The sequence below is a fragment of the Miscanthus floridulus genome, chromosome 16, assembly GCF_019320115.1.
Source record: "Miscanthus floridulus cultivar M001 chromosome 16, ASM1932011v1, whole genome shotgun sequence".
Taxonomy (NCBI): domain Eukaryota; kingdom Viridiplantae; phylum Streptophyta; class Magnoliopsida; order Poales; family Poaceae; genus Miscanthus; species Miscanthus floridulus.
In genome coordinates this window covers 15059429-15131517 of record NC_089595.1, presented here as the reverse complement: position 1 = coordinate 15131517, position 72089 = coordinate 15059429, and the positions used below count along the sequence as shown (strand labels likewise).

The 72089-nt window shown below is 45.4% G+C and overlaps 2 protein-coding genes across 2 annotated transcripts; one reads left to right on the top strand and one right to left on the bottom strand.

Annotated features, from left to right (window-relative positions):
* The first annotated feature begins 51692 nt into the window (after positions 1–51692).
* On the top strand, positions 51693–52856 carry LOC136514377 (uncharacterized). The gene has a single exon (XM_066508343.1). It carries the CDS (start codon positions 51805–51807, stop codon positions 52546–52548), a length of 744 nt encoding a protein of 247 aa, XP_066364440.1. The 5' UTR covers positions 51693–51804; the 3' UTR covers positions 52549–52856.
* Positions 52857–57854: 4998 nt separating this feature from the next.
* LOC136514156 (uncharacterized) lies at positions 57855–60696 on the bottom strand. Its single transcript, XM_066508150.1, has 3 exons — positions 60119–60696; positions 59417–59745; positions 57855–58736 (listed from the first exon to the last, which is right to left on the bottom strand). The coding sequence occupies exons 1-3, from the start codon at positions 60591–60593 to the stop codon at positions 58137–58139; spliced, it is 1404 nt and encodes a 467-aa protein (XP_066364247.1). The 5' UTR covers positions 60594–60696; the 3' UTR covers positions 57855–58136.
* Positions 60697–72089: the final 11393 nt, after the last annotated feature.

Here is a 72089-nt window from a genome sequence, read left to right as displayed (position 1 = left end):
GCCAAAAGGCATGGGGATGGTTCCAAGAGTTCGTGAAGGAGGCGGGTGAGTACACAGGCGCACATGTGCTAAGCATGGTGCGTGCTCACTACCCCTTGATCGATCTCAAGCGCCTAGAGGCTGGATACCCGAAGGAGATAGATCTAGACAAGGCTGAGGAGCTTTGGATGACCCAGCTAGACTTGTTGGCAAAAATAATTGGTGACATTAAACTATGTGGAGGCGGGACAGCACCTGTACAGGGTACACCATCAACAAGTCAGCTAGAAACGCCATCAGTTTTGAGCCAACCGACAAAGCCTGTGGTCTCGACCAGCCAGGCATCGGCGGGGCCATCTTCTTCAGCTCGACCAGTACAAGAGTCCCCGTGACTCGAGCACGATGTCAGGCCCAGCGAGCAGCAGGTGCCGCGTGACCCAACCAGCCAATAGTATAGGCTATAGCTGTAGAAGAAGATGTAGTTGTGTTATTGTAAACTTAGACCTTTTCAGGCAAGCTTGTAATAACGTAACTGTATATTAGCATAAGCTTGTTTGTTTTGTTGAAAATGTATTTAAGCTTGAATCTTGTGTTAGTGTAACTAAGTGAGAACATGTTAGCGTTCTGTTTAGTTGTACCAGTTTAGTCGACACGTCATCCTGACAGGTTTGTGTGGCCCTAGTTTGTCCTGTGGTCGGAGAGTGAGGTGCATAGCCTGTGCACACGTAGACGCAGACAAGTCAAACCAGAGGGGACCTGCTGATCACCCATAGCATAGAGAGCAGATCCCATGCACGCGTTGGGAGGAACTGGAAACAGTGCCTGCTCCGAAAACCCGGGAAGGAATGGTGGTCGGTTTTGACTGGTTGAGTTAGGATAACAATAGACTTCAAAGTGACACATTAGAGTGGTCGGAGAAATCATAATAACTTTATTGAATTAAATCGAAAGTACAAGAGGAGTACATATCTTAGTAGTTAAGCATAGAAACACCTAAGCTTGTCGATGTGCCATGAATTGGGTATGTCCGTACCGTCCAGGTGAGCTAACCTGTAAGACGTTGGTCGTGTGACTTCCTTGATCATGAAGGGCCCTTCCCATGGAGTTGTGAGTTTGTGGACACCAGCTTGATTCATCTTCCACTTCAGGACCAGGTCCCCGACCACGAAGAACCGCTCTTTAACATTCTTGTTGTAGTACCTGCGCAAAACAGCAAGGTATTTGGCTGTACGTACGTAAGAATCAAGCCGCTTCTCTTCTGCACTATTCACTTCTAGCTCCCGCACTTCATTGACCTTGCCTTCGTTGAAGTTCTCTACCTGTGCTGATCTGAAAGCTATATCTGCTGGGAGGACTGCCTCAGCACCATAAACCATAAAGTATGGTGATACGTTGGTATTGCGACTGGGCTGGGTTCTGAGGCCCCAGACCACGGTTGGTAACTCTTTGAGCCATCTTCCAGGAGCTTTGTCATTTTCTCTATACATCCTCTTCTTCAGTGCGTCCAAGATCATACTATTTGCCCGCTCGATGTGTCCATTAGCTCTAGGGTGCGCCACCGAGACGTATTTTACTACTATGCTCCTTTCATCGTAGAAGTCCCAAAAAGCGTTCTCGGTGAACTGGGTACCCAGATCTGTGATGATGCTGTTGGGTATGCTAAAGCAGTGGATGACCTGGTCGATGAACGTGATAGCCTTTTTTGAGGATGCCTGTACCAGAGGCATGTACTCTATCCACTTAGAAAATTTGTCGATCAGCACAAAGATACATGTAAACTTCCTAGGGGCTGGTTTGAAGGGCCTGATCATATCCAGTCCCCAGCATGCGAAGGGCCAAGAGGCTAGTATTGTTTGGATCTCATGTGCTGGTACGTGAATTCTCTTAGTGAAGAACTGACAACCCTCACAATGGCAGACTAGCTTCTCTGCATTGGCTACCGCTGATGGCCAATAGAAACCTGCTCGGAAAGCCTTGCCAACCAGCGTTCTCGAGGCCGCATGGTTGCCGCAGGAGCCAGAGTGGATTTGGTCTAGGAGATGTTCGCCATCCTCCTAGGTTATACACTTCATCAAGATTTCCTCCTTTGCGTTCTTGCGCCATAATTTGCCATCGACGAGCAGACACTACTTACTGCGACGCATCAGGCGCTCGTTTTCCGTCCGATTGGTGTAACCGCTGCCATCTGTTAGATACTTGATGAAAGGTACTCTCCAGTCAGGCTCATTAGTGGTCGGAGGTGGCTCGGTGGTGTTTGACGCTGGAACCATAGCCACCAATAGCTGGTCTGGAGGCTTGTCGACCGTGGGATCTTCCTCTTCAATGGAAGGCGTGAGCAGGTCTTGAACGAATACGCCATGTGGGACTTTGGCTCAGGATGATCCTAACTTTGACAGTGCATATGCTACTTGATTTTTGTCCCGGACCACGTGTGTGTACTTGATGCCGTAGAACTTGCCTTCCAGCTTTCTGATCGATTTGCAGTATGCATCCATCTTTTCATTGGTCGTGTCCCAGTTCTTGTTGAGTTGATTGATGACCAGAGCCGAGTCTCCATAGACATAGAGACATTTGACACTGAGCTCGACCGCAATGTGCAAACCATGTAGGCATGCTTCGTACTCGGCGGCGTTATTAGACGCTGGGAAATAAATCCTGAGGATGTACCGGAGCTGTTCCTTGGATGGTGACACGAAAAGAACTCCTACTCTTGCACCGCCGATGTTGAGAGAGCCATCAAAGTACATCTTCCAATACTCATCGGGCCCCTGAGAGGCGGGTGTACTTAAGTCTGTCCACTCGATAATGAAATCGACGAGTGCCTGAGACTTGATTGTAGTATGGCTTGCAAATTCTAAGGAGAAAGGGCGTAGCTCCATTGCCCATTTGACGATGCACCCATTCGCATCCTTGTTGTGAATGATGTCTCCCAGAGGGTACTCGGTCATGACCACCACCCGATATCCGTCAAAATAATGTTTCAACTTTCGGGATGTTATCAGTATGGTGTAGATCAGTTTCTGAATCTGTGGGTACCTGGTCTTGGATTCATTGAGTATCTCACTGATGAAATAGATTGGTCGCTGTACCTTGTAGGCGTGGCCAGGCTCATCGCGCTCGACCACCATGGCAGTGGAGACCACTCGATTAGTTGCCGCAATGTAAAGCAGGAGGGTTTTGTCTTCTCTGGGAGCAGTGAGGACCGGAGGTGATGTAAGGAATTGTTTCAACTGTGTGAAGGCAGCGTCTGCTTCCTCCGACCACTCAAACTTCTCGGATGCTTTGAGCAGCTTGAAAAACGGTAGTCCTTTTCGCCTAATCTTGATATGAAACGACTGAGAGTAGCCATGCATCCGATAAGCTTCTAGACATCCTTCACCTTTTTGGGCGGCTTCATGTCTAAGACAGCTTTGACTTTCTCTGGGTTAGGGCATATGTCATCATGACTGACGATGTTGCCAAGCAGTATACTAGAAGGAACACCAAAGATGCACTTCTTTGGGTTTAATTTCCATTAGAATGTATTAAGAGCTACAAAGGTGTGTTCCAGGTTATCAACAAGGGTATGTGCTTCCTTGGTTTTGACAACTACATCATCAACATGAGCCTCGATGAGGTCGTCTTTTATCTCATCTTTGAGGCAAGCCTATATGGCGCGTTGGTAGGTAGCCCCAGTGTTCTTGAGCCCGAACGACAAGGTCATGTAGCAGTAGGCACCGAAAGGCGTGATAAAAGATGTCTTGATCTGGTCGTCCTTTTTGAGAGCAATATGGTGATAACCAGAGTAGCAATCGAGAAAGGAAAGCAGCTCACAACCGGCGGTTGAATCTATGACCTCGTCTATGCGAGGTAAACCGAAGGGGTCTTTAGGGCAGTGTTTGTTGAGATCAGTGTAATCAACAAACATTCTCCATTCATTATTCTTTTTGCGTACAAGAACCGGGTTGGCTAACCACTCAGGATGATACACTTCTTTGATAAATCTAGCTGCCAGTAGCCATGTAACTTCTACCCTAATCGCCTCCTTCTTGTCGCGAGCGAACCATCGTAGCTTCTGCTTGATAGGTTTGGCCTTGCCGTTGACATTCAAGGAGTGCTCGATCAAGTTTCGAGGTACACCGGGCATGTCAGCAGGTTTCCATGTGAACACATCCACGTTGCTCCTCAAAAACCTGACGAGCGCGTCTTCCTATTTGGGATCCAGGTTGGCCCCGATAAGGGCCGTTTTGCTGGGGTCACCGTCGACCAGCTGGATCACCTTGTGCTCCTTGGACTTGATGTTCTTGCATGGAGCCTTGAGCTCTGGGATCTCTAGGTGGTCGGCTGAGGTCTTCTTGGCATCGAGCATGGTCTTGGCCATGCGAATAGAGAGGTCGTGAGCCTCTGCTATTTTGAAGCTATCGTCCTCGCAGGTATAAGCTGCGTATACGTTGCCCCTGAGAGTTAGAACCCCTTTCTCGGTAGGCATCTTGAGCACCAAATACCTGTAATGAGGTATGGCCATGAACTTGGTGAGCGATGGTCGACCAAGGATAGCATGGTAGGTGCCGTCAAAGTCAGTGACCACGAAGTTGACGTAGTCAGTGCGGAAGTGGTCTAGGGTCCCAAATTGCATAGGTAGCATGATCTGTCCAAGAGGTGTAGAGCTCTGTCTGGGGAGAACACCCTAGAACTGTGCCTTGTATGGCTTGAGATCCGCCTATGTTATCTTCAGGGCTGGCATACTGTTCTTGAACAGTATATCGATGGAGCTGCCGCCGTCAATCAGCACTCTGTCGAACTGAACCTTGTTGATACAAGGATTGAGGACTAGGGGAAAATGTCCTGGCTCAGGTATTGCAGCCCATTGGTCCTTTCTGCTGAAGGAGATCTCGCGGTGAGACCAAGGAGGGAGCCGTGGATCGGTGATGAGGTTGTCGGTATTGGCCACGTTCAAGCAGGCGTGGGCGAGCAGCTTGCGTTCTTGTTTGGTCTTGATGGACACTTTGCCTCCAATGATGGTGTGCACATGATCGGTTGGCTTGATGTACTTGTGACGGGGATCTGCGTCTTCATCGTCGTTGTCCTCGTTGCGCTGTTCCCCTGCGTCGTTAGGCTTATCGGATGTATCCGGAGCCTATTGACGCGTGTAGATAGACTTGAGAACGCGTTAATTCTCCATGGTATGGTTTGACTTGGGATGGAGCTGGTAGGGCCCTTTCATTGCTTTGGTGTAGTCTTCTTCATAGTTACGACGTCTGGCACCTTTTTTAACGGTGTTGACCTCGTCGTCGTCTTCCCGAGCATGCTTGCCCCTGTAATCGTCACGGCGGTTATGCCGCTGATTACATTGGTCGCGGTAGTCGTGGGAGTTGTTGCGCTGGTTGTGGCGGTCAAAATTATCGTTCTGACCACGGTTGCCGTGGTAGTCATCATGGTGTGGAGGGTGGTCGGAGCGTGGAACCCTTGGTGCTTCTTTGATAATTATCTTTTTAGCGTTGTCGGCGTCCGCATATTTCTTAGCAGTGGCCAAGAGCGCTGTGACTGATTTAGGTCTCTTGCGGAGGAGCTTGTCCCTTAGGGCATCGTGGAAGCGGAGGCCAGTGATGAAAGCCTCGATTGCCTCATTGTCGGAGATTGACGGGACCTTGATGCGCATCTCCGAGAAATGCCGAACGTACTCATGCAGTGGCTCATCTTTCCAATCTCGAATCCAGATCATATTTGTTGCCCAGTTGCTCGTAAGTAGCAATGAAGTTGTCGATGAAAGCTTGCTTGAGCTCCTGCCAAGAATCAAAGTAGTTCGGCGGCAAGCTGACCAGCCATTGGTGGCCTGCATGGCCGACGGCAACTGGGAAGTAATTAGACATGACATACTCGTCAGCCATGGCTAATCTGCACGTGGTTTCGTAGAGCATAACCCATAATTCGGGGTTCTCCTTGCCGTCGTACTTCTGAAGCTTCTCGAGCTTGAAGTTCTTGGGCCATATGACTTGGCGAAGGTGAGAAGTAAGCTGCTTCAAACCCGAAGGGCCATGGGTAGTATCGTATTCCATACGGCGACGGCTTTCATAGGATGCACGATCGTGGGCTCTCTGGTTGATGCGATCGTGCAGATCACGTTCTCCGAGGTAATGGCGGAGATCGTTATTGCCATCACGGTGATCCCGGTTGCCACCCTGGTTAACCCTGCGACCACGAATATCACGGCAATTGTCATGGTTCTCTCGGCGGTTGTCGTCCCGGTAGTTGCGGTGGTTGTCGTCCTGACCACCATCATGGCCACCGTTTCCGCCTTGACGGTTGTCTGAGGGGTCATCATTGCGCGAGCCACGTTGGTTGAGTGGCTATGAGTGACTTGAATACTGGCGGCTGTGGCTTGACTTGACTAAGACGGATGGAGCACAGGCTTGATTTATAATCTCTACGGTCTGAGCCATAGCAGCCGTCAGATAAGCTTGTATATCATCGCGAACTGCCTGGGTTTCCGAGGTATTGGGTAGTCATTGCATTGTCGCCATAGCAACAACTATGTTGGCGATTGGAGTCTTGAAGACCTGTTTGTCCCCCACCCTGTCGAAAGCATTATTAAGGTTGCGTGGCTAGACCCTTATGCGTTGTGCCTCCTCTTCTGCCTCGGCTTCGATTTGTCGGCGATTAAACCAGTCAATATTGCATGCTTCGCGTGCAAGCCTTTCTTGTTCTGTTTCACCAACTGCCGGTGGTTCATCATTACTGACAACATTGATCAAGTCCCCTCGCCTTGGTGGGAAAGATAGGAATTATGGGAACCCCAGGGCGTGGTCTGGGATATCCAGATTGTATTCAACGCCTTCATCGTCCTGATGCTGGAGCTCGGTGTGGACGAAGGCATTAGATGCGATGCCAAACGAGGAGCTGGAGCCACCCTCTTGAACTGTGTGGATGGATCCTTCTCGATAATCCTCAATCCGGACCATGTTGACGAAGTTGCGCAGGCCGTAGGGCTAGGCCTGGTAGTTCTCCATTGAGGCTTCATACTCGGAGAGCCGAAGGCCCATCGCGGAGGCTGGCTAGCGACGAGCGGAGCGTCCTTCAGGAGTAGATGCGACCACGAGATCCGTATCGAGTCGTGCAGGACAACTGGCCTGAGCTGGTCGGGTAGATCTGTTGTGGGTAGCGGTTACCTGCTCATTAGGTTGACTTTGAATTGAACTTACCAAAGCTAGGGTTTCAGCAAGTTTGGTGCCGACCCAATCGATGGAGTCGAGCAGGTCGGTGTTGTCGATTTGCTTCCCTTTGTAGTGAGGAAGCGGACGATGGGTTGTTGGCGTGGCTGAAGACGATGCAGGCGTGGTCGGAGCCAGATCCACCATGGTTGGAGCCATAGCCGATGCAGGTGAAGCAGTGGTTGATGCAGATTGAATCCGTGCCTCCTCCGTGGTTATGGCGATGAAGTCGTTGGAGCCAGTGGTCCAGATGATCTGGCCGACGGTGAACATGAGGCCGTTCGGCGTAGCCATGGAGCCAGAGATGATGACCATCTTGTTCGCTTGGAGAGCAGTATGCACACCCCCTACCTGGCGCGCCACTGTCGATGAAATATGGTCGGCAGTCTACCTAGGGGTATGTCCAAGGTAGTAGATTGTCGGTAGATAGATGTGCAAGCCACAAACAAGATGGTGACGCAAGACAGACACAAGGTTTTATCCAGGTTCGGCCACCGCGAAGGCGTAATACCTACGTCATGCGTCTGATTGTATTGCTCTATGTCAATGAGAGATGTTTTTTAGAGGGGTCCCCTGCCCACCTTATATAGTCCGGGGGCAGGGTTACAGATCTGGAAACTAATCCTAGCTAGATATAATTGCCATAGGTGGCCGGATAAGGATTCATATTCTAACCGACCAGGATCTTGCTTGATCTCTAAATCTGCCTTGACTCCCTACGTGGGATTCCGAATAGGTTGGCCGGGCCACGCGCCGTCTTCTAGTGGACCGGACCTCCTGATCTGGGCCGGCCCAAGCCTAGCCGTAAGGGTATAGGGGTTAATACCCCCACACACGTAAGCCCTTGTCATTATCAGACTATGAACGCTCTCTCGACAAGTCATATAAGTCATCGCTGAAAGTGAAGAGAGCAGGGAAAGATGTTACACAGCTCGGGCAACAATCTTTGTAATCTATTGACCCACTTGTTATTAAGGATGATTGTACAAACGCACAAGGCGGTACAATTGATAGGGAGAAACTCCAAAACTTCATGGACACAATAGGTCTCACATCAGAACAACTCATGGGGGGGCATCGATACCAATAGCCAAGTTTGATCTATTCCAGACCTATAAGTATGGCGGGAGTCTTGTCAACCCTACTAACTGGCCATCACTAGGTACACAAATGTTCTTGTTAAATAAGGGGTACTTAGATGCATGTGCGAAGGATGAGGCATGGCTTCTTGTCAGAGTTAGACTAGAGCATTACTTCAATGGCTATGACGTTATACATATTGAGTTCAATGAAATACACCAACTATTGCACCAGGAGGCTCTCGACAAATCTCTCCTTAGCTGCTGGTGTCTATAAGTGATTCTTTATATAATTAAAGTAACTTGCATGTTAGTTCATTGTCTATATATAGTTATCCTCACACTATATATATATATATTCTTTTGTACTATATATATATGCAGATATGAGATGCTGAAACTAAAGAAAAAACGGATGACTGATGTTGGTTTCATGGATCTGAATCGCACTTTCAAGGACACGGTTACTCCATATGATAGATGGCGACCTCAAATGGAGAAGAATCTGTTCAGGTTCTTAGATAACCAACATGACAAGACACTGCTACTCTTCCCTTACAACTTCAAGTGAGTGTTAATATCTTGTGCATATTTTATTTTACTTACTCCATGTTGACTTTAGTTAACGAGTTATGTCTGCGTATAAACATGCAGCTTTCACTGGATATTGCTGGTCATCGATATGCCCAGAAGTCATGTAAAAATCTTTGACTCAGCGACAAAACCCCGAGAAGATTACCAAGATATGATAGATATTCTCTAGTGATAATTTCGGTCTCGCACACTGTATACTCTCTTATGCTATTTTATTGATATAACTCCATTTATTTATTTTCTTGGGCAGTGCTTGGGCTACGTTCGCGCAGAAACACCATAATGGTAATTGGATGGTGCCTCTAGATGTAGTTCAATACCCAGTAAGTACTAGCTAGGTCACCGCATATTTATTTAGTTCAATTCTATATTACCATGCTTCATTGGTTGATGATAAATCTTTTTCTCGTAAAGTGGTGTCTGCAGCAGGGAACGGGAAACAACTTATGTGTATACTAATTTTCCGAGTTCCTCATGCAGTACTCAATGAAAACAAGTGAAGAGATCCTCGAAGTACGTAAAAAATATACACAATTTATTTATTACCATTGTGTTGATATATATAATCATATATATATATATTCATACTTTTCCTTTCCTTCAAATTGAAGCATAAATGGAGGAAGGAAAAGGTCCTGCGAGCTGACCAGATTGAAGCAATTCAAGAGGGACTGTCAGAATTTCTTATGGATGAGGTCATAGATCCCAAAGGCGAGTATTACTATGACAGAAAAGAAATATTACCTAATAGCCATACGACTGAAGATTAGGGTTGAATGAAATTCCAAAGACATGAGTACAAGCTTTTTGTGACTTTAAAAAGGTTAAATTGTAATTAGTGAAGATTGCATGGTATGCGTCATTCACGTTGGGAAGCATAGATGGGGTAGTGGCCCTAACGCAGTAGCAAACGACAGCAGGTGCCTCCTCAGCGCATGGACCTGCTTCCACGCCACATGCACTACCGGAGACCGACTCTTTGCCGAGTGCTAAGTGGTTTGCCAAGTGTTGTTTTTCGGGCGCTCGGCAAAGACGCCTTTGCCGAGTGTTTTTTTTTGACACTCGGCAAAGAAGCTCTTTGTCGAGTGTTTTTTGACACTCGGCAAAGAAGCTTCTTTGCCGAGTGTTTTTTTTGACACTTCTTTGCCGAGTGTTTTTTTTACACTCGGCAAAGAAAATTTCAAAGCATATTTTGAAGCAGTAAATTAATTCAAATGAAAAAGTTTTCAACTACAAAGTTGTACAACTCATCAAGATGTACAATGTTTGTTTTGGTCTTTTCTTCATATGACAAAGTGAAAGTAAGTTTGTTCACAAATCTAACATATCTCTCTTGTAGTTTATGAAACTACAAGAGAGATATATAAGATTTGTGAACAATGTTAGAACGACCATGTCGGATGAACAGATGACCAAACAACCAAAATAAACTTTGTAGATCTCAAAAAGTTTTGAAACATTGTAGTTGTCAACTTTTTTATTTGAAAACATCTTGTCATGCAAAACTGCGTTTGAATTTCAAAATTTTAAAATTCAAATTTTGTAAACGACCTCGGATGGAAAAACTTCCTAAACTAAAAGTGTAGATCTCAAAAAGTTATGAAACTTTGTAGTTTACAACTTTTTTATTTGAATTCGTTTAGGGCCTCAAACAAGCAATTTACACTCGGCAAAAAAGCTTCTTTGCCGAGTGTTTTTTTTGACACTCGGCAAAGAGCTTCTTTGCCGAGTGTTTTTTTTACACTCGGCAAAGAAAATTTCAAAGCATATTTTAAAGCAGTAAATTAATTCAAATGAAAAAGTTTTCAACTACAAAGTTGTATAACTCATCAAGATGTACAATATTTGTTTTGGTCTTTTCTTCATATGACAAAGTGAAAATAAATTTGTTCACAAATCTAACATATCTCTCTTTTAGTTTATGAAACTACAAGAGAGATATATAAGATTTGTGAACAATGTTAGAACGACCATGTCGGATGAACAGATGATCAAACAACCAAAATAAACTTTGTAGATCTTGAAAAGTTATGAAACTTTGTAATTGGCACCTTTTTGATTTGAAATCATCTTGTCATGCAAAACTGTGTTTGAATTTCAAAATTTTAAAATTCGAACTTTTCAAATGACCTCGGATGGAAAAACAACCAAAATAAACTCTGTAGATCTCGAAAAGTTATGAAACATTGTAGTTGGCAACTTTTTGATTTGAAAACATCTTGTCATGCAAAACTGTGTTTGAATTTCCAAATTTTAAAATTCAAATTTTGTAAACGACCTCGGATGGAAAAACTTCCAAAACTAAAAGTGTAGATCTCGAAAAGTTATGAAACTTTGTAGTTTACAACTTTTTTATTTGAATTCGTTTAGGGCCTCAAACAAGCAATTTACACTCGTTTTAGTATAATATATTGGGAACTAAAACTGAATCCAGACACAAGTGACAGTGTGGTGTAGTGGTAGAGGAGGTTTGTGCGCAGCGGGAGGTCTTAGGTTCGAATCCCGTTGGCCGCGTAGCCGTGAAATTTACGCGAAAAATGCTGGAGATGGGTGGACGCTGACCGTTGGGGGCCTCCATCAATTAAAAAAAATTCCATTTTTTCAGTAAAAATTCCTATTTTTTCGGGTTTTTTTCGGTTCCAACTTTGCCGAGTGTCCGACAAAAGACACTCGACAAAAACGCTTTTGCCGAGTATTGTTTGCCGAGTGCAAATTGGGCTTCGCCGAGTGCCCGTGACACTCGGCAAAGCCAGTGAGTCCGGTAGTGGTGGCGGCTGGCGGGAACATACCCGTCGTCGTCCACGCACAGGGCGATGGCGACTTGCATGCGGCAGTGGACATCACGCTGCGCATATAGGCTACTACACGCACGTTGATGGATCGAGGAGGTTCTCGGATTCAGACTCACTATATATCTAGTGGACGATGATTTTAGCCAGCGACGACGACGGTGTTCATCTTGTCTTATTTAGGTCCTGTTTGGTTATCCCTTCTAAAAGCTTTAGGAGCTAAAATCTAAATAGAATTTGTCTAAAGAACCAAACATCCCCTCCTAAAAGTTTTAGGAGGCTGTTTTTTCTTTAGAGCTCCACCCCCTCCTAAAACCTCCTAAAGTCCTTTCTGGACCCCCACTACCCCTCATTTATTGCCCCCTCCCTCTCTCTCTCTCCTAAAGAAGGGTAAAAGTGTCTTTGTTTAACAACATTTACTGCTTTTAGTCAGTTTTAGGAGGTGCAACCAAACACTTTTTTAGAAGATTTTAGAAGGCTGTCTAAAACTTTTAGGAACTAAAGTTTTAGGAGGTCGGAACCAAACAGGGCCTTAGCCTCCGATCTGATCCCTGGGGTAGCTAGCTAGCTAGTACTTTCATCTCTTTTACTCCACTATATAGCATGCAACTCTACTAGTGTACGAGGTACTTACAATTAGACTGTCTCCAACAAAAAAAAACTAATATAGACATCCAAACCCAAAATAGGTAGTAAAAGATTTAAAATCAGTCTCCAACAGAGTACCTATACGAGATACATATTTTGGATTGCCTGAGAGACATAATCTAAATATGGACATCCTCTCTCCTAGAAACCTATTTGTAGAAATGATTCTTTTTTGGGTCTTGTTGTTGGAGAATATGCTGAATAAGTATTGAACCTTTTACCTGTAGCGTTACCCAAAGAACGAATAGGTCTTATATTTTAGGTGTTGTTGTTGGAGATAGCCTTAGTACTGGTAGGCTGTTGGGTTTATTTGTGTTGGTGGAACCCGTGCATCTTATTAATAATTATTACTTTTATTATACTAAAAATAAAGGCCAACCGCACGAGTGATCACCTTCATTCATTGTTTAGGCCAGTCTTTGCGGGAGATATTTAGGTCAGTCTTTGCGGGATGTTTTATATCCCAGTTTCTAAGACTTTATGTTTTAGAAACAGTGTAGATGAGTTTCATTCTTATGAAATTTTCATCATCTCTCTCCTCATCTATTCCATGCTATATCAGCTTATTTAATGTCATGAAACTTTCATCGAGACTGGCCTTAAGTGTGTGTCTATATTTAAAATAATAAAAAGTGGGTGAGGCTATATTTAAATCAAGATCGAAAAAGGAATAAAAATTAAAAATGAGATTGTCCTCACAAATTATAAGAGAATGACGGGTTCACCATTTTAGACATTAATACAAGCTTGTATATATTTTTGCATTAATAATGTTTGAGATGGAGAGAGATACTAGGAAAAGAGAAATGTGTATTGGGAAAGAGAGAAGTATTGATTGAAAGCGAGAAATACAAGTATTCCGTGACAAAATTTGAATACTATAATGTCAACTATATTCACAACCAGAATATTAAAGTTCTCCTAGTGAGGTGGAGTTCTCCTACTGATTTGGTATTCAAAATTTAGTATAAATTTTTCCTACTAAATGCCTCATAGTAAGATTCGCATGTGCCATGACTAGTGATAGTGTATTATTGCTACTTAAAAACACTAGGAGAATTCTATCATTTTGATAGTGATTATTTTGGGACAGAAGGAGTACATAATTTGACTAACTGCTAATTAAAGTTTATAAAGTTTACTTTTTTTCCCTTGTGAAATACGCTTGTCATTTTAGGACGGAGGAGCGAAAAAGAATTGTTTCCCCTCTAGGAACACACAAATTCCTCAGAAGAGAAGGAAGCATCATCAGTTTTTTGGAAGAAAAAGAAGCATAATCGGCTGTGGGCTTTGTGTGGCGGTGTAATACTGAAGTCCACAATGCACTAAGTCCTTTGTGGGCCCAAGACAAATCCAGTATTTTCTCAGGTCAGTAAGCTCATGGGGCCCATAATCCCATTATCTAGGCCCATATACAATCCAACACAGTATAGTAGCCCGCTGGGCCTAACTGCAAGCAAGGTTTTCAGCCCATATTATACCCAACTATTTATTATCTTCTATTAAATTTCCTACTATAGCACGGAGCAAAACTATAATGTGCTATTACAGTAACAAAAAAATGCACCATACTCAAGGGAACGACGTGCTTTTTAATTTCTGATGTCCTGATGCTGTGTTCTGCCAGTGGAAGGCAACGCTGGAACTAGAGGCATCATCATCAGTTCACACCCCACTTCGTCGATCAATCACCTGTATTATTTATCTATATATGAAAAAGTTCACACTATCACTGCCATAATCATCATGTTCGCTGGTTGGTGTTGGTGCTGGTTTGGGCTGTTTTTTTAGAGGAAAATACTGTTGGCTGGTTGAATAAGCTTGGCTGAAACCAACCAGCAAACAGGGCGAATAATGCATGCACACTTGGCATGCAGCTAGACCTTACTCTTTCCTGAATCCTGATGGTGATGGATGGGTCTGATCTAATTAACATGCTTGCAGTCCAGTGTCGCCCGATCAGCAGCTAGCAGTGCAAATGATGATCCTGCACCGCCAGATGGATCGGCGCCACGTCTATACTGATATACTACATATCATCACATGCACATTGTTGCTCCTGTACGTAACGTAGTAACCATGCATCATGCATGTGTATGTGCATGTATGCACTACTAGAGAACAGACTTTAGAACGATGTCCCAATTTGGTATTAGTCTCGGCATTTTTTTGTCCCCGGGACTAGAGAGGCCTTTAGTCCCGGTTGGTGTCTTCAACCGAAACTAAAAGTCCCTGCCCAACGGCTACTGGAGCCACCAACCGGGACTAAAAGTCCTCCAACCTTTAGTCCCGGTTGGTAATACCAACCCAGACTAAAGGTAGACCCTCACTACTACAGAAACGATTTTACGCAGCACTGCACTTTTGCACTCCGTGGCGGGCTCCTATTTGTATCCGCTGCGATAAATCCCACGATTTACCGCGGCGGACATTTTTTATTTACCGTGGCAGATACTTTTGCCCACCACGGTAAATCAATTTTCCGCAGCGGGCACCTTAAGATGCCCGCCACGGAAAATAACTATTTTTCGCGGCGGGCATCTTAAGGTGCCCACTGCGGAAAATCGATTTACCGCAGCGGGCAACGTTAAAAGCCCGCCATGGAAAAAGGCCTGGCCCATCAGGCCCAGCTCGAAGCCCATTACCAGGTTTATATAAAAGGAGAGGAGTTAGGGTTTGAGCCTCACAACACTCAGCTCCCTCACTCAATCGTCCGCGCCTCCCACTTGCACACCGCACCTCCCCTCTCTCCATTCCTATCTCCACTCGCCTCCCCTCTCTCATGGCTGGGACAACCCCCACCCACGCAGCGGCATAGATCCACATCGGTGGCGCAGGCCCGGGCGGAGCTCCCCGCTCTCTTGTCCTCGAGGAGGCGACGCGGCGGCCCGGGCAGAGCTCAAGCGCTCGCCGGTGTCGGGTCCTGTCCCCCGACAGTTCCATGACGGCACGGCGGATCCGGTCCCGATGCGGGCGGATCCGGCGGCGGCGAGCTCCGGCACGGTGGATCCGGCCCCGACGCGGGTGGATTCAGCGGCAGCGGGCTCCACCGTGGAGGATACGGCGGTGGCGACCTCAGACACGGCGGAAGCGGCCCCAACCCGGGCGGTTCCGGTGGCAGGGACAAGCGAGGTCGCGCGCGCCACCACCTCTCCATCGCGCGCGCCGCCGGCGTGTGAAGGCCTCTCCGCGGCGCAACATCGAGCAAGGTCGCGCGCGCCACCACCTCTCCGTCGCACGCGGGTCCAGGACCATGACCGGATCTGGCGAGGAGAGCGCCGCCGTGCCCGGTATCTCTCTCTCCCTCTCTCTCCCACCCTTTCTCTCCTCTCAGTACCTCCCTCATCTCTCTCTCTTGTAGGCGAGGAGCTGCGTGGCGCGTAGGGACGGGTGATCCTCACGGCGGCGCATCCAGGCGGCCGCGTCGGCTCCCTGCGATGTGGATCCACACGGCGGCAGATCCAGGGTGGCCGCGTCCACACGGCGGCGGATCCACACGGCGGTTGTGAATGGGCTCGTCGGTGGGCTCGAGATTGGGCTCGCCAGTGGGTTCCTGGGTTTTTTTGTTTTTTTTAAACGTTTAACCGCCGCGGGAAATCGATTAACCGCAGCGGGCAAAGCGGCCCGCCGCGGGAAGGCCACGATTTACCGTGACCTTTTCACGTTGGCGGACGCGTTTGCTTGCTGCGCAAAAGCAAATTCGCCCGCTGCAGAAAACGTTTCTGTAGTAGTGCCTTTAGTCCCGGTTGGTAACACCAACTCAGACTAAAGGACCCTTTAGTCCCGGTTGGTAACATCAACCGGGACTAAAGGTCCCCCGATGGGTTAGTTCAAAAGGAAAGCATTCCATTCATTGTTAGATGTATTGTGTAGGTGGGGTGGTCTCACGGGACGCAACGGTGGGAGACATTATTTTTTTTAAAGCTGGGAGGATTTTTAGTCCCGGTTGTGGCAAACCGGGACTAAAGAACAACACCTTTAGTCCCGGATTGCTAGTCCCGGTTGGGAAACCGGGAGTAGAGCTAGTTCCCAACCGGGACTAGATCTCATTTCTATAGTAGTGATGGGATCTCTCTCTATATATACATATATACCATGCATGTGTATTCTCATGCTCATACACCGTCCGTCTCTCTTTGCTTGCAGTACGAGCCAAGGTATATAAGGTTGCATGCAAGAAGAACAAGAAAAAAAGAAACCCACAGCTAGCGGCGCCAGAGAGCACCAGCAGGACCAGCTGAGAATGAAGAAGTTCAGAATACTCTGCCTGCCTGTCTGTGTCATGATGGTGTCTCGTCACTTGGCCAGTGAACATTTTGCTGCTGCTGCTTGTGCAGTTGTGCTACCACGCGCGTCTTCAGGCTTGTGCTCCTGCAGTACTGCCGGCCTCCTGCACTACGGGAAAACAGTGAAAATATCGAGTACTTTATGTTTGCCTAGTGCATTATATCGGGCACTCGACAAACGAAAGATTTGCCGAGTGTTTCATTCGAGACACTCAGCATACTATTACACTCGGCATATTTATGATTTGCCGAGTGTCAACACTCGTCAACCATCAGACACTCGGCATATTTAATATTTACCGAGTGTCAACACTCGGCTTCTATGGGACACTCGGCAATAACCAACAGTGACCCGCGCGTGCGCCGTCCTACCGGACGGCGTGCCGGCCGTTAGGACTTCGCCAAGTGTCCGTTAGAGACACTCGGCGAAGTACGTATTTGCCGAGTGTTTTCTTCCGGCACTCGGCGAAGTATATGGGTTTGCCGAGTGTTTATGAAGACACTCGGCAAATCCAAAACCATTTTTTCCTCCTCGGCCCTCCATAATTTTTCTACTCCCCACATACGACATTTGGTACTGCATGTTAAAAGTTGGTCTATTTCTTGGTCTGTTTGCTATATTTAGTGAATTAATTTCATTTTGAGTAATTTATTGATTTAAGTGAAATTTGAACTGCAAGTGATTGAAATAATAGAATAAAATGAGTGGAAAAATCATATTAATGTCATTGAGTCCAGATTGATGTCTCATGTAGGAAATGAAAAAAAATTTCGAACATTTTGTTTAGGAAACACGACCACGAACGTGTGTCCGAATGATTTTTAAATTCTACAAAAACCAAACGAAGTCTGAAAATCACGAGATTTGTCAAGATGTCATGATATCATATGTGGAGGCTATGGTAAAAAATTGAGAATGTTTCGCACAATTTGTGACGTATGATGCTTACAAACGGAAGCATCTCCGGAGAAGATTCGTAGAACTTAGAAGGATCCGGTAAGATTTAGAGTCCAAGTGACATGTGAATTGGGGTTTGAGTTCAAAATTTTTTGTATAGGCAATACACAACATAGATTGGTTCATGTCAAATTTTGACAATTTGTCGGATCCGTTTGATATTTTTTATTTATTAATTGCAATTATAGAATTTTAGTTGATATAAATTAATTTTGAGCTATAACCGCATGAAATAATGAAATAATATTAGTAGAAAAAACAAATATGCATTTTTGGGTGAATTTGACAAGTTTTTTTTTCAAAATATATAGGAAAAAGTTACTAAAACTAGCTATTAAAGGTATACATGAAATATTAGCGTAATTTGCCGAGTGTTTCTATATAACACTCGGTAAAGTAGCCCTTTGCCGAGTGTCTTATACAAAACACTCGGCAAAGTCTGGGTGCTGGCCCACTACCAGACGAGTAGACCTTTTGAAAAAATAAAAATAAATAAAAAGGGGGTATGCCGAGTGCCAGATCGCGGACACTCAGCATACCCCCTAACAGTTAACCCGCCGCGACCCCGCACGCCACACACACACAATGCACACACGTCACAGACACACGCCGCGACCACCCGACCCCGTCCTGCCGGCGTCCCTGCCCCCGCTCCATCCCCCGGCGGCGCCCTCCCGGCCCCGGCGGCGCGCCACCCCCCCACACCGGCGGTGCCCACGGCGGCGAGGCCACCGACCGGCCGGCCGTTGCTGCCTCTTCTTCTCCCGACACCCCTGCCCTGGCCCTCCATCCTTCCCCACCGCCCCCTCCGCCAACCGCGCTCCCCCGCCCACCGAATCCCAGCGCGCCGCCCAGTCGAGCGAGGATTGTTCTTCGATCGCAGCCGCCAAGCTGGTGCTGGGTCGGTGTTGAGCGGAGCGGGAATCGGAATAGAATCGAGTCGAATTCGTCCTCACCTTCTCGTCGTTGTGAGTAAGGATGCCCTAAGATTGCTTGCTCGGATTGAAATTGTATTCCCTGTTCTACTAAGGCTTCTGCGGTTCCGCCCTTGAATTTTCGGTAGATTCGAGCAATCCAACCAGAAATTCCCGTAATTCCTTGTCGGGATGGGTTATCTGACCCATCGATCCCCACTAGCTGCAGGATTGGTTCTTGATTTTCAATACATGAATTTCTGACGCTTGCTGTCAGTCTGGCTAAACACGCAAGTGAACAGAACGCCTGCATTTTTCTTATCGCACTTGTTGCCTTATCCCCTAATTCCATTAGTGCTCGGTTTAAAGATGTGGCCTACCACATACACTTCCACACACTTCCCTTAAACCTTTCTTGTAATTTGGTTTGTGCAATATTATGTGGGGAAAACCTGAAATATCGTTATACTGCAGTCTTCACTACTGGATTTAGGCGCTTTGCCGAGTGCCTAATGCACTCGGCAAAGGCTACTTTGCCCTCGGCAAAGCCTTTGCCGAGGGCAGCACTCGGCAAAGCCTTTGCCGAGGGCAGCACTCGGCAAAGAGCCTCCGGTAAAAAATCCGTCGGCAAAGAATTCTTTGTTGAGCGCCTTTTATCGGGCACTCGGCAAAGTCTTTGCCGAGTGCAATCTCGACACTCGGCAAAGAAAAGTGACTGTCACGGCGCCGGTTGCGTTAGCACATGCTTTGCCGAGTGTCATGTTAGAGGCACTCGGCAAAGATTTTTTAATTTTTTTTAAAATTTCTTTGCCGAGTGCCCTACCGAGGAGGCACTCGGCAAAGATTTTTTTATTATTTTTTTAATAATTTCTTTGCCGAGTGCCCTGCCAGGTCGGCGCTCGGCAAATATTTTTTAATTTTTTTTCGTAATTTCTTTGCCAAGTGCCCTGTCAGGGCGGCACTCGGCAAATATTTTTTTAAAAAAAATCTTTGCCGAGTGCTAGGGTCATATAAGATATATATATAACATCTGTGACATCACAAACACAATATAGCACATAAATATCACATCCATCTCATCACAAATGCAATACCACATATATATCACATGTCGATCACATAATATCTCATATACACGACATCACAAGCATAATAGGTCCAATATCCATCGAAACAAGTCAATAGTTGATCATAGTGCATCACATGTCCATCAAGCAGTGAAAAAGAGATACAAACTACCAGTGGGGAGGAAACTGATATGTGGAGATGTTTGGCTTTTAGGCATCCGACGTCACAACTTGCTCCAAACTTTCTCAATTTTTTACCACGGCCTCCACATGCGATAACAAGACACATCGACAAGTTTTATGATTTTCGGACTTTGTTTGGATTTTATATAATTTAAATACACTTTTCCCGCAAGTACATCGTCATGTTACGACAATAAGATGCTCGTAATTTCATGCGAGTTCTTGGATACGGCCTCAACATATGCCAAACATCATGAATACCATTTTTTGAATGACCAAATTCCATTATTTCATGTACATGCAGTTCAAATTTGAAATAGTCGGAAAAATTCAACGAAACAAAAATAATTAAGGAAATATAGTAAAAAAACTCAAAATTGTCCCAAATTTTGAAATGGAGTTTTAATTACTGTAGCAAGGCCCCAGAAAAAATGGGGCGAAAAAAACAAAAAAAAATTAATTTGCCAAGTGGTAACCTTCGCACTCGGCAAAGAAGCCTTTGCCGAGTGCCAGGTCACAGGGCACTCGGCAAAGAATTTTTGACATGTTATCTGCGGCACAGCAACCCCTTCACGGGCATACCAAGGTTTCTCAACTGGATGCCATTGCACGCCTAATGGCCATGAAGTCTCAATTTACCTTGAGTCGAGACGCCTTCGATATTATGCTGGCAGTTTTTGGTAGCCTGCTCCTAGATGGTCACATCTTGCCAAAGAGCATGTATGAGGCACAAAAACTCCTTCATGCACTTAAGATGCCATATGAGCAAATACATGCTTGTCCGAAGGGATGTATCTTATTTAGGAAAGAGTATGCGGAAGAAAAGTACTATGTGAAGTGCGAATCGTCTAGGTTCCTAGAGGTAGACTCTGGTGATGGTCAGAAGAGACAGCTCGCAATCCCCGTGAAGATCCTATGGTACCTTCCTTTCATACCGAGGATCCAACATCTTTACATGATTGAGAAATCACTTGTGCAAGAGTTGGATTAAGCTCAGTGGGGGTGATCACAACCGCAAGGTCAACGACATCCTTGGCCTTTTGTGCAGGGAACACTTCCCAGGCTTGGTGGCGTACGTCGGATAGCAGCAGCCGGCCTACATGTGGGACCACTATGTCGCTGCCCCTGACGTCCCTGATCATGATCGCAGGAGATTCATGAACATAGCAGAGCGGGTGAAGGGTGAGCTGTGGATAAGTATTCCTCACACTATATTGCTCAATACATTACCTTCACTGGACATTCTTGAAATAATAGCTTTATACATCGCCTCTATATGCAGGACTTCTGCAGATGCCAGGAGGGATTCAAGGCCAAGGCAAAGTCCATCTCTGAACAAGCCGCCAAGAAGCTCGTGAAGGACATGCACTACGAGGCGCGCGTCCAGGCCATCATCGAGTTCTATGCTCAATACAGAACCATGAAGGTTAAAAAAGAGGAGGCAAGGACAATGAACCTGACCAAGGACCAATTTATGAGTGTAAGCAAAGAACATTGATACTTACTTTATTTAAGATTAATTACGCTTAATTTCTTTTTTCATAAATCACATGCTTGATGATGTAGGTGCCTCCATGGTGGTGCCAAGTGCATATCCGGTGCTAGGAAAAGATGGTGGATGAGTGGTTGCAGCTCGGGTGGTTGGAGCACCACCTTACTTGCCGGGAGCGACGTTTGCAGATGCCAGGTGCATCACATCATCAAGGCAGCCTGAGCCTTGATGAATATAGGGAAAAATGGGTACGCAACTTCATTTCTTTATTCTAACGCTCAATTCTGCATAATTTCTAATCATTTTGCATTTTTGTCGTAGTTGTTGTCACATGATGGCCAGTCTTGCTCCTAGCTCAAGGCATGGGTTCTGTCCAAAAAGGGCAAGGCGACGGCCGACATCAACTTCAACCCGGAGGACCCGCTTGAGGCGTACAGCCATCCAAGCATCCACAGCCACGTCACCTAGTATACAGCGATGGCAAGGGAGATTCATGGGCTAGAGTTTGATCCAAGCTCCTAGGATATTGATGGAGAAATCATGATGAGGGTGGGAGGAGGCAAGAAGCATGGTCGGTATTGGATTGGCGATAGCGTAATCGACAAGGCCTCTACTCCCACTCTCTCCTAGATCTGAGCAAGGAGCACAGACTCGAGCCCAATGATACGCCCATGGTCAACCACTACACAATTCCAGATAGAGGCTCTCTAGGTTCTTTCTCTTCCATTCATCATTTGTTGGTTCTTACGTACTTTAGCTTTGCATTGCTTTGCATTGTAACATTGCGATGAAATATTTTAGGCCTAGGTGGAAGCAGAAAAGAAGCAACGGGAGGAGATGGAGGCGAGGGTGGAGTGGTTAGAGGCCGAGCGGCAGATGATGGAGGAAGAAAATCGGATGAGGATGGACCAGATGTTCCAATACATGCAGAATTTTGCTTCGAGCATGGGTCAATCTTTTCCACCGCCACTGATGCTATTCCGTTCATGTTAGCCACCCACAACTACTCCTGTGAGTCACTTGACACATTAGATTGAATACTTTAACTTAGACAAGTTCCTTAGTTAGCTCAAATGATATCAATATTGTCTCACACATGTCTTCTCCTATGTGCAGAATCAATCGGTGGCTTCGAATACTCAACCACAAGACCCAGATCAGCCGGGGATGCGACACGAGCGAGCGCTGTACTGCTGACTTGGCTGCTTGCTTCCCTCGCTGGTGTGCGGGTCACCTCACTGGTTATTTCGTTGTGCCCTAACACCAACCGAGTGCTACCGCGCCATGTCCTGTCCCGCTTGGCCGGAGGCGCACCGGGTCACGCGCTGCACGCCGCCAGCGGCCAAGCTCGACACTGCGCCATTGACTCCACTTGGCTACTTGCACGAAGGATGATAGCTTGACTCCACCATCACCTCTGTGTCACCTGCCCTGTGTTCCTTGTCTGGCGTCGCCCGCTGCGTCCATCGTGCCAAGCCTCGTCGGCTTGCAGCCGTAGCCGTGCGGACAGTCGTCCGAGGCACATCCCGTTGTCCCCTTCGTGGTGTGTGTTGGCTTATTGCGTTGACCACCACAGCAGGACCAAGCCATGCCATGCCAAGCCCCCCTACCTCTGCTGTCTCTATGGCCGTCGGGGCGGCTCCTCCTAATTCGCCGTGGCAGCAGTGCCTCGTTTCAAATTGAGCATGTTTTCGACTCCGCTAGGTAGCCTGCAATCGTACCAACCCCACATCGTCACCTATAGCTCCATCCTGTGCTCCAATTTTGAATTGCCGCTCGCCAGGTCCTTAAGACCGCACGAACATGCGCCATCGGCTAACCACACAGTCAGGGCATCCCGGGCCAATTTAGTGCACCCTTAGCTTAGCCGTACCCTCCTGAGCATCCCACGCACCTCAGCCGTAGCTTTACAGTAGGCCAGCCACCACCGCCGCGGTCGTGCCATCATCGGGCGCTATCACCTCATCGGTGCGCACATGGCCAGCTCAACTAGGGCCTTCTCTGGCCAGACCGTCACCTCCAGGACCTCCGTGGGTAGTACCTCGAGCTCGCTGATTATTAGGTTTGCTTCAGTTGTGCTGTAACTCATGGGAATGTATCCGCCATTGCAGGTCTGAGCTCACCACTAGGGAGGGAACTCGGGACTGCGCCTCCGCTCGCCGTATCACCCCCTGTTGCCGCGCGTTGTCTTCAAGGTACTCATCGACCCCTTAGCTAGGCCTGGGAGGCTCGGGTGGCGTCGGTGTAGTCGCTCGGTGCCCGTGCCATCGCACCAGTGCGCGCACGGCTGCCGGGGACTTCGCCGCGGGGAAGAATGAGAAAGGGGAGGGTGCAGCTATAAAACCGTAGACTGGTGAAATAGTGTCCTAGAGCTCGTTGTGAATTCATAGTAGTTTGGGGGTGTCCGTGCAATCCTACGTGGGCCGCGCTGTGGTCTACTGGCGCGCGTGGGCGGGAATGCGGAGTGGGCCGAGCCAGCGCGTGTTGGGCCAGGAGTAGAATTCAGTTTTCTTAATTCCAGTAAATAAGAAATGTTTAATTATTTTAGTTATGAATTAAACTTCGATAAATCATAGTAAATTGTGAAGTTGTCCAAAAATAGTGAAACTAATTTTGTTAAGTTCACAAAAATATCATCTACTAGATAGTCTAGTTGGATTATAGTTTGCTATGGCGAGTATTGGATGATAAATTTAAAACTAGGGTACTAATATTAGGTGGATTAATACTTGTAGGAATATTTGTGGGTAATTGGTGATAGCTATGGACATGAAAATTTTACAGTAGACTTATTAGGTCATTAGGTACTTGCTGTAAATTTTGCAGCCATAGACTAGGATGTTAAATAAAATAGCTATTACTCTTGTTTTATCGTACCTCGATTAAATCAGTATTAGGAGTAGCAATACCTATAGTTGCTATAAGAATGTAGGTTATGCTTCATACTTGTTAGTAGTGACGGTACGTAGCTTAGCCTTTAGTAGGTAGACCCCACTTAGTAGTTTAATAGATGTACTTTTGGGTTAAGAATTGCTGTTGTCATATTGTTAAACATTGCATCATCATTTCATGTAGAGCACGAACTTGTAGACTTCGTGCTCGTCGGCGAGCCAAAGATCGATGAGGTGATCGAGGAGCACGAGGAGGAGATCTTCGCACAGGAGGAAGCCTAGGAGCCTATTGGTGCTAACCCTGCTGACCCTGCTGACCCGACGCCTGCCCAAGGCAAGCCCCGGCGCATAACCCCTATTTTTAATAATCACTGAATATATATATAAAGTGCATTTACGTTACAGGTATTTTATGGAAACTACATGCATAAATATATTTACCTATGAGTCCTACTAGTATAGGTCGAGTAGCTGCTATGCTCAGGATATCGATAGCATGAGTAACCTGCCGTTACTCGCATGTAGGTGATAAAATGTGATCACTCATAATAAAATGATAGAAAGGTAAATGGTGACCGGGTAGGGAAATGGTTTGGGTATTGGTGGGTGTAAAGGGTTGTGTCCTACGGCCAACAGGGCATAGCTTGGTTACACTTTGTCCCTGTTCATGTCGATTAAGGACCGGTCGTTGCATATGACTCTAGACAAGTCACAGATTTATTGTCCCGAGCGCATACTTGGGTATGGGCGTATGGAAGACTTGTTGCTCTCTTGTCGCGGATCCGGCTCTTTCTAGACCGACTAATTGGAGGCAGAGATGATGGAGGTCCTTGCACCACACTAAGTCCGGGACTCTGGGGTGGGGGCTTGGAGTCCAAGTTTGGATGGGGACCTAGACACCCGGGACATGAGAGTGGTGGGTTAGTCCTGCTTGTGCCTAGGGTACAAGCGGGGCGTGTGTTTTCGGGGCACCTAGTTAGGCATATTGATTCGCGAATCACCGGGCGATCCGGTACGGCTTGTGTACGGTTTAGCACCGTAGTAAGAACTGAAAGTGGAAAAGGAGAAGAAACAGAACTGATTGCTCAACCCTTGCTTGAAAGTAGAATAGGTGCTTATATAGATTGGCTAGATAAAAACTTAATACGGTTGATAATAATAATACATAAATAAGGACTCACTATTAGTATTGCTTTTTGCTAAAGAAAACTAGCAACCCATAAAGCCTATCATATCTCTTGGAGTCGGGAAAGTATTCCCACTAGTCGAGTAAGTCTTGCGAGTATATTGTGTACTCAGGGTTATTTACCCCTATTGCAGGTAATGCTTGGTGGGCTGAGACGGAATCCTCGCCCCTACCGCTAGATGTTATTTTTAAATTCCGCTGCTTATCATCCCGCACTATGGTATTTGGTATTGTAATAATGTACTTTTTAAGAAACTCAGATGTATGAAATGGACTTGTATTGTAACTCGTTCTCATTATTGGATCCTTGGAAAAAATGTGGATCTTTCGGGTTCTCCCTCGAGGTGTGCCCAACGGACACCGCTCGCTGTAGCTCGCTTTTGGGGTGCTTAGTGTCTGGTGGAAGACGAGCGCTCCATAAGTATGCTATTTCGGGCGGTTTTGCCACAGTTGGTACCAGAGCCAATAATGGTTACGAGTTTCATCACTCTTTTTCAAAACTTAAAAATTTGACCAACAAAAGCTTTGCGAAAAGTAGGATGCGATTACATTATGTAAATAAGTATAAGCCCTAGCAATATGGTATATCTAGGATAATGGCATTGGTTTTATCTAATCAATTTTCTGTAGGTACACTGACTTATGTTGCGTAAGAAACCATTTAGTATACGGAAAGTGAGTGTGCGATGTGTCGAAAATTTTACGAAGGCCGCTATATTTTGGCTAGAGTGAACGTATAGGTTGAGCATGCATCATTAATGGCATCTTACTTGAACTAAAATCCCCCTTCATGTATAAGTGAGTAGTAAATTGGTAGGACTGACTAAATGAATGCTTTAATAATTGTGCTGCCATCTCTCTAATCCCTTGATTCTGATCGGGAGGGTGTTCTAATGGATGGTTCCTATCTATTACAGATGAACCTAAGGTCTGGACGCGGGAGCACCAGTTCGGGGGCGGCTCACGAGGGCTAGGGTGATAGTGGCCAGGCCATTGAGCGTGGCAATGGGGGAGGTCAGGAGGTTCCACCTCTGGCTCCTCATCCTTTCCCACCGCCGCCACCGCCTTCGTCATTGACTCCCGTGGAGATTATGGCGGAGCTGTTGGCTGCTCGCCGGGAGTCAGCTGCTGCTCGCTAGGAAACAACCCGTGCCATGGACATTATGGCGCATGCTATCGTAGGACTCGCCTGCGGAGGTCATGGGGGTCACGGTGGGAACGGGGGTGGTGCCCGCCACCCTAAGGGATAGTCCTCTTATCAGGACTTCCTCAAGACTCACCCACCCACCTTTACCCCATCTGATGAGCCTCTAGAGGTGGAGCATTGGCTTTGCACTATGGAGCAGAAGTTTCGGCTGCTCGAAGTGACCGACGAGCAGAAGGTGTACTTTGTGGCGCAGTAGCTTTTGTGGTCCGCAGGTGCTTGGTGGGAAACCTTCTAGGCCACGGAGCTGCCAGATCATCTAGCAACATGGCAGGAGTTCTCCACCACCTTCTGAGAGTTCTTTATCCCTGCTGGTGTCATCAACCAGAAGGTGACGGAGTTTCTGGAGCTGCGCCAGGGGAACAACACAGTAATGGAATATGTGACCAAGTTTAATCACTTGGCTCAGTATGCTGGTAGTCAGGTGGATACTGATGATAGGAAGAGGGAATGTTTCTTTCATAGTCTAGCTCCCCTCCTTCAAGAAAAGCTCTACACGGTGAACTATCAGACCTTTGGGGCTCTGATGAACGCCGCCATTGCTATTGAGGGTTTTCAGTGGGCATCTCAGGCTAATTGGAAGAGGAAGCGGGTGGCAGCTGGATCCTCTAGCCACCCTCACACATAGAAGATATAGGTTGTCCGGTGGGGGCCCTATCAACCATCCGGCGGGCCTCCATTCTGGTCACCCTAGCAGACATCGTAGACTTCCTCTACTTAGTACCATGCACCTCCGTAATAGGTGTAGCCTTAGCAGTCTCTGGGACAGTAGGTCCCACCTCATCAGGGGTTCGGGAACAAGCCTGGTGCTTATTTCAAGTGTGGCAAGGATGGCCACTATGCCAGAGAGTGTCCCCAACATCAGCCAATTTAGTCATCTCAGCCGTCCGCAAATTCTAGGCTTATCAAGAGGACCATCATCAAGAAGAAGGTGCCCAGCAGATCCGGTTAGGTGCACTTCATGGATGCTCAGCAGGTTGTGCAGCAGGAGGTAGTTATGGCTGGTATGTTTACCATCGACTCCCATCTATCTTCGGTGTTGTTCGATTCTGGTGCATCACATTCCTTTATGAGCATGGGGTTTGTAGAGCGGCACAACCTATCACTTATGGCTATACCATATGCCTATAAGATCCATACTGTGGGTTTGCAAATGTTCATCAATACCCACACGGATACAGTAAGTTTGGTATTAGCCAACCACACTTACCGTCTGCAGTTCATGATAATGCCTGGGCAAGGCATTGATGCTATTCTTGGAATGAACTGGTTGCGGGTGTATGGGGTAGTATTGGATATGTAGAGGAGAAGTGTAGAGTTATGGCTTCCTTCTTCTGAGGATAGGATGTCTCTTATTGTACCCTCAGATCCAGTCTTACCTGTTGCTGCCCATGCTGAGGCCTCTCCTGATCTTACCTCCATCCCTGTGGTTTGTGAGTTCTCAGATGTTTTCCCTGAAGATCTTCTGGGGTTGCCACCAGACAGAGAGGTAGAATTCTCCATTGAGCTTGAGCCTAGTACTACCCCTATCTCCAGATGCCCGTACCGCATAGCTCCAAGGGAACTAGCAGAAATGAAGAAGCAACTAGAAGAGTTGATGGACAAAGGTTTCATCTGCCCGAGTTCTTCACCATGGGGTTGCCCGGCTATTTTTGTGAAGAAGAAGGATGGTACCTTGCGGATGTGTGTGGATTACCGCCCTCTTAATGCAGTAACAGTTAAGAACAAGTATCTCTTGCCACGCATAGATACTTTGTTTGATCAATTAGCTGGTGCCAAGGTGTTCTTGAAGATAGGTCTCCGATCGGGCTATCATCAGATCAAGATCAGGCCACGTAATATACCAAAGATAGCTTTCTCTACTAGGTATGGGCTGTATGAGTACCTAGTGATGTCTTTTGGTCTCACCAATGCTCTTGCCTTCTTCATGTACCTGATGAATTTAGTTTTCATGCCAGAGCTGGATAAGTTTGTGGTGGTTTTCACTGATGACATCCTGATCTATTCCAAGAATGATGAAGAGCATGCCCGACACCTCCAGATAGTACTAACTCGACTAAGGGAAGCTATATACTAAATTCAGCAAGTGTGAGTTTTGGTTAGATCGAGTGTAGTTTTTGGGGCATGTGTTGACACCTGAAGGTGTTTCTATAGATCCCAGCAAGGTGCAAGATGTATTGGATTGAAAGTCTCCTAAGTCTGTGCATCAAATTCATCAGTTCCTTGGTCTAGCTAGCTACTATTGATGTTTCATTCCTAATTTCTCCAAGATAGCCTAGCCTATGACCAAGTTGCTCTAGAAAGAAGCTAAGTTTGATTGGAACCTAGCTTGTGAAGAAGCTTTTCAATCTCTGAAGACTTTTCTGACCACTGCTCCTATGTTGGCTCAACCAGATATTGATAGGCCCTTTGATGTATACTATGATGCCTTAAAGATGGGGTTGGGGTGTGTGCTGATGCAAGATAGGCATGTGATTGCTTATGCTTCGCGCCAACTGAAGAAGCATGAGGTGAACTACCCCACTCATGACTTAGAGCTGGCTGCTGTGGTCCACACTCTGAAGATTTGGAGGCATTATCTGTTGGGCAATAAAGTGCATATCTTTACAGACCACAAGAGCCTCAAGTATATTTTCACTCAGTCTGAGCTGAACATGAGGCAAAGGAGATGGTTAGAGTTGACAAAGGATTATAATTTGGAAGTCCATTATCACCTAGGAAAGGCCAATATTGTAGCTGATGCTTTGAGCCATAAGTCACATCAGGTTGAGGAAATACCCTTGTCTCTCAACCACATAGAGGTGCTAGCCCATATTGCATTGACCTTGGAATTACTGGAGCAGATTATTCGAGAATAGAAGGAAGACCCCGAAGAGATTCCTCACATCAGGAAGTTGATGGATGAAGGGTGTGGCCCTCATTTTAGCATTGATGAGCAGGGGGTCATGAGATACAAGGATAGACTGGTGGTTCTATCCAATGAAGAGCTAAAAAGAAAGATTTTGAATGAAGCCCATCATTCAAAGCTGTCTATCCATCCTGGCAGCAACAAGATGTACCATGATCTGCGCCAATTGTACTGGTGGTCCTACATGAAGCAAGATATCACCCAGTTTGTTGTGGAGTGTGACACTTGTGGTAGAGTCAAGGTAGATCATATGCGTGCTCCTAGATATCTGCAGCCCTTGCCCATTCCTGTTTGGAAATGAGAGGATATTTCCCTAGATTTCATTGTGGGTTTACCCCACACCTCCACGGGCTTTGATTTTATTTGGGTCATTGTGGACCGTCTTACCAAGTCTGCCCACTTTCTTCCGATGGATACTAAATACACTACAAGGAAGTATGCAGAGATATACTTTGATCAGATTGTGACCCTACATAGAGTTCCTCTTACTATCATCTCTGATAAAGGGTCGGTCTTTGTCTCTCATTTCTGGGAGCAACTCCAGGAATGTCTAGGTACTTGTCTTCTCAGAAGCTCAGCATACCACCCACAAATTGATGGTCAAACTGAAAGGGTGAACCAGGTGCTTGAGGATATGTTGAGGGCTTGCACCATTTCTTTTCCTGAGAAGTGGGATAAGTGTTTGAAGTTAGCTGAATTTTCATATAATAACAGCTACCAAGAGAGTATCCGCATGGCACCATTTGAAGCTTTATATGGGCAGAAGTGTAGAACGCCACTGAACTGGGTTGAAGTAGGAGACCGTGGGTACTTCCGGCATGATTTCATAAAGGAGGCTTGAGAGAAAGTAAGTATTATTCGTAGCCACTTGAAGGTAGCTCAGAGCCGACAAAAGGCTTATGCAGACAAGCGAAGAAGGCCCTTGGAGTTTGCAGCTAGGGATTATGTGTATCTCAAAGTATCCCCTATGAGAGGGGTGCATCAGTTTGGTGTCCATGGCAAGTTAGCCCCTCGGTATGTGGGTCCATACAAGGTGTTGCAGTCGTGTGGCCCCGTTGCTTATCGTCTCCAGCTTCCTAAAATTCTCTCAGCAGTTCATAATGTGTTTCACGTATTACCATTGAAGAAATGCATGTGGGTTCCTGAAGAAGCTATGGAAATTGAAGGGCTTCCGCTCTAACCTGATCTGTCTTATGTTGAGCATCCTGTGAAAGTCTTAGATGAGAAGGAGAGAGTGACCAGGAACAGTGTGATAAAATTTTTCAAGGTGCAATGGCAAAATCATTCTGAGGCGGAAGCCACTTGGGAATAGGAGAGCTACATACTAAAGCATTACCCCCACCTCCTCTCTAGTTCTGTTAATTAGTTGCTGCATCAAAATGTGTTCCCTGCCTCTTTCTCACACTAGGCACATGAAATCTTGGGTCGAGATTTTATTTTAGGGGGTAGATTTGTAACACCCTCGGTGTTACATTGCACTATTTTGCTAAACATCGCATGAGCATCATGGTTTTGTGCATATGTGTATAACATGAATGATAAAGCAATGTTCGGTCCTTGAAACATTTATATGAAACGAGAAAGCAAGTGTTATGTTTCATGTCACATAACGTTGTTTATTATCCTAATCAAATTCTTGTTAAAACAAAAAGGGCTATAGAATGTTTTGTGAATGGCGATAAAACATGTGTGGTCGAGGACAGGGACAACTTGCTAGTACATCCCGTAGGTCGGATTTGGAATTCGACACGAAATCGTTCAATTCGACGTCGTTCGCGTAAGTTTCAGAAGAGGTCGACGAAGCCACTTTTGGCGAGCTTTGTGGAGCGATTGGCTTAGGAGGTAGTGTGATGTCTTGACTGCGGTTGATAGCTTGATGTACCCTCTTGCGCATCGAACCATTAGTTTAGCGTTTGGAGCATTGCGTACAAGTTTTCTAACGGCTTTAGAAAGCGTGCACGACACATGGCTTAGCCTTGGGCGCGGTCACCACCGCTGCTGGCTTGCCAGCGCCCACTGCCGCACGGGCCGCACGCGCTGCCACGCCGACTGCACCAACCGATGTGCCTATGCTGGCGCACGGCCCTTGCGCTACGCGCCACGGCCATCTGCCTCCACTGCTGGCCGTGACCGCCGCTGCTGCTCGCCTGCCGCCGCGACTAGCTCACCTAGCGCGCCGAGGCCTAGGCCACGCCTTCCTGTCACTGGGGACGCGACGCGAGCGAGCGCTGTACTGCTGACTTGGTTGCTTGCTACCCTTGCTGGCGTGCGGGTCACCTCGCCGGTTGTTTCGTTGCGCCCTGACGCCGACCGAGCGCTGTCGTGCCATGTCCTACCCTGCTTGGCTAGAGGCGCACCGGGTCACGCGTTGCACGCCCCCAGCGGCCAAGCCCGGTAGTGCGCTGTTGACTCCACTTGGCTGCTTGCGCGAAGGATGATAGCCTGACTCCACCATCACCTCCACGTCACTCGCCCTACGTTCCTTGTCTGGCGCTGCCCGCTACGTCTGCCGTGCCAAGCCTCGTCGGCTTGCAGCCGTGGCCGTGCGGATAGTCGTCCGGGGCACGTCCCGTTGTCCCCTTCGTGGTGTGTGTTGGCTTATTGCGTTGACCACCACAGCAGGACCAAGCCAAGCCACACTAGGCCCCCCTACCTCCGCTGTCTCCATGGCTGCCGGGGCGGCTCCTCCTAATTCACCGTGGCAGCAGTGCCTCATTTCAAATTGAGCATGTTTTTGACTCCGCTAGGTAGCCTGCAATCGTACCGACCCCACATCGTCGCCTATAGCTCCGCCCTGTGCTCCAATTTTGAACCGCCGCTCGCCGGGTCCTTAAGACCGCATAGACGCGTGTCGTCGGCTAACCGCACAGTCAGGGCATCCTAGGCCAATTCAGTGCACCCTTAGCTTAGCTTACCCTCCAAAGCATCCCGTGCACCTCAGCCGTAGCTTTACAGTAGGCCAGCCACCGTCGCCACCACCGTGCCATCACCAGGTGCTGTCACCTCGTCGGTGCGCACGTGGCCAGCTCAACTCGGGCCTTCTCTGGAAGACCGTCACCTCCAGGATCTCCATGGGTAGTACCTCGAGCTCGTTGGCTATTGGGTTTGCTTCGTTTGCGCTGTAGCTCACGGGAACGTATCCGCCATTGCAGGTCCGAGCTCACCGTCGGGGAGAGAACTTGGGACTGCGCCTCCGCTCGCCGTATCACCCCCTGTCGCCGCGCGTTGTCTTCAAGGTACTCATCGGCCCCTTAGCTAGGCCTGGGAGGCTCGGGTGGCGCCGGCGTAGTGGCTCGGTGCCCGCGCTGTCGCGCCAGCGCGTGCACGGCTACCGGGGACTTCATCGCCGGGAAGAATAAGAAAGGGGAGGGTGCAGCTGTAAAACCGTAGACTGGTGAAATAGTGTCCTAGAGCTCGTTGTGAATTCATAGTAGTTCGGGGGTGTCCATGCAATTATGCCATCACGCGCGGGCCTTCCCCCGTCGTGGGCCGTTGGCAGGCTGGGCCACGCTCCCACGTGGGCCGCACTGTGGTCTGCTGGCGCTCGCGGGTGGGAAGGCGGAGTGGGCCGAGCCAGCGCGTGTTGGGCCAGTAGTAGAATTCGGTTTTCTTAATTCCAGTAAATAAGAAATGTTTAATTATTTTAGTTATGAATTAAACTTCGATAAATCGTAGTAAATTGCGTAGTTATCCAAAAATAGTGAAACTAATTTTGTTAGGTTCACAAAAATATCATCTACTAGATAGTCCAGTTGGATTACAATTAGCTATGGCGAGTATTGGGTGATAAATTTAAAACTAGGGTACTAATATTAGGTGGATTAATACTTGTAGGAATATTTGTGGTTAATTGGTGATAGCTATGGACATAAAAATTTTATAGTAGACTTGTTAGGTCATTAGGTACTTGTTGTAAATTTTGCAGCCATAGACTAGGATGTTAAATAAAATAGCTATTACTCTTGTTTTATCGTACCTCGATTAAATCGGTATTAGGAGTAGCAATACATGTAGTTGCTATAAGAATGTAGGTTATGCTTCATACTTGTTAGTAGTGACGGTACATAGCTTAGCCTTTAGTAGGTAGACCCCACTTAGTAGTTTAATAGATGTACTTTTGGGTTAAGAATTGCTGTTGTCATATTGTTAAACATTGCATCATCATTTCATATAGAGCATGAACTAGTAGACTTCGTGCCCGTCGGCGAGCCAGAGTACGATGAGGTGATCAAGGAGTACGAGGAGGAGATCTTCGCACAGGAGGAAGCCCAGGAGCCTGTTGGTGCTGACCCTGCTGATCCGGCACTTGCCCAAGGCAAGCCCCGGCGCATAACCCCTATTTTTAATAATCACTGAATATATATATGATGTGCATTTATGTTACAGGCATTTTATGGAAACTACATGCATAAATATATTTACCTATGAGTCCTACTAGTACAGGTCGAGCAGGTGCTATGCTTAGGATATCGGTGGCACGAGTAACCTGCCGTTACTCGCACGTAGGTGATAAAATGTGATCACTCATAATAAAATGATGGAAAGGTAAATGGTGACCGAGCAGGAAAATGGTTTGGGTATTGGTGGGTGTAAAGGGTTGTGTCCTGCGGCCAACAGGGCATAGCTTGGTTATACTTTGTCCCTGTCCGTATCGATTAAGGACCGGTCGTTGCATATGACTCTAGACAAGTCACAGATTTATTGTCCCGAGCGCATACTTGGGTATGGGCGCATGGAAGACTTGTTGCTCTCTTGTCGTGGATCTGGCTCTTTCCGGACCGACTGATTGGAGGCGGAGATGGTGGAGGTCCTTGCACCACACTAAGTCCGGGACTCAGGGGTGGGGGCTTGGAGTCCAAGTTTGGACGGGGACCTGGACACCCGGGACAGGAGAGTGGTGGGTTAGTCCTGCTTGTGCCTGGGGTACAAGCGGGGTGTGTGTTTTTGGGGCACCCAGCTGGGCATATTGATTCGCGAATCGCCGAGCGATCCAGTACGACTTGTCTGCGGTTTAGCACCATAGTAAAAACTGAAAGTGGAAAAGGAGAAGAAACAGAACTGATTGCTCAACCCTTGCCTGAAAGTAGAACATGTGCTTATATAGATTGGCTAGATGAAAACTTAATATGGCTGATAATAATAATACATAAATAAGGACTTACTATTAGTATTGCTTTCTGCTAAAGAAAACCAGCAACCCATAAAGCCTATCATATCCCTTGGAGTCGGAAAAGTATTCCCACTAGTTGGGTAAGTCTTGCGAGTACATTGTGTACTCAGAGTTATTTACCCCTGTTGCAGGTAATACTTGAAGAGTACCGTTGTGTGGAGGATCCTTCTGGTGGGCTCAGACGGAATCCTCGCCCCTGCCGCTAGATGTTATTTTTAAATTCCGCTGCTTATCATCCCGCACTCTGGTATTTTGTATTGTAATAATGTACTTTTTAAGAAACTCAGATGTATGAAATGGACTTGTATTGTAACTCGTTCTCATTATTGAATCTTTGGGAAAAATGTGGATCTTTCGGGTTCTCCCTCGGGGTGTGCCCGACGGACACCGCTCGCTGTAGCTCGCTTTCGGGGTGTTTAGTGTCTGGTGGAAGACGAGCGCTCCGTAAGTACGCTATTTCGGACGGTTCTGCCACAGTTACACTCGGCAAAGTCTTTGCTGAGTGTATTTGGAGCTTCGCCGAGTGTCTGGGGCACTCGGTAAAGTAACTGTTTCCGGTAGTGCTAGATAGTTAAGGCGCATGCATGTTTTGTGGATCTACTCGTAACCAACGACGACTGGTAATCTCTGGAAGGTCGTAGTAGCTGCCTTTGACGATCGTCCATTCAGAGTGCTACTGCTTACTCCTAGTACACTGCATCACTGCATGCATATGCGGCGGTGCCGGCGCGCATGCTGCATGGGTGACCACAATAATGATGGCTCATGCATGTGTGCTGCTGCCCGCGGTTAGCTCTTGAAATCTTGATGCCATTGCCGAGCGGAGTGGTGATGAGGCTGATGGATCATGGATGGACGACACACGATATTGACCCGCCTAGCCTAGTGCTTCACAATGCCCTCCCTGGAGAAGTCTATTTTTGGTCTTCTTCAATCTGTTGCTAGAGACTCTGAGTTTGGTTTTAGCCACGCAACTCAAATCAAAAACTAGAAATCCCTGACCACCTACCTGTCACAAATTTATCCATCTAGACTAGATGAGGTGGATTTGTATTTTAGCACAAAATGGTGATATAAATAAATAAAAAGCTTGATTATTATGAGCAATAAAACAGTAGGACCCACTACAAATAATATCCAAATTAAATTACTCAAGATCTAGCACCAGCAGACACGTTTTATTTTTTTTAAATAAACTAGTTTCATATTTTTAATTTAAAATGAATTACTTATGATCTTTTAGAAAATATAAAACCACCTTTGAAACTAGCAAGATGGCCAAATAAATTTAACCGGTATTGATTGCCAGTGGTTAAAGATTTCTAGTTTTGGAGCTGCATGGCCAAAATTAAACTCGGACAATAGTTGGAAGGCGAAAAATAGATTTCTCCCTATATTCCAAAATTCTCAGTTAAAGGCACCGTGCCCCTGTTTTGCATTGCACACGACAAGGTTTTATAAGTAACAAAATTTGTTTATCGATTCTTTAGACCCTACAAGCTGAACAAGCTAGCCAGGATTGCATGCTGCAGGGCCAATGAGGCCAATTTTATGTAGGAGATGGAGTTAGGTAACTTTTAGGTTACTGCCTGCATCTGCTCTCTTAGTCATATTAATTTCTTCCCTATATGTGCTATGCTGTGTCATGCTGAGTAGTTGTTGACAAAATAAAGCTACTGCCGTATTCTTCTTCCTAGGTAGTGAACATAAATTCTATTCCTTCCGCCGTTGCTTAAAAAAATGTTTCCAAACAAATCAAATCTGGTTTTTTTGAGTAGCAATCAATCTTAAATATAACAAATATAAAAAAAATACTCATATCTAAAAAGAAAAGTTTTGCTGAGGTAGTAAGATCTCTTCCACCACCCAAGAAATCAGTCTTTCGACGTTTGAATTATCCTTCAGATTATGCAAAAAACTTCTGTGAATTTTTTCATGCCCCTAGGAACAACTCCAAATCTTTTTTGAGTTCTAGTTCTCTGAGGGAGAGAAGAACACCGCCTGTTCTTCCTGAGGCCCCGTTCGGCTTGTAGAATTTTGGCTGAAACTGGCTGAAAAATACTATTCTGGCTGAATTGTTGTGAGAGAAAAATACTGTTTCGGTTCAAAAAAAAAAAAAAAAAGAAGCCGAACAAAGTCAATGAGGTTGGGCCCCCGCATGCACCGCGCTCGGCGCGATCCGCGCCCTTCTCCTTTACTGCAGAAATTTCAAATTCAAAAGCCGGAACATCTTCCTCTGGCGCTGCTAGTGGCCCATCGCACGGCCCAAATGCCAAGTGTCTGGGCGATCGTCCGGCTCAACCCCCCGTGCACAAGGACGACTTCGACAGCCTGAAAACTGCTCTCCACACTTTCTTTCAAGAAGTGCATCAGGTTCACCTCAGTGAGATTCAACCCTGTGCACTTGGTGATGCTTATGTTCGTTTCAAGAATCCGTTAGAAAGAGAGAGGTTTCTGGGGCCTATGTTTCATTTTGGAAATTATGCAATGTCAGTAATCAAGCATGATGAGGCAGAGAACGCTCGTTCGTTTGATCTAGATCGGGAGGCTTGGGTTATGCTAGTAGGTTTTCCTGAGGATTTGAAGAATGCAGTTGTAGTTGCTAAGGCTGTCTCAGGTTTTGGTATACTTGTTCATTGGCATGACTATGAACACTTAGCCCGTGTTGTTGCAAAGGTGTACTTGAATGATGATGCTAGAATCCCAGACTCTGTCAAAGTGAATGCAGGTCTCGCCCACAAAGGTAGATCTTTTGACAGTTCCATGCTTTGTGTTGAAGAAACAGAATGTTAGCATTCCCCAAGATGAAGAAGCTTTTGTGACTGAAGGCCTTCTGCACCCTGTTGCTCCACAACCCCCACGTTGGGAAGGACTTGCTCCACCAGCCCGGTCCAATGCTACACCTGATGGTTCCAATGCTGGTTCTGCAATGAATGTGGATGTTGGTGGTCGAGGACGTTGGGTGGAACACGTTGCACCTGATGATGTTGTTCATGCAGATGGCAATATTGTGATGATGGATGTTGAAACTGGTACAGAACAGGCACAAATGGTCCAGTCTAAAGAAGCCCCACCTGCAAGACAGACCACTTTCCCTGTTCTGGATGCAGTTGCAATGCCAAAGAAGCATGCTCTCAGATCAGTCATCTATGGGCCATCTATCCCAGAAGATCCATTGGTCACAGTTGTACCCTCCCTGCTTCAGATGGTACTCAATTTCATCTCAGTTTCCCCCTCTTCTAACTTTCTCAGAAACTTATCTCTAATTGACATCGACCATAATACTATGATCCCATCCTTTTTCAATGATTCTCATATCCTGGTCCATTTGGCTTTCTTGCTGCATCCACAGTTAGGTGATCATTCCCTTGAGAAGATTGCCTTGGATTACCAGGATTATGATGCTGAGGATGTCAATGAGGAAGCAGCTGATGAAGTTGCAAATGAAGTTGCCGATGATCCTGAAGAAACTGATGATGATGCTGATTTGCTAGTGCTGGATGACCCCCCAGCAGTGTTCATGAACCCTCGCAAAAAGAGCTTTGAAGGTCAAAGAGAAGCTGGATGACGGCTTCCTGAGACGCAGCAAAAGAATCTCCAACAAGCTTCAGGGTTTCAAAGATGCTGAAAGCGCCAAGAAAGCTAAAGAACCTGCTGCTACTGTTGATGAACCCATGCCCCTTGCAATCATGCCAGGGCCTGCTCCCCATCTCTCCAAGGAAATCATAGAGGGGATTGCTATAGGCTTATTGCAGATACAGCCCGAGAGTGTCTCGGCTGCTCTTCTTGGAGACGACAACATAGATGTTTAAGTCCAGATGTGGAGAACCTGTGGCACTGGTCCCCTTGACAGTGCAACCTTTTGTTAGTAGTTAATTTAGCTCCTATGCCTAGTCTGCGAACTAGATGAATAAGAATCCTCAATGTTGTATCTGGTGTTTTGACACCCCTAGGAGCTCTTTGTTAAACTTGGTTACCAAGTACCTTAATCATAATCGCTTTAATGTTGCTAGTTACTTCCTGTGTTTTCACCAGAAAGCTTTCTATCACTTTTACTTGTGCTATTCTTATGCTACTCCTGTCATGAGCTATTCAGTGTTTGTGAATGTGACTGTCCTGGTCCTTTTAATTGATTTGAATCAGATCTTTGCCTCTGACCTCTTTTGGTTTGGTTCTGTGATGACCAAGCACCCTCCCAATCCCCCAGTTGTTTTATATGGATAATAACAGACAAATGAAAATTCTTTTCTGGAACATAAGGGGTCTCAATTCACAAGAAAAGTGGGATGCTATCAGAGACAAAATAAGTGAGAGTGCTTGCCAAATCCTTTGGATTCAAGAAACTAAGAGAGAGAGTATTGATAATTTTTATATCAAAAAATTCTGTCCAAGAAACCTTGGTACTTTTGCTTTCTCTCCCGCTATTGATGCATCTGGGGGTCTCTTAACTGTTTGGAACAGTAGCTATTTTGATGGTACCATTGTGCAAAGTAATTCTTATGCCATCACTGTTAAGTTGTTTTGCAGACTTGATCACAAGACCTTTCATGTCACCAATATTTATGGTCCTGTTAGTTCCCCACAGAAAATGGGCTTTGCAACCTGGCTAATGAATGTTGACATTCCAGAACTAGATGATTGTGTTATTGCTGGTGACTTCAATCTAATCAAGAATCCAAGTAACAGAAACAAGCCAGGTGGTGACCTGACAGAGATGAATCTTTTCAATCAAATCATTTCTGACCTGGATTTTGTAGAGATTTCATTCAGTGGCAGAAAATTTACTTGGAGCAACATGCAATCTGATCCCCTTCTTGTCAAGTTGGATTGGGTTTTCACCTCCCAAAGCTGGACCCTTTCCTACCCTGCCACCTTTGTTCAGCCTTTGTCCAAACCAGTGTCTTGTACATATTGGTAGTAACATTCCAAAAGGTAACATGTTCAGATTTGAAAATTTCTGGATTGACCACCCTACCTTCCAAGACACTGCCAAACTTCATTGGGATAATTCACCTCACTATGCCAATGCTGCCAAGAATTTATCAGCTAAATTGAAACAAGTGAGAGCAGGATTGAAATCTTGGAGCAGAAAACTCTCCAATATGAACAAACTCATCTACAACTGCAATTGGGTTCTGCTTCTGCTAGATAGCTTGGAAGACCAGAGAGCTCTCTCCAGGCTTGAAACACTCTTCAGATCTTTAGTGAAGCATCATCTCTCCTCCCTCCTGGAAGCAAAAAAAAAATCTACTGGAAGCAGAGAAATACAGTCAGATGGATAAAGTTAGGGGATGAAAATACAAACTTTTTCCACACAATGGCTGCACTATCTCATAAAAGAAATTTCATTGTCTCACTCAAAGGTCCTGATGGCACTACATTTGTGGACCATGAACAAAAGGCCAACATTTTTTGGTCTTCTTTCAAAGATAGACTGGGTATCAGTGAATATTCCCAGATGGCTTATAATCTCAGTGATTTGCTTATAGCACACAACCTGGATCATCTTGATGAAGATTTCAGCCAAAATGAAATAGACAGGGTAATCAAGGATCTTCCAAACAACCATGCTCCAGGGCCTGATGGTTTCAATGGGTTGTTCATAAAAAAATGTTGGAATACCATAAAGGTGAATTTCGCAAGATTGCTCAGAGACTTCTGTGACCACAATGTGGACCTGACAAGTATCAACTCCTCAGTGATTGCTCTTATACCTAAGAGAGATAATCCAGAAACTGTGGATGATTTTAGACCCATTTCTCTGTAAATTACTCCCTCAAATGCATTACCAAGATCCTTTCAATGAGACTACAATCAGTAATCCTACAACTGATCCACCCAAACCAATATGGTTTCATTAAAAACAGAACCATACAAGATTGTTTAGCTTGGGCCTTCCAATTCCTGCATCTCTGCCATCAATCAAAGAAAGAGATTGTCATTCTAAAGCTTGACTTTAAGAAGGCTTTTGATAAATTAGAGCACCCAGTGATTTTGTAGGTTCTCAAACATAAGGGTTTTTCTGACAGATGGATCGATTGGATACAAAATATCTTAAGCACTGGATCTTCTTCTGTCCTTTTGAATGGGATTCCTGGGAAGCCCTTCAAATGTAAAAGGGGAGTTAGGACAGGGTGATCCCCTCTCTCCCCTTCTTTTTGTCTTAGCAGCAGACTTGCTTCAGATAGTGGTGAACAAAGCTTGGCTCAATGGAATCATAAAGCATCCTATCTCTGATAATTTTGGAGGAGACTTTCCAATTCTACAGTATGCTGATGACACCCTGCTCATTTTGCCTGGAGATGCCAGGGTTTTGTTCAACCTCAAATGCATACTGAGACCCTTCTCTGATTCCACAGGGCTGCATGTCAACTTCAACAAATCATTCCTTGTCCCAATCAACTGCTCTGATGATAAAGCTTTGCACCTAGCCAACACTTTTGGATGAAAATTGGGCACTATGCCTTTCACTTATTTGGGACTCCCCCTTGGCACCACTAAACCTACCCTGCAAGAATTCAGTCCAATGCTGACTAGAATTGAGAAAGACTTTCAGGAACCAGTAAGTTCCTCTCCTATGATGGAAGGCTAATTTTGGTCAACTCAGTTTTCTCTGCATTGCCAACCTTCTACATGTGCAGTCTAAAAATCCCTCCCCAAGTAATAAAACAGATAGACATATATAGAAAACACTGTCTATGGAGTAGAGAGACATTAACAGAAAAGGCACTTGTTTAGTGGCTTGGGAGACAGCTTGTAAACCCAAAGATCAAGGGGGACTTGGGATAGTGGATATTGAAAGTCACAACAATGCTCTTCTAATGAAATTCCTTGATAAGTTCTATAACAAATCTGTCCTACCTTGGGTCTCACTTACATGGAACAAATTATATTCTTCTCCCCAAACACCACCACAGGCAAGAAGCCCTGTTGGATCATTCTGGTGGAAAGATATCCTCAAACTCTTTGGCAAGTTTCAGTCTATGGCAGTCTGCAGTCCAAATAGAGGAAACACTGAACTTTTCTGGTTAGGTAGTTGGGCAGGACAAACACTCAGAGATGATTTTCCACAGTTGTTCTCATACGCCACCAAACCAAAATGCTCCATTCAATACTTCCTAGAAAATGAGGCAGACAGGCTGTTTAGACTCCCTCTATCTACCCTAGCTGCAACTCAGTTAGAAGAAGCCCAAAACCTCATTCTACAAAGAATAGGAGATGGAAATTTGAATGACAAATGGACCTACTGCTAGGGGATTCTGGTTACAGCAGCAAAAAGGCATACACTAAGCTCATTGGACACACAGATACTTCCCCCCTGTTCAGATGGCTTTGGGCATCCAACAATCTTGGAAAACATAAGTTTTTCTTCTGGCTTCTTAGAGACAGACTAAACACCAGAAATTTGCTAAGAAGAAAGAATATGGAGCTTGATGACTACACTTGTGTACTATGCAATGCAGGTCATGAGGAGACCAGTTTCCATCTGTTCTTTGAATGTGATTTCAGTCAAGCTTGCTGGAACTCAATCCCAATTGATTGGGATTTAAGCTTGCCCCCCCCCCCCCCCCCCCCCCCGGACATGGTGATTGTCGCTCGATCAAACTTTGGTAGTCCTATTTTTAGAGAGATCTTCATAACTGCCTGCTGGGTAATATGGACAGCTAGAAATGCAATTATTTTTTATAATGAGCATATTGATATCAACTCATGGAAAAGAACTTTTAAGAAGGAACTTGGCCAAGTGTGCACTAAGGCCAAACCAGCAGTTGAGTCAGCCCTTCGCATTTGGAGAGATAGTTACCTGTTATAAGTTGCTTTTTTACTTTGGGCATATGTGCCTTGTATTTATTTTTTTTCGAAAGGGCGGCAAAAGCTTTGCCGCAGATTTTATTAGACGATATAAAGAGAAAAAAAGAGCAAATACAACTCCCTATTTACACCCAGCGTCCCCTGCTAATCAAAACGGAAACCAGTAAAACGGCAGAAAAAACAACTGTACGAAAGAAAACGGGTAAAAAGACTGAGACTAGGGACACTCCGAAAACAAGAACCCTGGCCCAACTGAAGAAGAGGTCTACTGCTAGTTCGCCGTATTATGAATTGGAGCCATCGCCAAAGAAAACTGACTTATATCATCTTTGCATAAACTTGCGACTTGTCTTGAGCTCAAACTTTTTTGTTGGAAAGTTCGCCTGTTCCTCTCTTTCCAGATATTCCACCAAAAATAGATTATGATCCCGTCGAAGCGTCGTCTTTGATTTTTATCAACTTTTCTCCTACATCTTTGCCAATAATTATGAAGCGCCCCAGTTGTGTTTATGGAGCTTAGGTCAGTTAAACTAAACCATATCTTGATCAACTCCCACACTTCCTTAGTGAAAGGGCAATCTTTACACAGGTGCCTTGGTGTCTCTTGATCATTTGTACATAGTTTACATATGGGGTCATCCGTCCATCCTCGCTTCATCAAGTTGTTTGCGGCCAGAATTTTTTTGTGCATTAGTGTCCATGCGAAGAATCTGCATTTCGATTCCGTCTTGGCCTTCCAAATTGGCATAATTCTGAGATTGAAAAAGGTCCCCTGGAACTGAATTTCATAAGTGCTTTTTGTTGTGTACTCTCCACTTTCTGTCCAACGCCATCTTATATCGTCTTCCATATTGTTGATCAACTGCGTATCCTTGATGGCCTCCCAAAGCTCGGCAAATTCAGAGACCTCTACATGTAAATTCGGTGGATATATGTGGTCAATCCATCTGTTATTTTCTAGAGCCTTTTGCACTGAAATCTTCTTCCTGTGCGTCTTCTGAAACAAGCTAGGCGCGATTGTTTTTGCCGAAGCGCCGTTAATCCATGACGAAGTCCAGAACAAAGCTGTTTTTTCATTGCCAATATTTACTACGGTCGATGTGTTGAAAAGCTCATGGTCGGTCTTGTCGCATGGGACTTCTAGGTTTGTCCATGCTCTTTCCTTTTGTTTCCACTTGAACCATAGCCATCTCAACCTCAAAGCTCTTGTGAATCTCTCTAAATCCATGATACCAATCCCCCCCCTTCCTTTGGGAGGCAGGTGGTGGGCCAGTTAATAAGTGAATGTCCCCCGGTAATGTTCTCTGGAGTTTCACCACGCCAAAGGAAACTGCGGCGTAATCTGTCAATCCTTTTGAGCACCCCTTTGTGCGCCTGGAAAACTGTGAAGTGGTGGATTGGAATGGAGGAAAGAACTATTTTTTATTAATGTTTCCCTTCCAGAGGTTGACAATAATTTTCCTTTCCATCCCGGTAGCCTGGTTTCTATCTTATCTACTAGCGGCTGGAATTCAATTTTCCTTAGCTTCCTTGTGTGAAGTGGTAGCCCAAGATATTTTCCTGGAAAAGTTCCAATTTTCCCAGGAAAATTCTGGATGAGTGAAGGTATTAAGTCAGGTTGTACCCTTATCGGAAAGATCTCCGTCTTTTCCATGTTAATTTTTAGCCCCGAGCATTCTCCGAAGAACTTTAGTATTTTTTGAACATTCTTCAACTCTATAATGTTCGGGTTTGCAAATATGGCTGCATCGTCCGCATACAAAGAGCATCGCAAGTTTGCGGCCTTGGGCAAAACTAGGTGTAGAATACCCCGCTGAGCTACATGTTCGATGATATGTTGTAACGGGTCTATGGCGATGATGAACAATAAAGGTGACAATGGATCGCCCTACCTGAGACCTCTCGCATGAGGAATATTTTGAGTCGGTGTACCATTAAAGAGAATTTTGGATGATGAGGTGCCGAGAATTGCTGATATCCAGTTGCGCCAGTTCCTGCTAAAACTGAGTGCTTTAAGCACCTCAAGGAGATAGGGCCATTCTATTGAGTCGAAAGCTTTCGAAATGTCCAATTTGATAAACAAAGCTGGTTTCTTGTTCTTGTGTAGGAGCTGGATGACCCTTTGTACATAAATGAAATTATCGTGAATACACCTTTTCTTGATGAAAGCATTTTGGGCATTCGACACCAACTCATTCAAGTGTGGCGCCAATCTGTTCGCCAGCATCTTAGTGATGATTTTAACCATGCTGTTGATGAGACTTATTGGTCTATATTCATTTAAAGTCCTTGCATCTTGTTTTTTCAGCAGCAATACTGTCGGGTTCATAAACCCGGGGTCCCTCGGGGACCGGCTTCCACGCCAAGGCTCGGTCCAGAAGGACGGCCTTTTTTTCTTCTGGACCGGCCCAAGAGTCTAAACTCAACAGACCGAAGCACTCGCTTCAGGCCCTGGCCGCCTTCGGCCCATCTTTCCAACCGGAGCACCTCAGGCTCATGCCAACTCCGAATGGCCTCTCCGATCGGAGCGCTGGCTTCAGGCCCCGGCCGCCTTCACACGGCCTCCGCTCGGAAAGCCTGACTCGAGGACCGCCTCCGACCTTGACCTCGTGTCTCCGACCCGGGTTCATAGAAAACCCTGCTCATCGCTATTCTCCGACTAGCACGCCAGAACCGACTGGGGACCATCCGACCGGGGACACCCGCTCGGAAAAGAACTAGAAGGCGTGCGGAGAAAGGCAAGGCATGGCTCATAAGTCAAAACCACTGTACTAGGGACCATACACTGCACAAAACAGTGCTCTGCAGCCACCCTGACACAAAGTATTGTAGGGCCCGCTAGAAACTCCCATATGGTAAGCCCCCCCACGTGTCTCTGGACATCAATCACAGTATGGGCTCGATGATTTGCCATACCGGGTGAACATAGCACGGCTCCTCACATGCCGCTAGGCATCCAGAAGTATTTGCAGGTGCCGACGTCCATCCTTTCTGAAGAAGATAGCTCGACCCCCCGTGCACATCTGACATCCTACAACAACATCGACAGTATTGGGGGGCTTCAACCATTATCCAGTTTTCATCACCGTAGGCAACAAGGCTTAGAAATATCTATACTCTCTCCCTCTCACCTGTAAAAGCCATCTCCTTTATCTATAAAAGGGGATGCGCTCCCTCCAACCAAAGGAGATCGACTTTTTCAAGCTCAGACTCACTAGATAGACATCAACACTCCCAACCGCAGGACCACCAAGTTCCGACCGCGACCCTTCCGGTCAGAGCCGACCGAACCTCTTGTATCCCCCCTTCTTCCTCCTTCTCGTTTGTACCCCCACTACAGACTTCGAGCACCTAGGCTCGGGAATAAAGTCACCGACCGACCCCCACTGGACGTAGGGCACGTTGCCTGAACCAGTATAAATCCCGTGTCATTGAGTGCTAGGCCACCTCCGATCACAACGTACAGCAAAACTACAAATATTTACTAGTTGGTCACTTTCTGCACCGACAAATACAATATTGGCCTCGTTGAACAAACTCATCTTAGCAGTTCTGTGGTTATAGAAACCAAGTATTGCCGCGTAAAGATCGTCTTTGATTATTTCCCAGCATTTTTTATAGAAAACTCCAATGAAGCCGTCCGGGCCCGGAGCTTTTTTTGGCGGTAATTCCCTGATTGTGTTGAGCAATTCCTCTTCTGTGAATGGCGTGTCTAAATCATCAAGGTTGTGCGGGTAATAGCCCAGCTGCTCCCAATTGATAGCCCGACCTCTCGGCATTCTACCAACAACAGCATTTGAAAAGAACTCTAGTGCAGCTTTAGATTTGTCATGCTGAGTGACGGCGAGCCCCTCATCACTTTGGATTGTGCTAATATAATTTTTCTTATGTCTAGCGTTAGCGTGGAGCTGAAAAAACTTGGTATTAGTGTCCCATTTTCTAATCCATGTCAGCCGGGAATGTTGTCTGGCTCTTGCCCTTTGAATGGCAGCAAGGCCTAAAGATTTCATCTTCAGGTATCTTTTAAATTCCAACTCTTCCGTCGTCGGTGTGCATCTTTCTTGTGCTTTCTCAAGTTCTAATAGAATCAAGTGAAGAATGGCGTCTCTTAGTTTTCAATCACTGAGTTGTGTTCGCCTCCATATTTTAAGGGCTCTTGCTGTGCGCAAAAGTTTGACATGCATACGCAGCATCGGGTCCTGAGAGCTTACTGGTTGCTCCCAAGCCACCTGGACCGTTTGTGTAAATTCCGGCATGTGTATCCAGTGCGCCTCAAAACGGAAACCTCGGTAGAAGTCAAAATCCGTATCTCTCTGAAGAAATAATGGGCAATGATCAGAGCCCAAAGATGCTAAAGCCTGGAGGTCAGTTCTTGGGAAGATTTCCAACCATTCGGTTGATGCTAGGAAATGATCAATTTTTGTCATCGTTGGGTTTTGTTGGTCGTTGCACCATGTGAATCGCCTCCCTTTCAACTCCAGAGGTGCTAGCTGCAAATTGTCTATTGTATTTTTAAATCTGTTGAGCATTCGGATGTTGACCCTATCGTTGTTTTTATCTTCGGCTCTATAAATGAGGTTAAAGTCCCCTATGATAAGCCATGGTGTCCTTATATGCTGCCTGAGGTCTGTAATCTCTTGAAGGAAAGCAATTTTTTCTTGATCATTCTATGGCCCATACACACCTGTCAAACACCAGGTTAGGTTCTCTTCTAGTATCATGATTTCAGCAGACACAGAATGGTTCGTTGTCTGCAAAGGTGACATACTGAAGAATTGGTCAGACATTGCCATTAGGATACCTCCCGCTGCCCCTATCGATGGAAGAAAACTGCAATTTCGAGCCAAAACCGGACCCACGGTTTCTACAAGGAGACTCTGAGTCTAGCTTTCTATCTTGGCTTCCTGAAGGCATACAATAGTCGCATTGGATGCGCTAATGAGATTGCGCACACTTGCCCGCTTCACCCCATCGTTGAGGCCTCTAACATTCCAACATAAGACCGAGCAATTTTTCTGCGACATTAACCATCATTAGCAACTAAAGCATAGACCAAGTTCCTGACATACATGGACCAAAGACAGCGAGGCCAGCAGGTCCCTAATATTCGAAATAGAACCGAATGGGGTTTACCAAAGGCAATAGAGCCAGCAGGCCATAGTCTCCCCTGTCGGTCAATAAACTAAAAGATCCTTGAGATGACACATCCACAGTGCTAGTCTATTCCGACGATCTGCATAACTTGAGCATACAAACCCCTTGACAGCCACGCAGGGCCCAAACTAAAGCGACATGAGAGTCCTAGGCCACCGATGCCTAGGATGAGATGTCAGTAAGAGCTATCATTTGGGGTAACCGCCCCTATTGTTTCTCGAGGCAATGTGCCTCAGGCCACCTCCATGCGTGTTGCTGGTCCTTGCTTCCTGGGGTTGCCCCCCCCCCCCCCTTCTTCATCTTCTTGGCACCATGCTCCACCAGAACCTGAAGGGCCTCCATGCTCTTCTTGGTTAGTGGTTGATCGAGGTGCTGCGAGAACGACTCAATGTTATGAATATTTGCAGCCTGATTGTCTGGAGAAAGTTCTCCCAATTTCTTGACCAGCAAGTCCTGAGCTATTTGTATAGTATCTTTTCCAATTCTGGACTGCGCTTTGGCTGTAAGACGCACACTCTTCCGCTTGGTGACTGAGGATGCAACTCTGTGGCTTTTAAATTTTGGTTGGGGTTGTGGGTTGTTTAGTGTAGCAGGGTCTGGTAGTAGAGGCTGGTCTACCTCTGTAGAGATGGATGCAAGAAAGAGGTCTACAGGGCAGTTGTTCAGCAAGCCATTTTCATTTCCTGATTGAACATGTTCCTCAACTATAGGAGTTTGGTTCTGTATGTCATGGTTTGCATTTTCAGCATGTTCAGGTCGAGGTGTTGTCAAACTGTCTAAAAGTGGCGTGACAAGTTGCAGTGCTACTTCACTTGGGCCAGGATTAATGTTGATCAAGTTATTTAAATCCCCCAATACTTCCTGCCCCTCTACTAAAACAGTTGGGTCTATGAGTGACGGTGAGGGAGTTGTGAAGCCATCTACTTGTGACGTGTTAAAAAACTTAGTTGTATTCATAGGACTATCTGAAGGTGGACTAGTGACAACATTGATATCCTCCATTTCTGCAACTGTTCCGGAGCAAAAAGAACTCACCAGCAGATCTTGGAGCGGGTCAGTACTGGCCACGGCCCCCTTGTCTTGGACCAGGATGTCCCCTGACTTGCGCTCCTTCAGCAACTCTTGGTCAGCTGTCTTGGTTGCCTTCTTGCCATGTTCACCTTGATCAACATGAATGAGGAACTCATGAAGCATAGGATCAAAATTATCTGTTGGGTTATCATGGCACGGAACCTCAAGGATTTGGAAAGGAGGCTCACTTGCAACTTTAATGGATTCTCCCAAAAACGAAACGATTCAGTGAAGGAGACATGCTTCATGTTCTTACTTGCTTTTGTTGTAGTCGGTGCAGGTGCCACCTTCTTCTTGTACATAAACCTCATGGGCTCTTCCCAAAGCCTTGACCGGTAGGAGCCTCCTCCGCGCGGCGCAGGCCCACGGAAGTTGGTGCTGTAGCAGTCCACAACTCCATTGCGGCAGCGAGTGACACGGCCCCAGGCTGAGACGCTTCTGTGTCGGCGGTTGTTGCCGCCACGGCCGTCGTGGTCCTCATCCCTTCTGTGGTTGCGATGCTCTTGGTGCCCACGGTCTCTGCCCTGGCGTCCCCAGGCCTCTCCCAGGGAGTCTGGCTCACCATACCTCCAGAGAAACTCCCTGCGCCTCTTGCGGTATGGGGGGCCTCCCTGTCCACCATCCCCATTGATGAAGGACATATCCTCGACCACCACCAGGTGGGGGAAGACCTTGTAGGACAGGGCATGCTTGAGCCCGGTTGGCAGCTCGTGGTGGACCTGCACGTAGATGCGAGGGGTGTCCACGGGTGGCTGCTCAGCATCCGGGTCAGTGATGGTCAGCCACATCGTCTTCGGGATCTTATTAGGGTCTGCGCACCAGGCCCACACATCGTACGTCCTTGTCCTCTCCCGGCGCCAAGTGTGCTCCTCAACGTAGTGGATGGTGCATGATCGCCCCAGGATCAGGGCAGCCACATCCTCCCCCCCAGGCATGAGGTGGGATGCCCTCGATGCGGATGTTGACGCGGAACTCCATCTGCGCATCCTCTGCTTCCCTGGCTTTGCCTTGTATTTATACTCTTGTAAATATTATTCTTTCATTTAATGGAAAAGCAAAAAAAAAAAAAGGTAGGGGGCTCCCCTGCCGTTTCGGTAAAAAAAAAGTCAATTTATTGTAGTCAAACTTAAAATTAATTAGCTCCTCGAAAGCGAGATGCACACTCTTTTTGAGACTTGGACGGAGTTGATCTGAATCATTGATAAGTGATAAATATAAGAAACAAAAATAAAGGAAAACCTGGTGGTCTGAATAATTTAATTTCCAACAAGATTGTCCAGGTAACGAAACGACCTCCTTTTTGTAATCACTACACCACCAGCACAATGCTAACAGATCGAGTAACAGTTTCTTGCCAACGCACGCTTCCATCCGATATGATTGTGGTTAACTAATAAAAAGGGCAACCGATCATTTGGGTCACTTTGCTAGTGCGTGCTCAACTCCGCATCACAAACTGGACCTGCCTATTGTTGCCTTTTCGTAACTGGACCTGCCTATTGGCTATTGCCTTTTCGTTCCGAACAATCAAATAAACTAACGAAATGGCAGGAAACTGAAATTTTACAGCTCCAGCTCATGGTGCAGATTTTTCAAGCTCAGTGCAGCTACTCTACTGTTGAGTGTTCACGAGGGACGTGCTACTCTACTGGCACTGGCATCAACAAAGGAGCTAGCTAGAGACCTGTTGCTTTCACTACTGCCGGGAATCAGGCCTTGTTTAAATTTAGGGTGTAAAGTTTTAGACGTCACGTGGGGGTGTTGCATGGGGTGTTCGGATACTATTACAAAAACAAATTACAGAATTTGTCGGTAAACCACGAGATGAATTTATTAAGCCTAATTAATCCGTCACTAGCATATGTATTACTGTAGCACTTTGTTGTCGAATCATGGACTAATTAGGCTTAAAAGATTCGTCTCGTAAAGTAGTCGCAATATGTGTAATTATTTATTTATTTAGTCTATATTTAATACTCTATGCATGTGTCCAAACATTCGATGTGATAGGGTGTAAACTTTTGGGAATGAACTAAACAAGGCCTGATTACTGATACATGCATGGCAGAGTCAAATGGCCAGTAAAACAGCTACCGCCCTATGTATTGCTAGCATTAACATACTGCCCTGTCCCTAATTACAGCTCACTATGGAGGATATATATATGTTCAAGTCATTAGGAGTATAGTAGCTGTATTTGTTAACAGTAAGCGGCGTGTCCCTCGGAATACGCACCCTGAATATGCGCATCATGAGTCCTTAACCACAGGTTTCAATACAATCATTTCAATCCATGCACGCTCTTGCCTCTGTCGAGCTGTCTGTCTTCCTTGAGGTCAACACGCGGATCTACCCAATTGCTTCGTCAGGCAGGGTTGATCATACTGCTATGCATGCATGGAACTGACCCCCTTAATTTGCTATAAAATGTTAAGTTTTTCGAGATTGTATTCCTGAGTTTGGACAAAACCAAAACATCTCCCATTTTGAAATGCGGGGAGTAGCTTCTATCCAGCTGATGTATATACATGTCCACTCCACTGTTGCAAGCATACATTTGATACATCGACATGGTAGGCTACCTTCCTGACAGAAAAAATATATATATAATACGCGCGGCGGTCGAACACGCCACATAATTAACACGATTAATAATGAACTTCATGTCTAAATTCCTGCCAAACCACGAACAATATAACAAGTTAACAACCCATGGACCTTGACCAAACTGAGATATCCTCAGAACCGAAAATGCGACCAAACTGATGAGTTGTCATGCAAGTTACTTCATGTCAGGTTTTTGACATTGTTTCACCTTTGCACTGGATTATTCAGACTTTCAGAGCTGAAGGCCTCACATTTTGACTGCCCAGGCACTACTCATTGCACAGCACGAGAGTGACCACGACGCATGATGATGCCATATGATTCTCGCGGCAAAAATCGCAACACCTTTCCTTGCAACCAAAGCCAAGGGCTCTCCTCCTTCCACCACCTTTTCACCCTGTCGTCCCTCCTCACATGGCGCCCATGTCGTCCAGTCCCTGTCGCCCTGTCTCCCTTATAATATACCCCGGCCACACACCCACACCGATCACCGCCTCCTCTCCACAACTGACAGCGAGCTCCGGCCGGCGCGCGCGGCTGGTGCAAATGCAACCAGATCAGTAAGCTAGCTAGTTGGATAGGTAGCTGGCCGACTAGCTCGGACGACGGCGCGCGGACGCCATTAATGGCGGCCGGGTGCAACTGCAAGGCGGCCATCGGGTGCGTGGACGCCCGCGCGCCGGTGCGGGCCAGCTACGTGAGCCTGTACAAGTGGCCCGAGTCCGACGCCGAGTTCGTCAAGTCGGTGGCCATGGCGCGGCGCCAGGGAGGAGGAGGAGGAGGGCAGGAGAGCCCCGCCAGCGGCGGCGGCGCTAGCGCGTCAGCGTACCACTACTACTACAACGGCAGCGGCAGCATGCGGAACAGCGGCGAGCTGCTGGCGCCGGCGGGGTACTGCAGCCCCCGGGTGGTGGACAGCTACTCGTGCCGGCAGATGTACCTCCGCAGCTACACCTTCTCCAAGAGGAAGGAGACGGTGCCGGAGCGCACCATGGCGTGCCTCGGCCGCGTCAGGGAGCGCGGCGCCGCCGTGTTCCCGCTGTTCCTCCCGCAGCGGAACGGAGGGTCGTCCACGGACGCCGGCTCGGTCGGCAGCGCCCGCAACCGCATTGCCGTTGCGCGCGGCGAGAGCAGAGTCGTCAGGGAGGACGACGACGTGCTGGGGCTCCGTGGCAGCAGCAACCAGCAGCAGCAGGGGAGGAAGCAGAGCAGGCGGCGGCGGAGGAGGAGGAAGAAGAAGGGGTGCGCCGTGGTGCGGAGGCTGCATGAGGCCTCCAGCGGCGCCGTGCGCGCCATCTTCCGCCGCCTCCTCGCTTGCACCACCAGCGTCGACGTCGCCGACGGCACCGGTGCGCCGCCGCAGCCGTGAGCCGTCTCCTAGCTGAAGAAGAGAGATGGCCATGCATGTCACGTGCCGCGTTGCTGCCATCGGAGGTGCTCTGCGTCGTGCATTTGCTCTGGCTTTTGTTAATTTTCGTGTGCAGGCCTGGTTGCTACTAGTACGTAGTAACAGTAATTAAATTAAATTACTAGAGTACATCCCTCTCTCCAGCTGCAGTAGAGTAGCGGCATTAAACACTAGTGAACATGCATGCGCGTGGACGCAGATTAAATCAGGGTCGAGTCGACCGTACGTACTGTAGTAAGTTAATATACTCAATCTGTGCTTGTGTTATTTATTTATTTGGTAATATATATGTGATACACTTGTTGTGCATGGTTATATTACATTAAGACCAGACTTGCTACATTTTTACTACTCGAACGAAACAATGTTACTAGTTGGCATGTGGCACCCATCAGAGATTGTGACATACACGCTGACTGCGCAGCACCATTACTCACTAACAGTGTAGCACCAATAGCCATGTTGACTACTGCAAGCTTCATGAGAAGGACCGGAAGCTGCTAACCGTCAGAGAGGATTGTGACATCGATCGATCCACGTATTGCAATACGAGTATTTACACATGTATATGTATGTAGTATATTTACACATGTATGTATGTATGTAGTATATGACATCGATTGATAATAATAAAGACAGGAACCGATGTGTTGGCATATATATGCGTGTGTCCGTACGTAACTTGTTGCCTAGCATCCAGCAGCCGTCAACGCAGGAGACGCCAAGGTGGCGCGGATGTATGCCGGCCGGCCGGCTGGCCGAGGCCGCTCCCTCGATCGCCCTGCAGACCAAGATGAAGACACCGATCGACGACCGTCTGCTTGCGTTGCTCGCTCGTGGCGCACCAGCGGCCATGACGCGTTCCGAGCCGGCACCGGAATCCTGCGCGGCAGGCAGCAGTGTGTGCGCCTCGTCGTATTGCACGTCTGCGAAAACACAGGGCGCGAGCTGCAAGCACGGCAAGGAGAGCCACGCGGCTACGGGGAGGGCCAACCGGGCACGGCAGTGCACGCGAGCGGATCCGGCCCGGAGACACATCGGTGCGACGATGTTTTGCGAGTGCTGACTGCGACAGACAGTTAACGACAGACACATGTGTGCCCACTACCACGTGTCATCCAGTCAAACCCACCGTCAAATCAACTAGATGGCCAAATTTGTACGTTGTTCGGTGATCAAAGATTTATGAGTTTGAAGTTGCAAGCGCGACCCCTGTTCTCTAAATTATCTGGTTTTGTACGTTATTATATATATGGGCGTACTTTGAATTCGTTGAAGCTATTCGAAAATTTTGAATTTGAAATAGAATTTTGACCAATGATATACTTATTTCTCTTCTTTTTAGCTCCCTCACATTGGAGTTCAGACATGTGTATGGTGGTGGTCGCAACTGTCAGATCTAATCATGTAACTTGGAGCTGTGACAATGGTTTCTTGATATTCCTTTATCTTCTTTTTTGGTGTTTCGTGATGCGTAATACTAAACCATGGGTCAGGGTTTAAATATGACCTAGTTTGTGATTACCAAATTGCAATCTGAACTATGCTTTGTGGAAAGAAATACTAGATTTAGAACTATGCCTGCGCTTGCAAAGAGAATGATGATGTTTTGAAAAGAAAAGCTTCCTGAATTTCTCTCTCTCAAGTCTCAACAGATGTTCCTATTATTAGATGTTACTGATTTTTTAATAATGCTAACTCAATTCATCATTATATGCAAACAAGCTCCTAGTTGTGGAGAGCATTTGTTTGGTAAAATTATTTGGCATACCCTCTAAATAATAAGCAACACCTAGTATGTAGTTAGCGGTTCTTAGCAACAGGGAAGCATTATTGACATTAAATTCTTCTGATGTTTTGGAGTATGCATCATTTTTGCATAGACCATATTACCATATGCCTTTTGTCTTTAGTTTACAGACTACATACCCAATAGTTCAATTGATTTATGATGATTGTCATCGTCACCGCATGGGCATAGCTTTGATAATCTCCTGACATTTACTGAAAAGCGTTATTAGCACCATGTATTTGAACAAACCTCATGAGAGATATCCTTCTGTTCTTTAGGAAAATCTAAATTGTACAAATCCAAAATATAAGTTCATTGGGATTTTTATTTGTCAAACATTTATAGCTTTGATCATCATCAACAGATAGAAAGTTCATGTAGGTTGATTACCCATTTTTCTTCTGTTCTTTGTGTGCTCTTATTAGTTGTATTTATTCTGAATATACAAGCTGTAAGCGATGTAATTGCAAGGAATTGTACATTGATTATTGAGATACAAGGTACAGGAATATATAGGCAAGGATAGGGGTGTCTTATAGAAATACATCCAACCTCCAATATATTTGCCTAATACAACTCAATCTACATAGTCCTGGACTTGCAGTCCAAGGAAGTAACCTGGCCATACCCTATACAGAGAGAGCTGGCTGGGCTATGCCCTAAGGCCCAATATACATAAAACTGTTTAACACAAGCCTTTATCCTTTTTGCTTATCTAACAGCCAAGACGAGCAAGAAACCAATAAGCAGGTGATATACTGCAAAAACAAGCTCAGAATTGACCAAAGGGAGACAGTACTCTTATTACCGTGCATTCCATTATGAATATACAAAGCCCTTTTATTGTTGTTGCAGCTCATCTAATGGCCAAGGGGAGCAAGAAACTACCAATAAGCAGGTGATATATACTAGAGAAACAAGCTTAAAAATTAGGATCTGAATGGCTATTTGGCATTATCTCCCAAAATCTGGCGTCAAACATGTTATTGTAATTAGTCACATTTAAATACTATACTGCCATTTAGTTAGACTTTGTTTATTCTGTTAATTCTCTGTAATTTCCCTTCTATGTTATAACTATTAAGTATTGTAATATATTTATATGAAGAAAATAAAAAGCAATCCTCCAATGCACTTGCACTGGTTCAGCCAGTGGCTTACTGGTTGTTATGGGCATGTGGCCTGTGGTGAATTGCGAAGGCCGTAGAGACGTATTATTTAATTTTCGTCAAGTATTATCTAGAACTTTTGGACCTTCAAATCACCAAAATCCTTGCCGTTGCCAAAAAGGATGCCATTATTCTGGTTATGTGGTAAGATTTGGACCTTCAAATCGCCATTCCTTGCAAGCCCAATAGATAGTATGCCAGAGAAACACACCTTCAGCACTTGTGAGCATTTCAGTTCATCAGAAGCTGAACTTAGATGCAAGAAGGCATGTATTCCTTTTTCTTGTTCAATTGTCTGCGAACACAACAATTAGCTAAGCTAACCTCTGATTTGGTTCGTCATACTTTCATGGTGTTGGATGGGTCCCTTTGTGACCCTGACTTCTCTGTAAAATAAGAACTGAACTTTTTTGTTGCACAAGAAAGCAGAGCACTGTCTATATTCAGTTATAAAATGTTGATACGTGTCACATCCGATTTTAAGGATAAAATGGGATGCATAATCTTATGTGCACTCAGAGATCAGTCACACACATAAACCGACAAATTATAGATAGTATCATCGCAAGTGTTTATTACATCACGAATAATATGACATAGTCTTCATATAAATACAGCGGAAATATAAAGATAACTCTCTCGCGGAAGCTCCATAGCACAGGGACGTCAACTGGTTGACCACAAGTCTAGTAATTCTCAGGAAAGTCGTCATTACCATTGCAATTTGTTACCCATCCGGGATTTTTATCCAAATAATAAAAATAAACAAGCGTAAGTACATCTCGTACTCAACAAGTGTAACATGGGGTTCATGAAGCTCAAAGGCTACACAGGTTTAACAACATTTAGCTTTTAGTTATCATAATTTTAGCATAAGAGTATCAACAAGATGTTTTAATCCCAAAGTAAAACACATGGTCAATGTAAACATGAGTAATATATAGCAAAAACAATTACTTAATAGTGATCATCTATTCCATAAGGGTTCCAAGGCCGCTCGTGACCATGAGCACAGCTGTTATAACAGTTTTACACTCTGCAGAGGTTGTACACTTTCACTGTGAGTCGTGATACCCATATGCCCGGGTTTATAATTCCAAAAACACTTCCAAGGTGAATAGACAGGGTACACTATGAAGCCTTCCAAAGGTTCGTCTAACAAGTTAGGGCCGCTAGGTTGTCCTCATTTTCTCTAAAATCACACCAAATGGTAAATATGCTCGGCTGATGCGATCGGTACCTCACAGGCTGAGGCCGAGTTGCTGTCATCCTAGCGCCCAACGCAACTTATGCCTTCTTTCTATGGCGTTGAGGCGAGCGGGAGGAGTGTCGGTTGGCCGAGGAGGTTTGCGGTTGTGGTCAAGGTCGACTGGTCGAGGATGACGAGGCGGCGATGGTAGCAAACCCTAAGAGGCAGTCTAGGAGAAAGTGAGATGGTGAAGCGAGAGGCGAAATAAATAAAAAGAAGTTATATTAGTGACTGAGGGTCCTATATGTCATAAGCAAAGGACTTACTAGAATTGAGCCTAGAAAAAAAACACCCAAAAGCATAAGCCCGTAGATAAAAAGTATACCCTAATATAGGGTTACCGCTGTAGATGAGGCTTGTTTGGCGGAGCTCCACCATTCAAAAAAAGTGAATCTGAAAGATTCGTCAAAGTGTTTGATACATCTCTAGAGCTTCTCTCTATCTCACTGACAGCTGGGTCCACGTGCCAGGGGAAAAAAAAGAAAAAAGGGTCGGCCGGGGTTTCTTCGTCCTCGTGTGCCATGGGCGGGCGCATCGCGGGGAGGTAGGCGTCCGGCGAGGAGCTCCTATGCGGTGCTCGGTCGGTGGAGCTCGCGGTCGGCGCAGAGCTTGGGGTGTGGGCTGAGTGCAGAGCTCGCGTCGCGTGGGCGGGCGCAGCCTCTCACCTGCGGGCAAGCACGGCGGAGCTCGTGGCCGGCGGTGGGGAAGAGCGTGGATTAGTGACGGAAAGAACGTACCGGTTCAAAGCCAAATGTGTGTAACGAGTGCTTGGTAGGTTTGCTTTCAGACAATAGGTGGGCAATGCTTTCAGGTTTGCTGCAAATTAAGGAGGACTCACTTTCGATTTTCTTCCCTTTGACTAGTAATAAACCTGATCATGGGCCTCCCAACTTAGATTTTGATGTAAAACTTTTCCCAGGTCTGTTCGCTCGGTCATCTCTAGTTAACTTATTCTGGAAAACATAAGCACACAAATTTCTCTAAAATTATGGAAGAAGTTCTAAAACAGTTGTATATTTTTCAGGCCCTACACTTCAATTACTGAATGTGGGTACTTTTTTTTGGAACTTGGTAGTGTTTTCTTCGAGTGTTCACACAATCGACTTAAACCTGAGAAATGTATAACAGAATGCAATCACCACCGAGTAGGCACACAAAATCACCGATCTCAAGCTGAAACAATCAACCATCATAATATAATAAGGTTCATATATTTGCATTCAACGATTATTCATTCTAGGCAGACTTCATGGTTACAACGTAACAAAGCCTAACAAAATACTTAAACGATCATTCAATCCTAGTAGATGTTCCAACATAACAAGCCCCATCATAATAATCAGCAATGAGGGTAATACCAACGTGAAACTATCGACCATGTAACCTTCACACACATCTTAATGGAACCACAGGTTATTTCTTTTTCTTCTCCACCAATGACTCCTGGAGTAAATCTAATGGTGGTGCTTTTAGTTTTACCATCACCAGTCCGGGCAACAATAGTAAATATCAGCTTCTCCCTCATACTGACAGCTACCACGTTTCGCAACAGTTGAATAACTCCCTTTCCATTGTTAGTCATTGCTTCAGCCATTTTGCTATCATGAAGCACAATGCTATCCCGGATACCAGTGGTGCAAGCAGTGATTTCTCCGTAAAATCTTCCCTGCAGAACTTCAATAGCAAAAGTTGCCTCGACTGCATTTTGGACTACTGCATATGTAATCATCACCTTACTGAGTTTAGTGTCCAGGGTTTCCCTTTCAACCTCCATTTCTTGCCACGATCTATAATTTAAGCCATCCAATGCCATGTAACCTTTACTTAGTTGCTTGTTCTTCTGCCTTCCAACACACTTGATCTTCAAATCAAACTCAAAATACAAATAATATTTTAGCGCGAGTCCTCGTTTTGGGCCAGTCAGAATCAATGATTCATCCTGCGAAATGGTTCGGATGATAAGGCAGTGGTATCTTTGTCTGAATATATTTTGCTGCAATAAAAGTACAAGAAATTCCAACCACACAGCATGCTACTACCATGATGAAATCTTTAGAGATTCAATCCTATTAGTGTGCAAGCACTTACTAGAAGTATTTATCAGTATAGGTCTAAAAATCACAGAATCATGAATACTGAACTCCCAAGGATAGGTCTCAAACGTCAGTTTTACTCTCTTTCATACCCATTTTAAGACCACACTCAAATTATCAAACGATTGGATCCATGTGTATTTACCATACTTAACTCCATAAAGGGAGTTGCTTCAGCTAGCACTATTGCTACTAACATAAAACTACAGTTCCACTTTATGCAACAAAGAAATAATAAACTTCACATTTTTTACGTTCTAATGATTGATAAATTATATGAACGTTTTCAATTTTAGAAACCATACGAATCCATCTGAAAAGAGAAAAATAGCACACACCACGAAGTATTCACCTAGGGGATTGCAGGTGTTTACTGATAACGACAGCTACATTGCTGATCAATAGACATTGAGTACAGCTCAGTATGTGCTTTGGTCACAACAACAACCAAAAACTTATTTGACACCCAAGGTCATACAATCTTAAGTTAGCCCACACAATATGCATAGACGAGCATCTGATTTACCTTGGACAAGATGAGTTGGCAATGATCTCTATCTCGGCGGAAGAGATAAACACACTTGAGATCGATGTTATCTCTGGCAATTACGGTGCCATAGACTTCGATCGGAAAGCCAACATCAGAGGAGACTATCTTTACGGAGAAGACGTTTGCAGAGCGGTCTGGAACAAACCGCATATTGCCATCCTTGCTATTAACATCCGAGAAGGAGGTTATATCGATGGAGTGGAGATTTGCAGAGTCACTGGCAATGAACTTCTTCTCACCATCTGAAGCTACAGTGCCATGTACATAGATCAATGCCTCAGTGTCTCTCATTGGACCAAGTGGCGCTGCAGTGCAAGAAAAGAAAAGCTTTAGACTTAGATTGATGCATGTCAGTTTTGGATGAAACCTAGTAGGTGTACAGTTGCTGAAACATAGATGCATTGTTTGTGGACGAGATGAACAAAGACCCAGTAAGTAGATGAAGACTACAATCAAATAAACGAAAAAAAGAGGTTGTGCAGATACAATCAATAAGGTTGTGCAGGCACATTACAATCAAATTTTCAGCATGCACTCGAATAGCTTAGTGATGGAGTGTGTAGATAGACAATTAGTTAAACAATCAAATAAGCTTACATGGATGTCAAACAGCAAACAATACGGAGTTAGTAGAATCGTCAAATCTAAAAAGGTGGGTAACAAAATGAAGTTACTTACACTCCTCGTCGTGGTTGAATGTGGCGATGTCGTCGACGTGTTCAACTCGGGAGTAGTAGGTGCTCCCAGTCTTCGGATCGTACTCGCGGATCCGATCCAAGGCGGCCTCGCGGGCTCTGCACAGCTTCCTGTTGTGGGCCGCCTGCTGTTCTCTCTGCATCCGCCTCCCGTGCTCGGCCACCGTTGCTGCCTCTTCGAAGAAGAGAGGTTCCAGATCTGCCCACCCGTCGTCCCTGCTCCCAGCGCCTTGCTCGCGGTGGTCCTCGACGGCAATGTTGGCTTTCCGCCACCGCCCACGCAGCTTCTTCAAGCGCGCATCCTTGCGCGCCTTCTCCTTCTCCTTCCTCCTCCTCTCCGCGGCAGTAAGACCGCCAACCGTCCCCGCCTTATCGAGGCCGAGACGTGCAAAGCTTGCGCAGTCGTCATCACACGCCGCGGAGGAGAGACAGCCTAATCCCGCCTCGCCGTCCGCCATGAACGCACAAGGTAAAGGGGAACCTATCGGGTCCGATTTGGTGTGATCGAGTTGCTAGGGCTCTCCTTTCCCCTTGTTATATATGGCCGAGCAAGAGAAATTACATGTGTCATCCGCTATGGATGCCCAGCCCAGCCCAGTCCAGCGTTTGGTAACAAGTTTATTTATTCTAGGACTCCCTCAATTATCACAATCATCCAATTTTTCTCTCTAAAAAACTAAAAATCTTTTTTTTTTTACTTTCTTCAACTTTTAAAATCATTTATTTTTATAATTTGTGGATTTTTGATGATGATACGGCATCACGTTAAAGTGGTACATCGGACTAAGTTGAAAGTAATTATTTTAAAAAAAAATCCAAAAATAATAAAATAATTTTTTCAAAAGTTTATTCAAATATTTTTACATGGAAAAATAACGCAATTAAAAAACCTAAAATCTTGTTTAATCTTAGAAAATTCATAGAAAATTTATTTTACCTTAAAAATCATATCCAATCAATCCATAACTAGCATAATGAATTTCGTTAAAAAATGGTATAATGAAGCTCAGGGGGCCTGGGCACATGGTGGCACATCCATAGCTGGCATAATAAAGCTCAGGTTTCTTGGTAAATTTTTTGTACATGCCTTTATTTTTCGTTTCCATCTGTTAGCAACGTAGAGATAACAATTAATTTTGTGCCTAGCTGGAATGAAAATGGTAGTGCCTATACTTTGCCTGTTACTTTGCATGTGCCAAACATTCCTATGGTAGTTTAGGTGGCTTACTAGGCTCACTATGGCTGGGTTATAAGCTATTTTCACTAAGTGTGGCTCAAGCCTTAGGAATTAAACCAAAACTCATGAGATGAGAGATAAACCTTGAGATTGAGATTGAGATCCTTGGCTCTAAGATCAAGAGCTTCCATAGCCAGAAGATTGAAGATCCAACTCTTCTTCCATCCAAGTTTCCATCATCTCCAGCCTCCATCAAAACCACACATTAACTACTTTGGGGAAAATCCACAAAATGGGAGCTACTCTCTTGAGCTCACCATGACTATGTTGAAGAGGTTGATGGAATTCATGGGGAGGTGCTGATGCTTCTCTTCTCCTTCCTCTTTTCCTCCTTCAATCTTCTCTCCATTCCTTTCTCTCTTTAGTTCTAAGGTTCTTCCTTGTTCTTGAGAGGTAGAGAGAGAGAGAGAGAGAGAGAGAGAGAGAGAGAGAGAGAGAGAGAGAGAGAGGGTGTTTTGCAGATGAGTGGATAGGTGAGAGGTGAGTGAGAGGGTGCTCCTTCAGCTGGTAAGTATCTCTATTCGTGCTGACATGAAGACACCTGAATACCTGAGATTAAGGTGCCCTATATGAGATGGCCATGAAACACGGTATATACCATAAAGACACCTAAATACCTGAGATTATCGTCGGTCGTCGGGTGTCAGTTACTGTGTAGAATGGAAGGTCACATGAAGGAGCAGGAAGGAGCATAGGTACAGAGAGAGACAGCATCCAGCCACAGGATTTCTATGTTTGCCCATCACACCACACACATCGACCATCCATCTCTCTCTCAATCACCCTATAATCAATTCATTAACAACCGGTTCTGATCCTGTTGCAGATCCATCCATCCAGTTGTCTCCGTCTTTTTTGGTAGACACGACGATGAAAAAGATAGATCAGGTCGAAAACTCGAGCACTTACCATGACTCACCACTTGCCATTTTGCCACTAAGGATTTCCTAGTACTTTGCACTTTGTGCCTTGATACCTATGGGGTATTACATTGGGTAGTATGATGCTAGTGCTCAACTACAACCATGATCTTGTAACTTGACTAATGGTATATGCAATAAACATTAAAATATGTTTTTAGCAACATGGAACAAGGAGGCTCGAGCATTGGGCTATTTTTATGGTGCTCTAGATTCCTCTTCCTAAGGACTTATTTGTAAGTGATCATTCGGGACTTACAGTACAACTGTGAGGGCTACATGGCTCTGGCTTTAGCTCAGTATGAGGACCTTTTCTAGCTTGTTAGTGGTTACCTTTATTAGTGTAAGAATGGCTTACCGAATCGGGTATAGGACAACCTCTACTCTTATGTGTATAGCCGTGATGGAATTATGCCATTTCACAGGGGGTTCCTATATCTGTTTGCCGAGTGAATCTAATGGCCCTAACTTGTTTGACGAACCTTTGAAAGGCTTCATAGTGAACCCTGCCGACCTTCCTTGGTAGTGGATCAAGAGGCCGATCACCTCGGACGAAAGGGTAAATCACGACTCACAGTGAAAGTATACAACCTCTGCAGAGTGTAAAACTGGTATATCAGCCGTGCTCACGGTCACGAGTGGCCTTAGAACATTTATGTAATAGATGATGAACACTAATGATACGGATGATGAAGATACTCACTAATGATTCCTATTTATGCTATTCATTATTCATGATTACCTGATCATGTGTTTATATGGGCTTGTGAATAAACTTGTTGCCACCCAATTGCTAAAAGATGATTCATTAAAAGCTAATCGCAGTTAAACCAGTATAAGCCTTTTGAGCCTCGTCAACCCCATGTTATATTTGTTGAGTACGACATGTACTTACGCTTGTTTTACTTTTCACATATTTGGATAAAAATCCTGGATGGGTACCAGATTTCTAGAGTTTGGAGAAGTTAGACTTGTGATCAACCAGTCAGTTGTCCCTGTGGAATTGGAGTCTTCACCCGAAGATCGGAGTTGTCTTTCCTCTGTTTGCTGTCTAAGGTTACATCCTTTATACTAAGTACGTTATATATTGAGAATTGTCTTTCGATACTATCATTATTTGTAGTTATATGTGAGATTTGACTTCCTAGGTTTACATATGATGTGTATCTGGTTTTGTTCTTAAAATCGGGTGCTACAAAGTTCCCTGAAACCAAATTAAGGTGCCCTATATGAGAGGGCCGTGAAACACGGTATATACCATAAAAACACCTGAATACCTGAGATTATCGTCGGTCGCCGGGTGTCGAGAATGGAAGGTCACGTGAAGGAGCAGGAAGGAGCATAGGTACAGAGAGAGACAGCATCCAGCCACAGGATTTCTATGTTTGCCCATCACACCACACACATCGACCCTCCATCTCTCTCTCAATCACCCTATAATCAATTCATTAACAACCGGTCCTGATCCTCCTGCAGATCCATCCATCCAGCTGTCTCCATCTTTTTTGGTAGACACGCAGACGAAAAAGATAGATCTGGTCAAAAACTCTAGCACTTACCATGATCCACCACTTGCCATTTTGCCAATGATCAGAGATCACCTGCTGCAATACATGCTTTAGCTTTACCATGATTGTTATTGTATACACATCGTACCACTGCTAGCTTTTATTTCCTTCAGATTCAGATTAGTAGTTAACAATCAGAGAGAGATCTAGTGTGAGGAGAGGATACTTGGGGAGGAAGAAGAAGAGCAGAGAGTTCTTAATTATAATTCGGATTCTGTTACAATAGTTCGTGACTTCATCTCTCGCTCTCATCCGATACATATACTCTCATTACACCTTCCAGAGTGGGCCGCTGTAGAGCGGGTTGGGCCGGCGGAGTCTACTGGGCCGGGGAAGAGGTGGACCGGAGGGCGAGCTGGTGGGGGAGCCTGACGGAGCCGCTGCTTCAGTGTTGGCGGGGTTCAGGGAGCTGACATCTAGTTACCTGCATCATGGTACATGGACACCTTTCTTGGTATGCTTTTATTTCCTTCAGATTCAGATTAACTGACAAATACTTCCTTCAGATTCAGATTAACTATTGACATTCAGAGGTAGAGACATCTAGTAGTTACCTGCAGCATGTTACATGGACACCTTTCAGATTGGGTCCCTTCTGGATGAATGAACATGTATATAAACTATTATGAGCTTTTACTACCTTTATTTATTTTGATGCTTCTTTCATCCCTCTGCGTGCTGTCTTTGGATTTTTCAATGCCAAACTGCCATACCGATGTGTAAACGAAATGTTCTGCAGAGATTCAGGCTACGCTAGGAGAAAGCAACAAAGCAAGCCTCCTCATAATTTGCTTAACCAAGAATCTACTCCCAGCAATTCGTTTTATATTATTAAAAAAATGAAATTGGACAGGGCCACACTGATCATGTTTCAACGTCCGTACGGCCCTTACATCTCCTCCGTACGAAAGCCACATTTGCTTTGCTTTTGGTTCCTTTCATCTCATCTCTATATCACGGATGAGTTTGGTGGTGGTTTAATTTGGCTTATGTAGCTAATATAACCTGCAGAATACAACCCGGTCCATCACATACAAATCACCAACATCTCTTCCACAAGGACAAGCAACTGAACCGGAGAGGGCAATGCAAGTCGTCTGGTCGTAGAGAGAGGCCGTCACGGCAGCAGCTTCTGCTTGTGTGTATCTATGCATCACCGTCTCTTCTCTCTTTAACTAAAATCCACCAGGCCTGTTAACATCATCAGAGTTCCTTTCCTTTCCTTTCCTTATCAAGAGAAAAGGAAAGGGACATGCACGGGGAGCTCTTAACTATTGTCTTTTATCCTTCCAAATGACCGCATAATATAAATATCTTTCTCAAACTGTGGATTTCTAGCTATGACATATTTTTTGAATAATAAATAAAGTTGCCGATTGCTTTCAGATTCCTCTTTTTAGATACAAAAATGAAAGTTTATCAAAACATCTGCATCAGTCGGGGCTGCGCATTAGCACATAGCTGTAAATTACTACAACCTCGGATACGTCGATACGTTACCCAACTTGTACTCTACGTATGTATGTGCCTCACAACTCCAAAAAGGAGATCTCGGCAAAAGCTACTTACAACAACTACTTATGAAGTACTATTATGGGTATATTTGGATCCACCCAACTAAAGTTTAGCTAGCTAAAACTTCAAAGCTAAACTTTAGCCAACTAAAAGTTCGTGCTTGATCCTCCAGCTAATAGACACAGCTAAACTTTAGCTGGTCTTTTAGCTGGACCGTTTGGATCTCTTGCAGCTAAATTTAGCCAGCTAAATTTTAGTTGGTGGATCCAAATAGGTCCTATAATAAGTATAATATAATTGTGAAAGAACCAACTTAGCTCCCAAGTAACTTGTTGCTCACGTTGATGTAGTCTATCTTTGTTAGTTGGCGTTGGTTGTACTTTGAAAAGGATATGATCTATGGTCACGCTCAACTATATATATCCCAAGACTGGCTAGCCTCCAAACATCCTGTTGCCAGCTTCATCAAGTGTTTCAGATTGTCTCCTACCTATTTGCAGTGGATGCATGCCTGCCTGGAGAGTGGCGGTAACATCTCTGGTGTTACGAGCTCGCCTAGCACCTAGATTAAGGCCTAAGAGAATTTATCAAGGCAGGTTTCTCGGGTGTTAGAGTTAAAACTCGCATTAAGGTACTAATGAAAATCCCGACAAGGAAATAGACGGGTAGATTCAATCGTTTGGCACGAAAAATATTTTTTTATAAACAAGAATAAATATAACTTGTAGTTGGTACTTAAATAAAATTTGAAGTGCAAGTTTAGTATATGAAAATACAACCGTTGATTTGGTGAATAGATGTTGTTTCATGGTATTTCTGATGGCTTAAAAATCGAATTGAAAATTAAAATTTGCCCTTTTCGGTGAATCGGCAAAAATTCGAAGTTGTGTTGAGAGTACACTTTTTGGCGAATTATAAAATGCAAAGTAATTAAATAACGCCCTGTTGTTTTGATTCTATTATTTGGTATAAAAGGTGGACTATGTCGTGAAATGGTTGTTGGTAAAGTTTGGTAAAGTTTAGACCGTTTAAAAATTCAACCAAAATGCTTGGAGTATTAGTTCTAACTGGAACCTTGAATTCTTTTGAGTACGAAACGTTAATAGACAATGCCATTTTGGCATTTGATTTCCAACGAAATGGTTAAGCACTACATCTATGTTTTCGCACGATCGGTTGCAATTAGGTGTATACTAGGACGCGGTGCAGGTCGTGGTTACGTTAGAGTTACGATGCTCACGCAAAAATTAACCGAACTTCGCTAGAACGTGTTGGGGACGTGTCATTGGCGCTCTGTTCGTGAACCAGCAACTGTAGCGAACGATCTCGGCCGATCACCTCAACTACCTCGCCTCGCTCGCTCTCGGGCGTTCGTTTCACCTACTCGAGCTACTGCTACCGCGTACGGCCTTCGCCCTGCTTTCTATCTCTCTCCCTCTCTGTGTCTATCTCTGCTTGTTGCTGCCTATGTCGCCCTGCCCCCATGGCCCCGCGCTGCTGCCGCACACCGTCGTGTGCGCCCATGCCTGGATGTGCTTCTGGGACAGCATTGGCGCTCCTTGCTCCCTACTGCCTCACGCAAGTCCCCGCCATGGCTACGCCCACCGTCGCCCCGCCTTCGCGTGTGCGCGCGAGCACGCAAGCGTGCGAGCCCCCACGGTCACGCTGGACCGTCGCCCCTTAGCGCTGCCCCTCCCAAGCACGACAGCCATCGTCACCGCCTTCCCCTGCCAGTGCCGCCCCTTCCGCGCTCTTTCCCCGGCCCCGCTGCGCCCCACAGTGTCGCAGCTGCAGTTCCCGCCGCCGGCGCACGCCGCCTGGCCGCCTTGGCCATCGCCAGGCCATGGCCGCCACCGCCTTGGCCCACGCCCTCCTCCTCGCGTACACGCACCACCGCTACGCAGCCACCCACGCCGGAGCACCGTTGCCGCCGCCCGCCTGGCTGGCGTCGCCGCAGCCGGCGTGCCCGCCACCTCGGCTCACGCGGGCAAGCTGCCGGGAGTCGACTCTGGTCTTGCCGCAGCCAGCACGAGGCTGCGGGGGCTTCAGTGCACCTCGCCGGCGGGCTTCCCGCCCCTCCGTGCCTTCCCCGGCCGGAAATCGGCTGTCGACCGGTTCCCCTGCTCGTGCTCTGCTTGTGTGGAGGACGAGAGGGACCGCGGGGTAAGAATAAAATTTTTCTAGGGTCCCCAATGTAAAAGTCTGACTCTCATGAATAGTGTTGTGTGTACTGCAGGTTAATTTGAGGATAACTCAGGGGCCTCTTCGCAAATGTACCACCGCCGCCTTACCCTGGCCGCGTGGGCCGGCTAGCTGGGCCGCTCGCGCCCTGCCCCCACGTTGGGCCGCGCTCGCCGAGTCATGGGCCACGGCCTGGGCCACCGGCCGCGCGCCCCGTCTAGGCTGGCCTTGTGCCGCCCGCGCCTGTTGCCGCCGCGCGCTGGGCCGGTCTGCTGCCGTTGCGCCTACGGGCCGAGCCGGCTCACCGGACGTGGGCCACGCTGAGGCCACGCTCGCCGTGGGCCGAGTGGGCCGCGGTGCTCTTTTCTTTATCCAATGAATCAGTGAAGATTTCCTAAAATAAATTCTGAGCTGATTTTGTTATTTAAATATAAAATCGTTTAGGAGTCCAAAAATTATGGAACAAATTTCGTTGAGTTCCTAAAATCATGATCTATCTATTAGTGTAATTGGTTCATCTAGTTGGTGTTGTTTTTAGGGTTGCCATAATTAATCTAAATTGCTTAGTTTTAATAAGACCTAAGCTCGTAGGAATTTTTGTGAGAAAATGGTGATGGTGTTGACTCTGAAAATTTAACAGTAAATTCCTAATATTATTAGCTGCTCACTATAATTTTTGTAGCTCCAGAATAATTAGATTGCTAGATAGATAATGATGTCCTATTTCGAATAAAGATTAAATCGATAGAATAGAATAAAGAAACACCTTGGAATTTTATAACTAAAACACTCGTTGGGAAATGACACATTTCTCGACGATATTGATGCGTAGATTAGTACGTTAGTCATTAGAGCTAGCTTGTTAGTTCGTAGTATGTACTCTGTTTTAAGAGTTGTTGTTGCCTTGTTAATTATCTGTTGCATCATTTGCATCAATGCATATCATATAGGTATGATAATGGATCAACGGATCAATTGAAGGATGATTGAGAATCTAAAGATGGTGTAATGGAATTCTCTCTAGGAGATGATGCAATGGGCTTTCTATTCAGATGATGGTGGATGATTTGAAGATGCAGATACTAACTTTTTAGTATATATCTTACCCAGACAAGCCCTGGTGCATAACCCCTATTTTTCTGCACTTTATATTATGTTTGTGCATTAAGTTTTAAGGAGTTGAATGAAACCCACTTGCATATATATATATATATATATATATATATATATATATATATATATATATATATATATATATATATATATATATATATATATATATAAGTCTTACTAGTATAACATGATCGTGTAGATTGCTATGCTACAGAACTCCGGTAGAAGTTGAGTGATTGTCTGTCACCCGCAAAAGATAGAAAATATATTATTGTTGTTACTATATTATTATCACCTGGAATATATATGAATGATAATTGGAGACCAGGCGGAATGGTACTTTGGATCTGGACTTGGTTTGGCATTCGAGCGAGGCTCGGATTGCATTTGTTCCGCCTGTGTCGGTTAAGGACCGACCGTTGCATTGGGTTCTAGGCATGTCACAAACTTATTATCCCGAACACATACTTATGTATGGGCTTAGGGAAGGCCTGTTGCTCTCTTGTCGTGGGTTCCGGCTCTTTCTGGACCGACTGATTGGAGGCGTGGATGGTGGAGGTCTAAGTACCGCACTGAGTCCGGGACTTAGGAGCGGGGGCTCGGAGTCCAAGTTTGGACGGGGATCTGGACCCCGTGACAGGAGAGTGGTGGGTTGGTCCTGCTTGTGCCTGGGGTACAAGCGGGGCGTGTTTCGGGGTACCTAGCTGGGCACATTGATTTATGAATCGCCGGTGATCCGGTACGACTTGTTTACAGTCTAGCAACGTAGTAAGAACTGAAAGATGAAAAAGGGTAAAATGATTCTGATTGCTTACCACCTGCTTAAAAGTAGCACAGGTGCTTACATAGAATGGTTAGTTAATGAATTAATGATGACTGCTAATAAAATCGAATATAAGGACGCACGTTTAGTAATGCTCCTGCAGATGCAATAAACCCTCAAGTCAGATAGCCTTGTATATTGTTGGAGTCTTTTCTTTTCTCCTGTCGGATAAGTCTTGCTGAGTACATTTGAGTACTCGGGGTTTTCTTTTTCCCCTGTTGCAGGTAACAGGTGGAGGCTAGAGCTAACCCTTGTGTGTGGATTCCTCCTGGTGGGCTCAGAGAGGATTTCTTTACGCTGCGATCATAGTCTTTATTCATAACTCTCACTACATGTTTTATAAATAGAAGTTTTATAATCTGTTGTCATAGTTTAAATATCAATGCTTCATCATGTCAGGAATATCTATTTATTTCCGCTGTAACTCTGATCACATGTTTATATTCCGCTGTTAAATTAAATGGTTCATAACTATGATAACATGATCATATTTTGCTATTATCAACAGTAAATATTATACTCTGATGTTGCATAAAAAGTTATGTAAGAAATGGAATAATGATGTAAGTTTTATTCTCTCATTTGTGATCCTGATGAAAAAATGTGGATTTTCGGGTTCTACCACAGTGGCGGACTCAGTCGGCACATTCAGCATATTCCAGGTGAATTTCGGACCAAAGTACATGGCAAACTACCGATGGAAAATGTCGCCGAAAGCATCCAAGAAATGTGGAATATATAGAAGTTCAGTACAGCATCATCTATCCAAATCCGATCCCACAGAGTAGTAGTTAGTATATGAAAGCTACCTCATTCTCCACTGAAAGCTACTTAGTTGAAGAATCACAGAGGATTGTGCAGCAATAATCATGTAGTAGGACAGTAGCTAGGAAGACTTGTTAAAAAGTATGCACATGCAGGCCGGCTCCTGAACTCCTAGGTAATTTACCAAAGAAATACAAGGCCCTCACGCTGATCTCTCTCTTGCTCAGTTGTTTGTACTACTCTGACAAAGATAGCTAGGACCTACTAGGAGAGAGTCATCTGCAATTGCCGGCTCTAAAAACTGCAAACCCTTTTCTCGAAAGGATGGTCTGCCTTGTATACATGGTATTAGAAGGAAACAAGCAAAACAAAAGGCCAAAACAACAACAGCAATAGAATCCATTAACAAACACCGCTACAAAGATAATTTTAAAGTACCATCCACTCTCTTGTTTCAAGAATGGCCAGATCAAACACCGCCCTTAGAAATTGTTTAGAGATGAACCTTCTCTGCTAATCGATTTCGGTGGCTGGTGTTACCGCTTGCCCATAGAAATATCCTCTTTTTCTCAGGGGTGTGTTACGAATCACCCCTAGAAATGCTACTTTTAGAGTTATAGTGACGATTGGTGTTAGACTGTTCCTAAAAATAAGGCACTTCTAGGGACGGTCCGAAACACTAGCAACCCATAAAGGCAGTTGGTAGTGCACCACCCATAACAAAAAAAAAAACATAACCCTTTCTAAATCAAATCAGGTAAAGTCAATCAGAATTGTAAATGTCTATGGGATATAAAACTTATATATGATCGAGTTTTCATTTGAAATTGTTTATGATCCAAATATACGTTTTGATCTCGTATTTTTAAATTCAGAGTTTCCAAATACTTAAGCGACATCAGATCGAGACACATCCTACAGCAAAGTTGTAATGCCTAATGCCCAATCAATGAGATGGAAACTTTTTTCATTTAACATTGTTTACTGAAATATTCAATATAAGATTCATACGTATAAGTTAATACAAAAGGGTATAATCCTATACTTGGTTAGAAGTGACTATATAGTGTGGTGGTAGGGCAGCTGGCACTATAGATCATAGATTTGAATAGTACAAAAGGCACTTGTACCAAAAAAAATCTTTTCAGATCCAAAAGTCCAGTATCTTCCTACGAATTAGTTAATTAGGAAGGGCTCTTTCGTGCAGAAAAATTGTATGACTTGTGACCCGCTTTGTTAGTGGGTTTCTTTCGGATGATCACGTTACCAACAATGCTCCTAGACTGCGCGACCTGTGATCCAATTCGCTAGTGGGTTTCTCCTGGATTACACTGCCTCTAGCTAGACTACCATCTCCGGAAATGGTTGATGGCTAGACAGTATCTTGGCTAGAGGCGGTTGGAAAAGCTGCCGCGTCTATATAAACTAAATCTGAATTGTCCCTAGTTTCAAATACTTTGCTTAATAGTGAAAACGCTATGAGAGCTATCCCTAGCAAGTTTCTCTCGGAAAGAAATGCTATTCCTGGCACATACCAGTATACCACGCACTAGCCAATACCATTTCCCCAAATGCATCCTTCAAAATTGTAGGAGTGCAAGAACGTGACGAACAGACAGTAATAGTAAACTAAAAGAAGCACGCATGTCTTCGTTCTTGTCCTCCATTTGGATGCGAAGTCTTAAACAACTTTGTTGGGGATTTAACTTCGCCAAGAAAACTCAGCCCCTGAAACTTCGGAGTTGAAGTTGTGATTTCCATAACAAAGTTTGTCTGTAGGAAAAAGAAACAGAACGAAGATGAAAATTTAACTTCGCAGGAAGAAGTTTGTC

Bases quoted from the DNA above. Each gene is read 5' to 3' on its own strand.
- LOC136514377 (XM_066508343.1), top strand. From the start codon at position 51,805: ATGGCGGCCGGGTGCAACTGCAAGGCGGCCATCGGGTGCGTGGACGCC.
- LOC136514156 (XM_066508150.1), bottom strand. From the start codon at position 60,593: ATGGCGGACGGCGAGGCGGGATTAGGCTGTCTCTCCTCCGCGGCGTGT. The intron at 59,746-60,118 runs GTAAGTAACTTC...CTTGCACTGCAG, and splicing joins ATTCAACCACGACGAGGAGT to CGCCACTTGGTCCAATGAGA. The intron at 58,737-59,416 runs GTAAATCAGATG...ACCATTTCGCAG, and splicing joins GCCAACTCATCTTGTCCAAG to GATGAATCATTGATTCTGAC.